We start from the raw sequence: 67,064 nt of genomic DNA on the forward strand, positions 1-67,064 counted from the left end.
TATACAAGGTAACTATGATAATTAGGAATAAGATCAATTACAATTATTCTACGTCTGATTTGGTGTAATTCTGATTAGGTGCTGATTTGATTCTCCTTTCCATTTCTAACACATTCTCCATGGGAGAATGTATCACACTTTATAATTTTTAATGTATTTTGTAGTATTATTTTATTTTTAAAAAATCATTTATCTTTCTATATACCTTTTCTCTTTGGAACGAGGTTCTATCAATTGCTCTCAATGAAAGCACCAATTGATAGAACCTCGTTCTATCGGGATTCGGCACACCGTTTGTAACAAGAACAAAAGGAAGATAAACCTAGTTGGAGTGCTAGGTTTCGGAACCAAGAATGAGAATAGAAGTTAATTCATATTTCTCAATGATTTAATTATCTATGAGATTCTAGTATTTATAGAATCCGCAACCCTAGACGGTTCGACCTTCCTAGTTCGTCTCGGGAAAGAACCGACAAGAAAACCCGAGGATATTATAAACTAGACCCAAACGATATCTTGCCTTGCAAGATATCAAAAGAATACAAAATATAACATAATTAAATAACAAGAAATAAGTCTAGCTATGGAAATATAATAAACTAAAGATATTCAAGGATCTTCACTTCTTCGGGCGTGAATGGGCTGCTCATCGTCGCCTGGTTCCCGGTTGGGTTCGAGTCCCTATCACGCCCCCGCCGCACAGAGGAGGAAAAACGACAGTCGCAGTCGCAGGAAACAGAGGAGAAGCCGTCGCCACCATCGGAGGCAACTCAGGAGGAGCTGTTACCGCATGGGCGAGGGTACAAGGACCGGAAATGCCTAGGTCGAAATTTCAACAGAGAAGGCTTCATCTTCGACGGAGGTGGCGCAAATGGATCCTAGAGCCTCCAACTTCCACCCAATTGAATTTTGACCCCAAAAACTCTCCTAAATTCTGGCTAGTACCCCATCCAAACAATCGCTCTCTATTTCGCCTACCTAAAACCCAAATATTCCAAAACATCCGAAAATCCATACTTTGTCAAAATTCTTTTCAGGCCCTCAAAAAATTATCCAGTTCCTATGCCTTATGTACATCGTCAGTCGGTAAAAGTAAGAACTGGATTTTTGATTGTGGAGCCACCGACACAATGACCTATGATGCATCAGATATTACTAGTATGCACGATGCACCACAAAATTACATCCAAACTGCGAGTGGAGAGTTAACCAAAGTAAAAGGGGCGGGAGCCGTGAAAATTTCACCATCCTTAACATTGTCAAACTGTTTATATATTCCTTCCCTATCTCACAAATTGCTCTCCATAAGCCATGTTACCAAGGAATTAAATTGCACGCTTCTAATGCAACCGCACTTTTGTCTTTTACAGGATATCAGAACATGGCGGATAATTGGACGTGACACTGAGAGGGACGGTCTGTACTACGTTGATGAGATAGCTCAATCCGGAACCGCTATGCTAACTCACGGATCTACGAAAAGGGAGGCTTGGCTTTGGCATCGTAGAAAGGGGCATCCATCCACGGGTTATCTAAAAATACTTTTTCCTAAGTTTTCTCTAGATTTAAATTGTGAGACTTGTTCATTGGCCAAAAGTCATAGACATTCCTACAAATTGAATAATACTCTTGTTGGTTCACCTTTTGATCTTATTCATTCTGATGTGTGAGGTCCATCACCAGTTACTAGGGGTTAAGGTCTTAGATATTTTATTATTTCCATGGATGATGGCACTCGTATGATGTGGGTATATTTTTTTAAACAAAAAAGTGAGGCTTTTTATAACTTTGTTCATTTCTTTAAGAAAATACAACTCAATTTCGGAAAACTATCAAAGTCTAGCGGTCTGACAGGGGGGGGGGGGGATTTGTTAATTCCATTATGAAAAACTTCTTCCTTGAAAACGGCCTAGTTCACCAAACAACTTGTCCATACACTCCCGAACAGAACGGCGTCTCCGAAAGATGAAACTGTACCCTTTTAGAAATGGCTCGTGCCATGCTCATTGATTCCCATACTCCCCAAAAATTCTGGCCCAAGGCTGTTGCCACATCAGTCTACCTTGTCAACCGTCTCCCAACCAGTACCCAAACATGAGAGAGATAAACTATCCGCATGTGCGGTCAAGTGTGTTTTCGTAGGATATGGGGTGGATCAAAAGGGATATAGATGTTATGACCCTAAGTCAAATCGGGTTATCACCACTATGAATTGTGATTTCCTTGAGAGTGAATACTTCTTTAACCACCTTAGCAGTCAGAGGGAGAGTGAGAGAGATACCACAGACTCGCTAAGTCAGTCAATGCCAAGTCGGCCTGAAGTATCCCTAGGCCCACCAATGCCAATCCAACTCGAAGAAGTCGTCAGAACAAATCCCAAACGTACAACAGACCGCGACTCAATGTGACACTATTCAAAATCCACCCCTACTGATACCCACTGTAAGTTCGCCTACGTCTCAAGTTGTTGCTAATAATATTCCTGAATTGGGTGATAACTGTAGTTCTGAGGCAGATACAGAGGCTCAGAGTGAGCCAGAAATTTGTGATTTAATTGAAGAACATGTGAATGAAGAGATTGGCAAGTATACCCGTCCGGTCGATCAACAAGGGGAGTGCCACCTAAGAGGTATAGGCCAGAAATGTTGGGAGGAGCAAAGGCCTGATACTCAATTGCAAATATTGCAACAAGGCATATAACTGAAATGGCCAAACCATTTGAGGCGGCATTATGTGAAGAATAAGAAATTCCTTGCACGACAGAAGAGGCTTGGAGGCACAAGCATTGGAGGGAAGCAATGCTAAAGGAGATGGGGGCATTGGAGAGAAATGGCACTTGGGAGAAATGCAAAATACCAGATGGGAAGAAGGCGGTTGGGTTTCGTTGGGTCTTCACAATCAAGAGGCGACCCGATGGTTCTATAGAAATATACAAGGCACAACTGGTAGCCAAGGGATACACCCAGACCTATGGTATAGATTATTCTGAGACTTTCTCTCCAGTGACGAAAATGAACACAATCCGAGTTCTATTATCAGTTGCTGCAAATAGAGATTGACCCCTGGACCAATTCGATGTCACCAATGCATTCTCCATGGCGAGTTGAGAAAGGAAGTATATATGGAAGCACCTCCTGGTTTCAAAGATGGATTCAAGAAGGGTGAAGGATGTCGTCTGAAAAAAACTTTATATGGAAAACCCGCACCATTTGATAAGTCAAAGTAATGCATAATCAATACCGTATGCTCAATGCTAACCTACATTGATTAAGAAACAAATATTTATCAAGACCTCGCCTTTCAGTAGATAGCACAAAGACAAGTCTTGCTGTTAGATCCGTTCAGTGCTTTACCACACCAATGTCATCTTATTTCAGTAAGGCTTAGAAATATGCGGACTGACATTGCAACCTTTCACGATGGATAGTCTAATTCCATCTAGGTCGTGAAATTCTTCTTTTTCTTTGTTTAGGACTGACCGTGTTACCTTAAAGTGGACGCCGCCCACAACCGGTCTACTAAAACAAAGACTTAGACTTTGTTAAGTTAACTTATACATTTAAACATGCAATTAACATCCATTAAATGTAAAACATAACAACATTATGACAAAAATAATCTGTTTTATTCCTTGGAAAATAAAATAAGAGTTTTACAGTATTCAATCACTCGAAACGTGATTTCTAGTATACAAACTCTAACAATCTCCCACTTATACTCAAAACACTTTCGAGTATACAAAAAAATGTGCTAACGTCTAATTCTCCCACTTATACTGAAAGCGGATTGAGGTCTTGTATTAGTCGAACTCCCATTCCTTCAACATGGCTCTCAAACGGCTTGACCGCTAATGCCTTCGTGAAAGGATCTGCCAGGTTGTTTTCTGACTCAATCTTGACCACTTGTATGTCTCCTCTCTGCACTATATCTCTAATGATATGATACTTCCTCTCTATGTGCTTGCTCGCTTTATGAGCCCGTGGTTCCCTCGAATTTGCCACAGCACCAGAATTGTCACAATAAATGGTGATGCTCTTGGGCATATTCGTAACCACACCTAAGTCCAGAAGGAAGTTCTTAAGCCATACAGCCTCTTTTGCAGCCTCCGAAGCGGCCACATATTCGGCTTCCATGGTAGAGTCTGCAATGCATTTCTGCTTTACACTCTTCCAAATTACAGCTCCACCTCCTAAGGTAAACACATATCCGGAAGTTGATTTTCTCGAATCTACATCAGCTTGAAAGTCTGAATCTGTATATCCTAAAGGACAGAGCTCGGCTGCATTGTAAACTAGAACATAGTCCTTAGTCCGATTAAGGTACTTGAGTATGTTCTTTACGGCAGTCCAATGTCCTTGGCCCGGATTTGATTGATATCTTGCTACCATGCCAACAACAAAGCAGATATCAGGTCTAGTACAAAGCATAGCATACATGAGACTACCAACAGCCGAGGCATATGGTATCCTTCTCATCTCTGCTATCTCAGATGCTGTCTTTGGACACATCTCTTGAGATAAATGGATGTCGTGTCTAAAAGGTAAGAAACCTTTCTTGGCATCTTGCATGCTAAAGCGTCTAAGTACTGTATCGATGTAAGATTCTTGGGATAAGCACAACGTTCTCTTTGCACGGTTCCGAAGAACCTTGATACCGAGAATGTGTCCCGCATCACCCATATCTTTCATCTCGAACTGGCTGGACAACCAAGTTCGTACTGATGACAACATCTTTTTATTGTTTCCAATTAGAAGAATGTCATCTACATATAAAACTAAGAACACAACATTTCCTTTTTCAACCTTCTTATACACGCAGCTTTCATTAGGGCACTTTTCGAATCCAAACTTTTGAACAGTTTGATCAAAACACTGGTTCCATGATCTAGATGCTTGCTTGAGGCCATAAATGGCCTTCTTAAGCTTCCAAACCATGTGTTCCTTGCCCTTTACCACATAGCCTTCGGGTTGTTCCATGTAGATGGTCTCCTCAAGACTCCCGTTTAAAAACGCAGTCTTAACGTCCATCTGCCATACTTCCCAATCCATGTAAGCTGCTATAGACAAAAGAATACGGATCGATTTGAGCATGGCTACTGGGGAGAAGGTCTCATCGTAATCGATGCCTTCCCTTTGGGTATACCCCTTAGCCACTAGTCTTGCCTTAAAGACTTTAACTCGTCCATCGGGTCCACGTTTACGTTTGTATATCCACTTGCTCCCAATGGCAGTACAGCCTTCGGGTAGGATAGACAAATCATAGACGTCTTTGTCTACCATTGATTGTAGTTCCGAATCCATTGCTTTCACCCATTCGCAATGATCGACATCTGCCTGCGCCTCTGCAAGATTCCAGGGATCAAGTACATTGTTGTCCGAGGAGTGATCCATGCACTCTCCCAAACCAATGTATCTTTCGGGCTCATGAGAGACCCTCCCACTGCGACGCGGCACTACAACATTTGGAGTAGTAGTTGAAATTTCTGGAATTGTTGTTACACTAGGTACTTGTTCTTGGTTAATGGAACTTGTGACTGAAGTTAGCTCTTCAAGAGCTATCTCACTGCTGGACTTATGATTCATTACAAAGTCTTCCTCTAAGAATGTGGCATGTGTGCTCACAATGACTTTCTTATCTCGGAGACTATAGAATTCATAAGCTTTCGATCCTCTAGGGTAACCTATAAACACACATACCTCCGTCCTAGATTCCAGCTTAGTTGGATCCTTTTCCAATACATGAGCCGGACACCCCCACACTTTGAGATGTTCCAGATTGGGCTTACGCCCAGTCCACAACTCATATGGGGTAGTAGGAACTGATTTAGAAGGTAAATTGTCTAATATATGGCTTGCTGATAGCAAGGCATGTCCCCAAAACGAAATTGGTAACCGTGCATAACTCATCATCGATCGGACCATGTTTAACAAGGTCCTATTCCTTCTTTCAGCTACGCCATTCTGCTGGGGTGTGCCCGGCGCAGTCAGTTGGGATTGAATTCCCGACGCTGATAAGTAGTCCAAAAACTCGGCACTTAGGTACTCGCCTCCGCGATCAGATCGCAGGCATTTGATACTCTTGCCATGACGCGTCTCTACATTAGCCTTAAACTCCTTGAACTTGTCAAAAGTTTCAGACTTGTAGCGCATCAAATAGACGTATCCAATTTTCGAGAAGTCATCAATGAAGGTGATGAAATATCGAAAACCGCCCCTTGCCTCGGTTGACATTGGTCCACACACATCAGTATGAACGAGCTCAAGTACTTCCTTGGCCCTATTACCCTTTGACCTAAAAGGTCTCTTAGTCATCTTGCCTTCCAAACAGGATTCACATTTTGAAAACGGTTCCTTCTCAAGACCTTTAATAAGATCTTGATCAACCATAGCATGAATCCTTCTTTCGTTGGCATGACCAAGTCTAAGGTGCCATAAGTACGTTTCGTTCATTGAAATTGAAGGTTCTTTTCTTTTCTTAGAAACTTTCGATGTAGCATTGAGTTCTGATTTACGTTGATTAAACTGTGTAGAAGTGATTGTGTACAGATTGTTTTCCATGATACCACGACAGATATAAGAACCATCTTTCTTAATAACGCAATTGTCATTAAAAGAAATCGAATATCCATCAAAAGACAATTTAGAAACTGAAATTAAATTTCTTCTAAAAGAAGGTATCAACAAAACATTCTTCAAAATAAAAAATCTATCACTACTAAAACGTAAATAAACGTCTCCCACTGCAACGGCCGCCACTTTAGTAGCGTCGCCCAGCTGGACTTCGATCTCACGATCATGTAACCATCTTGTCACCTGCATTAAGTCAGGATCAAAACATATATGATCAGTTGCTCCAGTATCAATAACCCACGTATGAGTAGATGTCGAAGCCAAACATGACTCGACTACTAGAGCATGGTGCATACCTGTAGCCTTGCCCTTTTTAGGACAGTCTGGCTTCCAATGACCTTTCTCTCCACACTTGAAGCATTTTCCAGTAGGCTTCTTATCGGCCTTCTTCTTCTTTCCCTTAGCATTCTTAGCTGCAACTGGGTTCGGTGCCTTTTTCTTTCCTGCGCGAGGCTTAGAGCCAGAGGAATTAGGTGCCAAACTCAGCATAGCTACCTTAGCTTGAACCATGAGGTCCTCCGCCGACTGAAGCTCAGTCAGCAGCTCAGCCAAAGTGTAATCCCGCTTGTTCATCTCGAAATTGAGCTTGAACTGCTGGAAGCTAGGGGGAAGACTCTGAAGGATTATAGTAATCTGGGACTCGGGATCGATCGTCCCTCCCAAAACCTCAATCTGGTTGAGGTGGCTCATCATCTCGAGGACATGTTGCCTCACAGATGTGCCTTCCTTCATAGTCTTCGTCATGATACTCCGAAAGGCTTGAGACTTAGCCGTTCGATTCTGAGTACCAAAAAGATTTGCAAGATTTTGCATAATCTCGGCGGCAGTCGCCATGGCAGAATGCTGATGCTTGAGTACTGAAGACATAGATGCCAACATGTAGCACTTAGCCATCTCATTCGCCTTATGCCACCGTTTATGCGCATTCTGAACTCCCACCGCTGCGTTAGCCGCGGGAACTGGAGGCTGTGGAGTAGTGAGCACAAACTTGTACTCTTCTGCTGTGAGAACGATATCCAAATTTTGTTTCCATTCTATGTAATTTTGGCCCTCGAGTTTGTTTTCTTTGAGTATTGCAGAAAGAGGATTAAAAGACATCTTGACGGATTTTATTGCACTGCAAACAGAAAAATTTACTATTTGTCATAAACTTATGTAAGGAAATTGAGTAGATTAACCATAAAACTTTTCAAAATCTTACAACAGCAAAATTAAAATTTTGTACCCTCCAGAGGAGGTTAATACGCATTAAAATTTTGACAATTTTACTGGTCACAACACCGACGAATAGTCCAGAGACCACAAAATGGCATGGCCGCCTAATGTTGCCTAAGCACGACCATCAGATTTAGCATTACAGAATTTTATTTCTACAACACACTCCCATGACAATGTTCATGTGCTGATAACAAAATCAAGCTATCTCATAAATTCTGATTGAACCCTGAAACTCGTAGTTCCTTAGGATTATTGTCCCCACAGAGCAGGTGGCGATAATATTAGGAACCACTTTCTAGTTCATTCTATTTATTATGTGAGAAGTCCGCCCTTATGAACTTACTGTTTCGTAGGATTATTGTCCCCACAGAGTGGGTGGCGATAATATTAGAAACTAGCTTCACAAAATTTGGCAGTCCAACCGATGGAGACCATATATAAACTTTAAGTTCATAATTATCGCTTAGATATTTGGGTTATGGTTTTTCATTAATTATCCTTTAGCCTTAAGGCAGATTAAGACTAATTAAATTCTGTTGGTATTTAATTGACTGGATAATTAAATCTTTTATTATCTTTAAGTATCTTAGTTTAGGAATTAATTAATCTAGAATTTAATTCTTATTCATGTCATACTATAAGATATATCTAAAATAAAGTACATTATTTAAATCTTAATTAGACATGAAAAATTAAATTCAAATTAATATCCATGTTCAAGATTAGGAAGAAAATAATTATATTATTTAATGTAATCTTACATATCTATCCTAATTAGGATTCTAGATATATAATATTTAGGAAACTATTAAATTATTCTTATCTATATCATCTAGGATATAAAATATTCCATAGATATAGAAAATAATCAAAATATTCCTAAAATCTAGGGAAATCTTCCCAAAATATTTTATTTCATTAAATAATATTATTTTTAATGATATCTTTTAATTTAGGAATTAAATAATCATTAAAATAATCATTCATCGTTATCTCCGCCGGATTCTGGAAAACACAACGTCTCGGCCAACAGCATAACTCATGCGTACCTGCTCTCAGCGGATCCGACGCGCCATCGGGCTCAGCGTCTCTGCATCTTGGCCAACAGCACGTGTGAATGCGTGGCTGCTCTCGACCGTCGCACGCCTTTTCTCCGGTGTCCAGCGTCGTCGGCTCCCACTGCCTTGGCCAGCGAACACACGTGACGGTGTCGCTCTCGACCAGGCATGCCGGAAACGCGACTCCCGCCTAGGGTTAGGGTTCGGCGACTGGCGTCTTGGTGGTTCTTGGACGAACCACCACGCCTCGCCGAGGTCGCAACGGGCCGCCGTCTAGGGTTTGTGGTCTCGGCCGGTGCCGCGCACGAGCCATGCTCGTCTGCACGTCGCCCCATCACCGTCGACCCTCGGCTCCCACTACGTCGACAACCCTAATCTCCGATCAAGCGTAGCGCGATCCGTCTCGGCGCAAGCGCCGACAGATCGCACGTCTCGCGTGATCGAAAAATTCAAGTTCTTTGATTCGATAGTTCTTGAGTTCATCATGCATAAATAAAAATAACAAAACGCAAGAACATGCTTCACAATCAATCAATACATGCATACATGAATTTCGCGAAATTTAAATCCAAATAATCAGAGCCAAAGACTGGCTCTGATACCAATTGAAGGAACTGGCAGCGGAAGCTTGCGGTGATCGAATTTCATAATTTAATTAATTCATCGAACAAATAAATCACATAATAATCAGATCTATTTAGCAGATTATTCAGACAAAATCTATTCTCGTAATTCTCACATGTGTCATGCTCATAACTTGAATTAATCATGCTTTAAGTATAATTGAAACCTAAAACATGCTTTTCTACGGAGCAAAAATAATACCTAATTAATTCTCCAAAGAACTGTCGATGGCTAGCGACTTCTCCACGTGACGCTTTGAATACTAGACCACGGATCTTCTCTCTAGTTCCCGAACTGTACTCCAATATCAGTGTGGGTTGATCTCACCGGAATATTAGGAATTAAATTAAGAAGACAGAAAAAATCCTTCTCCAATTAGGAGTGAATTTCGAACTCCTCAAGGTAGAGGGGGACGAAAATTTTGAGAAAATAAAATTGTTGTTTTTGTTTCCTTTATTCTCCTATTTATATTAAGTTCCTTTTGGGCCCAGACATGGATATATGGAAGGTTTTGGATATGGGCTCATCCAATTTACTTTTTACTAATTAAATTGAACCCACAATTTAATATAAGCTTTAATTGGAATATTACGAGCAACCACTACAGAAGTAATATTGAACTCTCCCCATCCAAATCCGAAATTATAAGTAATCCGGGTTTCCGTTTTAACTTTCATTTCCCGCACTTAAGATAAAAATGTTCATTAATTAATTAATGTCTACTATTGAGGCCTGCTTATTCGGCCGGTTCCGGTTCTAACCGGACCGGTTGACCGGTCAACCGGTTTTAAATTTTCATAAATTCAAGAACCAGAACCGGAACCGGAACCGATCGGTTCCGGTTTGGAACCGGCCGGTTAAGAACCGGTCGATTTCGGTTCCGAACCGGAACCGATGTGTAATTTTAATCCGAATTTATTTATAATTTTAAATAGTTCAATACTAAAAAAATAATAATCCAACATCTAGAATTATAACAAATAATACCTAAAAATTAAAATAAATACACAAAATACAAACCAACAATACAATAATATTCATATATGGATAAGAGTGATGCCAAGTGTAGTAGGTCGGGTCGGACTAGTTTATGTTAGCAATTTTTTTAATAAAAAATGAGTTTTAAAATTGAATTTCATTTTCCCTTTTTTGGCTAAACATAGTATTCATTGGAATTTCCAATACTAATTGATATTGTTGTGACTATTTGGTTTATACCGGAACACTTAATAAATTATTCACAAATATGTTAAAATCGTATGTTAAATGAATTGTTACATAAATTTGTAATAAATATATCATATGAAATGATATTGTATTTGTATAAGTTCTTTTGAAAACTAAAAACAAACTTATGATGTTCTACTCATTGTAGTTAGTTCATAAAAAATGGATTAGGGAAATAATTATAGATTCAAAGTATCACAGATTAAACATTTAAATCTAAAAATCACTCAATGTTTCAAACTATTTTACTTTAATTCAAAATTAATTCAATAAATTTGATTTTTTAGTATATTAAATTATAAAAAAATAAAATTGAATTATAATCCGGTTCCCGATTAGGAACCGGTCGGTTCCGGTTCCGAACCGGAACCGGTGTTATTTAAAAAGTTGGAACCGGTACCGGAACCGGAACCGGATTTTCCGGTTCCGGTTCCTCAATTAACCGGTCGGTTCCGGTTCCGATTCCGGTTAACGAGGACCGGAGAACCGTTTAAGCACCCGTATCTACTATGGACTTAATTAATTAATTAATTTCTTATTAATTCCAAGAGTGGACTTAGCAAGAAACATTTATTTATTATTCATAGAGTAATAAAACTCCAACTGGTCAGTTTTCCAACTAGTTAGGTTTCGAATAATAAAACCTTGTTTCGCGCTCCTCTTAAGGACATTATCAAACGATACTCACCTCGCGCACGATTCAATATAATAGCAATCATAGCACCGGTAGATATTAATCACCACTACCCAATATATCGGGATTATTGGGTTACGAAAAACCCTCACCATTTGATAAGTCAAAGTAATGCATAATCAATACCGTATGCTCAATGCTAACCTACATTGATTAAGAAACAAATATTTATCAAGACCTCGCCTTTTAGTAGATAGCACAAAGTCTTGTTGTTAGATCCGTTCAGTGTTTTACCACACCAATGTCATCTTATTTCTTATTTCAGTAAGGCTTAGAAATATGCGGACTGGCATTGCAACCTTTCACGATGGATAGTCTAATTTCATCTAGGTCGTGAAATTCTTCTTTTTTTTTTGTTTAGGACTGACCGTGTTACCTTAACGTGGACGCCGCCTACAACCGGTCTACTAAAATAAAGACTTAGACTTTGTTAAGTTAACTTATACATTTAGACATGCAATTAACATCCATTAAATGTAAAACATAACAAAATTATGACAAAAATAATCTGTTTTATTCCTTGGAAAATAAAATAAGAATTTTACAGCATTCAATCACCCGAAACGTGATTTCTACAAATTCTAACACCGACCACAAAAGGACCATTATGAGGCAGCATTGAGAATAGTCAAGTACCTCAAAGGGACAGTTGGGCATGGAGTAATGTTCAAGAAGAATGAGAAACGAGGAGTGTTTGGATATACTGATACAGATTGGGCAAGTAATCCGATCGGCAGGATACTTCACATTTGTGGAAGGTAACTTGGTAACATGGAGAAGCAAGAAACAAAAAGTGGTGGCACTATCACGTGCCGAAGCAGAGTTTAGGGGGATCAAGAGTGGATTAACAGAAATCTTATGGCTGCAAAGATTGATGGGTGAGATTGGACTGATATGCAGAAAAGAGCTAACTTTTTTGTGACAATAAAGCAACGATTAGTATATCAGAGAATCCGGTACAACATGACATAACTAAACATGTGGAAGTCGACAGGCATTTCATTAAGGAGAAAATCGAGAGTGGAGTTGTGGAGTTCCCATTTGTTCGATCAGAGCATCAATTGGTCGACATCCTCACAAAAGTTGTGAACTTTACAAGTGTTATTTGCAAGTTGAGCTTTGGAGATCACACGGCCCAACTTGATAGTATACCATAACAACTTGGTTGGTCCACTGAAAGCAAGAGACTGGATGGGGACACCCCACGGACATAGTAAAGTTCTTACTGTTGAATTCCCCTTTCTCCGGGTCGTAGATCTCTGCCCAGCCTTCTCGTTCACTTGTGCCCCCACAGATGAATATCCTGCCATCATGTAACGGGGCTAGCATGGGGATGTCCTGCTCTAACTTCATAGTAGCGGGGCAAAGAGTCCAATACTCATTTAACGAACCATCAGGTGGTGGCAGTGCAGACCACGAACATTTTATTGGTTTTAGAATGTCATTAAATTTAGTACAACTCTGGCCCCCAACCATGTACAAGGCATCACCCACACAGAAAAATCCAATACAAATCGGAATGGTTTCCAGATTTCTTTTAAATCCGGATATTACAAGATCTCCATCACTACAATCCTTCAGACCCAACTCGTCGAATCTAAGATAGTGCATAGCACCATCGTTAGACCAAAGCACCGTGAAGCGTAAACCGCCCTCCTCCATATGCTTCTAATGAAAACCAACACAAAATATTATTCATTGAAGATAATTATCTATCTAAGCCACTAAACAATGAATTAGTAAATTTCCATTTCATCAAGCCATCATAAAACTAAAGTTCAGGCACAATAAAATTAGCCCCAAGAATTGCATCAGTCATGAATGTATTCTATTCTATTTATGATCCAAATAAGTAATACTAGTAATTAAATAAAAAGAAGAAAACCCCAAATCTATCATAATTTAGAAAAAGAAAGTAGAAAAATCAGTGTATTTCTTAATTACAAATTAACTAAATATATAAACACAAATGTTCAATGTCAATATGCAACAATTATATATATAGCTCATCTTCTTCCATTAGAATCGACCAAGAAATCCATCACTCACATACTGTAATGCATAAACAAATTGATCTAATGTTTGAGTAAATGATTTTCCGTTTCTTCTTGATTCCCCATCTTCTCAGACTTCCCTTCCATAGCAACCCTAATCAACAAATTCCATGTATCATGATTTGGAGCAATGCTTCTTTCCATCATCTGTTAGATATAATTTGAATGTCTAATAAAAATATTAATCTCATTAGTACGAATTTCTTTGCAATAAGTTTAATGTGATTTATTTACATCTCACATTTACAGGATGTTTCAGAAAATAGATTAGGGTGTATAGGGGCGTGATCCGTTGCTAACTTTTCTTAAGTTGCTAACTTGTTAATTCATCAACGTAGTGTATTAAAAATGTCAACACTATGATAATGAAATGTCAACATAAATTTAAGTTGATATTTTAATACATTGTTTTGACATTAATATTTAAATGTCAACATAGTTTATTAAAATATTAACCCAAATATGCGTTAACATTTTAATGTGATCGTGTTAATATTTTTAATACACTACGTTGATGAGTTAACAAGTTAATAATTTAAGAAAATTTAGCATTATAACGCGGGAGTGGATCCCCTGCTGTGGTGAGAACACAGCAAGGGCAGCTGTGCTACAATACGACAGCGTTTTGTATCAAACTCTACAAATTTTATTGAAACACTTAATTAGGAGTATTCAAATATTCCACCGTCCACACCGGCCGCCGCCGCTGTTGAAGTAAAACAATTCTTTAAAGTAATTTGCTATAAATTGTTTTTCTATCTTACGTGTAATAATTCATGGAATGCTTATTTTACTAATTAGAATTTCTATGTTTTTTAATACAGATGCATCAGCATCATTTAAATTCTAGTACTATTTAACTGTTAATATTCATTATTATTTAAAATTACAGTTACAGCTAATCAGTTGTAGAGTTATTAATTTCCAGTTATAATTCATTTTAACTAAAAAATCAACAAATTGAAAAGTCATTTTAAATTTAAATTTAAATTTACTAACTCTCAATGACTAGTACTATAATATAATCATATTACACTAAAAATAATTTTAAAGAATAACTGAAACTCCCTTTGTAAAATTTTATGGTAAAATTTTTTGTAGTAGTGTAAATTGTAAGTACACTTATAATGGAGAGTTAATAAATTAAAGGAATAATAATTATAGTATTATTTAAATTATAATTTTTTGTTGACTTTTTATTAATCTCATAACTTTTGAAATTGAAATATAATATGATAAAATCTAATATGACAAGAAAATAATTTAATGGGGCGTTTTGATAAAAAAAAAGTACCATTATATTTAGAGTGTTAATTAAAATATGTCGATGTATAGAAAACGGCATTATTTTGTTATTATATCATATTTTTTATTTCACCATATTAGTTTCAATTTTGACAAATCATGAGATAATTGAAATATTATATTTGATTTTCAAAACTATGGAATTAGCTAAAACCGGGCTTACAAAATTTATAAATTTTTAGTCAAAATAAATTAGAATTGGAATTATTAACTCCTGATCGAAACATTAAGCTCTAGTTAATACTTTAAATAATAATATTGATATTACATTAGTTTATAATAATAATACTAGTTAAAATAATTTTAAAATAAGAAAAAAATAATTAGCAAAATTAATAATGAACATAATATTATATAAGTAAAATCACTGCAACAAATTATGAAATAAGTTTTTGTTTTATCAATATGGACGGTGTAGTAGTGCAACATATATAAATTGTTTTTAACTTAAATCATTGTACTAGCCTAGCACTAGCACATCATGAATAACCTTAATTAAAAGTGATGGCTGTAGGAGTTGATACAAAACACTGTCGTATTGTAGCGCACACAGCAGGGGGGATCCACTCCCTTATAACGCACCCCAGGTGCATAATAAGTGCATAAATAAGCGTACACTAACACGTCAATTTTGGATTGTAAAAAACACCAAAAAAAAGGAACATGATTTTCAATTTCACCAAACTTAATTCAAGAACATGCTCCAAATTCTTTGCCTACAACCTAAATCACTAAGATTACAACCTGTATCGCTAAAACTGTAAAAGGGAAAATGGAATGCGATGAATGAGCAAAATTCAACATAAACTTCCATTCATTGGTGTATCATCTATCTTCTCTTTCCCTTTCTTGTCCTTCTCGGCAAATCTGCATGCAAAAATGAGCATGTCACATTTCCGGACATAAGTAATTATCAAAATCAATTCAAATCAACACACTTACACATAAATATGATCAAAGGGACCAACTCTTAGGACACCCATCATTTGAAATGTAGCAAAGTAATCCCCGCCCCAACCTTGGACGACTTCGACCTTGGCGTATCCAAGATCACAGTATTTGTTGTGCGTAGGCATGAATATGTAGACGACCCAACTAGTACTTTTAATATCTTTGTTGCCGGCATAGAAAGCTGCCTTCACTGGCACATGCTCACGCGTAGGCTTCCCCTTCACGAACACTTCCCCTGCCTCCTTTCTGGAGGACAGATCGTAGACGAACCAATTACATGCAGAGTCGATAATGAATAGAATGTCACCCCCCACATAGACCAGGTTCCTCATTCCAGAGTCATATAATGGTGGCGGGAGGTTGTCCGCAAAAATTTCCCATTGTTGTTGAGCAATGTTGTAAGAGAGGAGAGATGGTTGGCATGGTTTGTGATATTTCCTTTTGCTGTAAAGCATGTGGTGATAGTATACCATAACGACTTGGTCGGTCCACTGAAAACAAGAGATTGGATGGGGACAATCGAACTTGCCATTATCCTTGTTGTAGATCTCACCCCAACCTTCTTCTTCACAAATGCCCCCGCGGATGAATATCCTGTCATCCTCCACTGGGGCACGAGGATATTCCATGTGAGGCAAGTTTGTACCCTCAAACTCGCCTTTCTTTGGGTCGTAGATCTCAGCCCAACCTTCTCGTTCATTAGTGCCTCCGCAAATGAATATCCTGCCATCATGCAACGGGGCAAGAATGGGGACGGATCGCTTTACCTTCAAAGTAGCGGGGCAAAGAGTCCAAGACTCACTAAAAGAACGATCAGGTGGTGACACTGCCGACCACAATCCATTTGTTGGTTTTAGATAATACGTCATGCCTCCAGCCATGAACAAGGCATCACCCACACAGAAAAATCCAACACGAATCGGAAAGGCTTCCGGATTTCTTTTAAACCCAGATAATACAAGATCTCGATTATTACAATCTTTCAAACCCAACTCGTCGAAACTATGATAGTACGTATCATCATCGAAGGTAGTCCAAAGCATCCTGAAGCGTGAACCGCCCTGCGGAATGAAAACCAACACAAAATATTACTCATTCCAATACAAATTAATGAAAACAATTACTATCTAGTAAATTCCATTTCATCAAGCCATCATAAATCAATTACCGTTTCTTCTTGATTCTCTATCTTCATGAGAAGCTCCTAGAATCAAAACATGACAACATAAGTTAAATTGACTAAGAACATAACAAGAGTGTGTAATATGCTTAGGTAATTCGAGTTTACAGCTTTTCGAGCTTCAACTTTAATCCGCAAGAGATCGAGCTGCTGGTCCAGCTCGAGCAGCTCTTCATGGTCTATGTTGCTCAAGTCATCACCCTTGTACTTCTCAGCTAATAAACTCATTTTCCTGAAATTTATTTCTTGTGTCATACAACAAGATTAACTAATTACTATGTCTTCTATTGAATCAATGAAACTAATAAGCCACCCAGTGGCGTATACGGGATTTTGATATGTGGGTACGACTTCGACAATAAATAACTAGTACTCCATATGACATGAAAAAAAAAAACTAATGCTAGAAGTAGTATATTTTGAAACAGTGTTTAGTTTTAAATCTATACAATTTAAAATAAAAAAATAAAAAATACGTAACATCTAGTTTATTTTTCGACGTGTCTTCAAAGCATTTAACTAAGATAAATTGTCAAATATCGGACTGTTTTCTCATTATTTTTAATTTCTGCAAATATATTCAAAACCATTATAAACTAAAATTATAAATAATTGAAGCACAAATATTCATCACTGTACTATATTAAATTCTAGTTCTACTCTCTAAAATAATAAATAAAATTGAAAATTTACATTCTTATACAGTGAATCACGGTTGTTTACAATCCCTAGACTAAATATAAAGCATTAATCTCAATTCTCTGAAATTGTTGAACTACTCTATATAGTTTGTATTTGCATAAATGTTTCTTGGAAACTGAAATTTATATCGAAACAATCGAACAAATATAATAAATTCACCCACTTTAACAGCCATTAATTTACTAACCTATTTCAAAGTAGATAAATTTATGGTATTATCTTCAAATTCTCAATTGGATTTGGCGACTCGGCGATTGAAAGAAGACGAGACAACGGACACTGCAAAGAAAGCTCTTGCCAGGTTTTTATTTGGGGTGAAATTAATAGGGCTTGATTTTTTAATTTCAATTTTTTTACCCTTCTGCAAATTGAATTTGGATCCAAATATCTTTCGATTTTGATCTCTTTTTTACCTTTGTATCATGTTTTTTTTTCCTTCGGTCTCTATCTGAAAGATTTATTGTAGATTAATATATTTTTTCCCAAATATTTAGGGGTACAATATTAAAATATAATTAACAATAATAAAGGATATGTATAATAGAATTAAAAAAAAAATTGGCCAAGAAGATGAAGAACAATCTCTGCAATTCAGAATCGAAATTGAAAACTAATTAAACAAACATACTAACATACAAACGAAAACACGATGCTATGACGAAGGTTGTAACGCCAATTGTTCTCACATTTACATAGAAACTTTCTTAATTAAAATTTTGATAACACGAAATCTAATTTTGGATATACTACATTCTATTTTCCTTATTTTCCATAATTCAATTAATGATTGAATAAACCTAATTCAATCATATATTCTGCAAATCTCGTAAAATAAATGAAAAGCAACGTGTAAACAAATAAGGCTAGATAATTTGGAAAAAATATATTTTAGAAAGAAGGTTCCTGATACAAGTTTTAAATAATAATAATAATAATAATAATAATAATAATAATAATAATAATAATAATTATTATTATTATTATTATTATTATTATTATTTTAAGACATTTGTACCTACCCACATCTTATATGCCAACTGAAATATGATCAAATGAAAACTCTAAATATTGTTCAAATTCAAAACTATGATCTAAACTATTGAAAAATGTCAACAAATCAAAAAAAGTATTAGGAAAATGTCAACAGAATTTCAACTGTAGTAATGATTGATACTCTGTTGACACGTTTATACCCAACAGATATCTTTACAAGCATAGATAGTCAACATCAACTGAAAAGGGATTGATTCCAAGATGTACATGATGGTGATTGTAACATCTCGGAATTTAGAACCATAATTTTAGAGCCCTAGAATTAATTGTTGATGACGTGGACTCGAGAATGCATTTATTTCATGTGATGATATGGTCGAGTTGAATCTAGGGTTTGCGTTGAAAGTTTGAAAAGTCAAACTTATTGATTTAGTGATGTGGCATATGTGATTAATTAATTTATGGGGTGAATTATTTGTTTAAGGGTGAGTGAGAATATTAGAGAAAATTTCCATAAATACTTGCCACCCAATTCTTGTAATTTTCGAACCCTAGACCCCCTTTGAAGAGAAATTCTATTTCTTCCGGATTTAATTTAATCCTTGGGATATTTATCCAAATTAAATCCAAGACCCAATTATTCCTTATTTTAAAGAGGGAAAAATCGACACCCCCTTTGTTCCTAGTGATTTTCGAAAATCACCAATATAAGGAAGGGAGTATTATTTTTATTATTTAATTGATCCCTTATTTGATTTTTCTTCCATACATATGATTTGAATATTCTACCAAATCTTTCCATACTTCAAGAGATCTTGCCATACCCTATTTTAGTTAATAATCAAAAATCCATGCCTTATTTAAAAGGCATAGGGACACCTTTTTCCTTGCACCAATGGGAGGATCTTTATTTTTATTTTTTTGCTCCATGATATTTTATTCTACTCCGAAAAAAAATACCAAACAAAATCTTGGCTATTTAAAAAGCCATAATTTTCGAAAATCATGGAATATGGCCTTAGAGTCTATTTTTGTTAATTCTTCTTCCCTACTTCACAATATTTATTTATTTAATTGTGGAGAATGAGATCTTACCAAATATTCAATTCTAATTACCTAAAGATCTTGTTGAGCTCTATAAATAAGAACCAAAACCCCAACCCTAGCCCCCATAAATTTCGAAACCCTCCCCCATACACTCTCTCAAATTTTCTTCTTCTACTCTCCAATATTTGGCTATCTTTTGGAGAAGAATTGAAGTTTAATCCAAGAACTTTGAAGAATCAAGGCTAATACTTGTTTTCTACCGATCGTTTTTCTCTAAAAGGTATTTTGTTTAAGAGTTATGCTTGTTCTTCTTCTACTTCTTCTTTTTCTTCTTCTAACCGATTAATCGGTCTTCTCGAACCCTCATGCATCTTGGTTGAGTAAAAGTGGGATAAAAGGGATGTGGGAATATGTTCATGTGTGTGTGTGTGTGGCGTGTGTATGTGTGTGTCGTGTATGTGCGTGTGTTGTTGTGTTGTGTGGTGTGTGTTTGATGGCTAAATATTCTTGTGAGGTAAACATGAACTTGATTAATTAGTAATGATAAGATAAGTCGATGGGAGAAGGGAAAGGTAATAAGACATGCATGAGTAAGAGTAGTATTGAACCTAATTTGTGATATGTGCCTATGTGATTAAAAGGTGAAACTTTGGTTGCGAAGCCGGATAACGGAAAAGCGAAACTACTTGAAAACTAAGCAGTCGAGGTGGGCTTTACTCTTAAAACTCTCTTTTATTTTTGTCAAAAATATTGATTGGTGTTATAAGAGTGGTTTAACTGTTATGTCATGCCTATGTCTGTTTTATTGTGATATTGTGCGCCTGATGCCTAGTTTGTGAGTTCGCTCCATTGGGCTAGGGCTATGGATATGTTTATACGAATTCGGGTCTGAGTATGGGCCGCAAGCCCTACCAGGCTGTGTACACGATGGGATCGGGAGCCGTCCTTGCTAGTCGGCCGGTCTCGTGGGCGAAAAGTGTGGCCACACTTTCGTCGCACCATGGAATGATTGTGATTGTTATTTTGATGAGGAAAATGGGGAGTTATTTTGACTGGCCAGTCTATGGAAAATATATTTTGTGATACTCGTGATATTCTCTTATAACTGCTTAAAACTCGAGTTCACTTGGTAAGGGTGGCATAACCTATAAAATGTTTTGGCAACGAGCTCACTGAGTATTTCAAAATACTCAGCCCTGCATGTGTTTTCCTTATGTGCAGGTTGAATGATGACGAGCGGTGGCGGGTGTTGAGCAGATTAATTAATTAATATGGATATGTTGAACTTCAAGCGTAGTTGTGTCTTCATACATAGCTATACTTTCTCTTGGTCGCTTTCCGCTAAATTTTGATACACTTTAGAATTTCTTTTGGATTATTTACATCTCGCCTTCGGTTTGAGGCCTTAGCTTTTTCTTGTGACTTTGTCTTGGATATTATGTCGTACTCTTAAGATATTTTGATCGTCATTTATGATATCATTCTTCCTTTAAACTTCTAGGTTAAGTTGTTGCATTAAATACTCTGATATATATTCCAATTCTTTTGCTCAGTACTCTTTAAATGAAACTCTAGCCTATGTTTACTTCTTTTGAGTCGGTTTTGGGTAGCAGCCGCCGCATTTATTGTACCCTAGGAGGGCAGGCTGTTACAGTGATGCTCAAGTGTAATCTCATTTATATACTCCCTCCGTCCCATTGAAGATGATCCACTTTCCTTTTTAGTTTGTCCCAACTAAGATGATCCATTACTTAAAATGGAAACACCTTTTTCTCTACTTTATTCCCCCTCTCTTACTTTATTCTCTTCTCTCAACACACAAAATAAATTTTCATAAACTCCTGTGCCGCCCAAAGAAGGGGTCATCTTCCTTGGGACAGAGGGAGCAGTTATTACAGCAACATGAGAAAACACAATTTGAGGGTGGAAATAACAAAGTGTAAGACAATAAGGTTTAGGGTTTAGGAAATAATCACTATTGGAATTCCCATAGCTTTAAGATCTTCATCACTCATGTGTACCAGAGCTGCCATATCAACCTGCAAAATCAATACACAATAACTAATAGAACATACCGAAAACGGAAATGAGAATAACAAGAAACAAAAACTAAGTAGCCATACTTCTTCAGCCTGAAATGTAATCGCATATTTATCGAGACCCAGCAACTGCAACAAACTTTCCACAGAATCAACCTGCAACAAACTAGTCGCTCGCCGACACCGTCGTACTGAGAGACAGGAGAGACGCGTTTTTTTCCAAAACTGTCTGCAGAATTATCTTTATTTTTGCTTTTTTTAAAATTTTATTTTTTATTTTGGATAATATATATCCTTAAAATAATTAAAGTTATGATTAAGAGTTATTAAATAATTAAAAATTGCTTAAGTTGGTCAAATTTATGATTAAAATGGTTGACCGTTAAATATTAACGGAAATGTTGACGGAGGACCAATATGATCAAATTTCCAAAAGATAAAATTTATGACCAAAATGATAAAATGAGTATATGTTTAGGACCAATTTTGACCTTTACTCATTCACCGAATACATAAACACAAATGGTCAATGTCAATTTGCAACAACTATATATGGCTCATCTTCTTCCGTTAGAATCGACCAAGAAATCCATCACTCACATACTGTAATGCAAAAACAAATTGATCTAATGTTTGAGTAAATGATTTTCCGTTTCTTCTTGATTCTCCATCTTCTTCATGAGAAGCTCCTAGAATAAAAAATATCGCAACAAAAGTTAAATCGAAATAAAAATATCGCAACAAAAGTTAAATTGAAATAAAAATATCGCAACAAACATACAAATCAGAATCGGATCGATGCGGACTCTTTTGTACAAACCGATATTTATAAGGTGAATTTGCGTTATTTCATTAAAATTTTGAAAATAAGGAAACTTTAAATTTAGATAAATATTCGATTTTCCTTAAAAACATTATCTTGCTTAATTCAATTAATGAATCAATAATTCAATATATCTAATTTAGTCATCTACTCCCTCCGTGCGCCATTAGGAGTTCCATTTATGGGCGGCACAGGTTTTAAGAAATGTTGAGAAAAGTGGGTGGAAAAAAGTTAATGGAATATGAGTCCCACTTGTATATATTAGTTTTAAATGAAATGTGAGTGGAATGAGTTAGTGGAAGGTGGGATCCTATTACCATTTATGGTAAAAGTGAACCGAGATTCTTATTCGGTGTCGTACTAAAATGGAAAAACGGGACTCCTATTCGCGGACGGAGGGAGTATTTTGCAATAATCTATTCTCAGATTTCCCTTCCATGGCAACCCTAAGCAACAAATTCCATGTATCATGATTTGGAGCAATGCCAATTTTGGATGCACAAATAAGCGTACACTAACACGTCAATTTTGAATTGTAAAAAACACCACGAGATCCTTTATTCCATATCCTGTTTTAAGACAATCCCATTTGTTATAACTCACCAAAAAAAAAGTAACAAGAACATGCTCCAAATTCTTTGCCTTCAACCTAAATCACTAATATTACAACCTGTATTGCTACAACAAACTGTACAAAGGAAAATGGAATGCGATGAATGAGTAATATTCAACATAATTTTCCATTCACTTGTCTATCATCTCTATCTTCTCTTTCCCTTTCTTGTCCTTCTCAGTGAATCTGCATACAGAAATGAGCATGTCACATTTGCGGGCATAAGTAATTATCAAAATCAATTCAAATCAACGGACTTACATATAAATCTCATAAAAGGGACCGACTTTCAGGACACCCCTGATTTGAAATATAGCAAAGTAATCCCCGCCCTTGCCTTGGACGACTTCGACCTTGGCATATCCAAGATCACAGTTGTTATCGGGCATAGGCATGAATACGTACAAGACCCAACTAGTACTTTTAATATCTTTGTTGCCAGCATAGAAAGCTCCCTTCACTGGCACATGCTCACCCGTAGGCTTCCCCTTCACCAACACTTCCCCTGCCTCCTTTTTGGAGGACAGATCGTAGACAAACCAAGTACATGCAAAGTCGATAATGAATAGAATGTCGCCCCCCACATAGACGAGGTTCCTCTTTCCAGAGTCATATAATGGTGGAGGGAGGTTGTCTGCAAAACTTTCCCATCGTTGTTGAGCAATGTTGTAAGAGAGGAGAGATGGTTGACATGGTTTGTGAAATTTCCTTTTGGTGTAGAGCAAGTGGTGATAGTATACCATAACAACTTGGTCGGTCCACTGAAAGCAAGAGATTGGATGGGGACAATCGAACTCGCCATTATCCGAGTTGTAGATCTCACCCCAACCTTCTTGTTCACAAATGCCCCCGCGGATGAATATCCTGTCATCCCTCAACGGGATGGCAGGATATTCCATATGAGGCAAGTTTCTACCTTCAAACTCGCCTTTCTTTGGGTCGTAGATCTCAGCCCAACCTTCTCGTTCATTAGTGCCTCCGCAAATGAATATCCTGCCATCATGCAACGGGACAAGAATGGGGACGGATCGCTTTACCTTCAAAGTAGCGGGACAAAGAGTCCAAGACTCACTAAAAGAACGATCAGGTGGTGACACTGCCGACCACAATCCATTTGTTGGTTTTAGATAATACGTCATGCCTCCAGCCATGAACAAGGCATTCCGGATTTCTTTTAAATCCGGATAATACAATATCTCAATCATTACAATCCTTCAGACCCAACTCGTCGAAACTATGATAGTACATATTATCATCGACGGTAGTCCAATGCATCATGAAGCGTGAACCGCCCTCCATATGCTGTGGAATGAAAGCCAACACACAATATTACTCATTCACTAATTAGTGAAAATAATTATCTAAATTTCCATTTCATCAAGCCATCATAAACTAAAGTTCAGAACGAACATGAACAGAAGAACATGCACAATAAAATTAGCCCTAAGAATTGCATGAGTAATGGATGTTTGATTGTATTCTATTCATGATCCAGATAAGTAGTACTCCCTCCGTCCCTCCCATTGACTTTTCTGCACTCATTTTGTAAAAATGATAATAAATAGTTAAAGTAGAGAAATAATAAAGTAAAAAAGAGAATAATATAGAGAAGAGTCTTATGTACATTATTCTCTATTTTATTTTATTATTTCTCTACTTTAACTATTTATTATCATTTTTACAAAACGAGTGCAGAAAAGTCAATGGGACTGCTAAAGCGGGACAGAGGGAGTAATTAAATAAAAAGAAGACTGAATCTATCCTGATTTAGTACAAAAATCAATGCTCAGCTCTTTTCCTGAAATTTAATTATTTTATCATACAACAAGATTAACTAATACTCCCTCCGTCCCGCTTTAGCAGTCCCATTGACTTTTCTGCCCTCTTTTTGTAAAAATGATAAAAAAATAGTTAAAGTGGAGAAATGGTAAAATAAGAGAGACAATAAAGTAGATATGACTCTTCTCTATATTATTCTCTCTCTTAATTTACCATTTCTCTTCTTTAACTATTTTTTATCATTTTTACAAAAAGAAGGCAGAAAAGTCAATGGGACTGCTAAAGCGGGACGGAGGGAGTAGTATATACTACTATTGAATGAAACTAATAAGCCATCAAACAATGAAATTTGCCCTGAAAAAAAGAAATCCACATCGATATACAAAGTGTAAGATGAAATTTAAATGGAAAGATGGATGAAATTTAAATGGAAAGATGGATGAAATTTCTTTTATATGACCTTTGACCCATTAGCAGTAGACAAGTAGTACTCCAAGAAACTTCTTCTCTTTGTGAAGAGAAAACAAAAAGCAAGAAATTGCGAAGAAGTTGCCAATTATTTTAAGAATAAGGGTGACGCTATACAAACAACCGGTCATAAAACTACAAAAACAATAAAATATTATACAATTAATGCTAATCACAATGAAGTTAGTGCATCTAAAAAGTATCAATATATAAAATGCTCCATACTAGTATTGTTTCTGTAATTTCAAAGAAATATGCATATGTATCTAACCAACAATTTTGATAATTCGGAGTTTCGGACTTCAACTCAATTCTCCATTTTCGACTTAGAACATAAAATCAATAGATCGCTTGAGGGGAAAAAATAGTTTTTTCTTTATTATATTTATTTCCCAATGCATACATTTAAAAAAACTTGAACTTTACACTTTAGTTACGTTACATAATTTAACTATTTTGTTCAGTTTTAACAATACTAATTGTAGTCGAACATATGAGTATGTCTTATTAATTCAAAATGAGGTACTGAAAATTATTTAGGTTATTAATATGTATAATTAATTTTGAGGTCATAATATAAACCTGCTCCTTTAATGGAGTTTCCGGCAGCTAGAGACGGACGACGGTAGGGTCGACCAACCCCACTTGGTCCATCATTGAATGGGAAGGCTCTTTAAATAAAATTTCAATTCTAGTAAATTAATGTTAGGCCACACTTTGTCAATATTTTAATGCACAGACAAAAAATATAATTAACACTATGAATGGTTATAAATACTTTTATTTATACTAGAATTTTAATAAAAGTCTTTTGATAAAAGATTCCCCAATGATAAAAAAAATATGACAGTAATTATACCATTAATCTCATTATTGTATATAGTAATATAACTGGAGACATAGGGGCTCGTCACTAATTTTCATCTTTAATAGGAATAAGACTTTTTCTTCTCTAATGGTAACCACAATAGACGTGCCCACCGTATGGCACGGCGCAGCCACGACGCTCTATTGCAAGGCGCATGGGAGCCGTGTTTCGGCTGAGGCGTATGGCGCGCAACGGTCACTGCGGTTGCGGCGAAGCGGTCTATTGCGCGCCGTGGGGTATTTTCTGACTTTTTTTATTTGCTTAATAATTTATTTCTATAAATACACCTCTTCCTCATTTTTTACTTCACACATCTACACTACAAATCCACAACCATATTTTCATCTGTCTACGAGTTTTTTACACAATGCAGGGCGGAGACAGTGATTCTCCCGGCATAGGAGAATAGTACTACCACAACAGCGTCGGGAGTCAGTATCCCAGCAGCGGGACTCAAGTCCCGAGTACCGGCACTAACACTGCCGTCGACACCCACTGCCGTCGACGCCCCCGGCTACACCGAATATTGGGGTTCGCGGTGGCAGGGTGCTCCTCAACCCCAGATGTGGGGTCCCTCCACCCCATCGTGGAGGTGGCAGGGTGCCCTTCTGTTGGCAATTGAAACATAAAATGAATGTAATAATATCTCACATCTGTGTACACAAAGAGCTCAATCCACTATATAAGTCTCATGGGCCCCTCCTCCTATCACCAATTGGTTTTAGGATGGAACCCATGGATTTCTATCATGGTACCAGAGCAGGCCTCAGAAAAATTTCATCACTGTCCCTAATCTTTCTCGACCTTAAGCAAAATCTGCAGAAAACCATTCAAAACAAACCATGTCATCTGCAGAAAACCATTCAAAACAAACCATGTCAGACGAAAAAAACTCATCCCACTTGGATGAAATTGCTCGGCAAATTGCCGAAATCATGAGCAAAAGTCTTGCCATGATGATACCATCAACACCCAAACCAGAGAACACAGAAAATCCACCAGAAAAACCCATTGTGTACAAAATCGATACACAACCCCTACACATCGGAGGAAGCAAATTGAATGGAGAAAATTACTCTGAATGGGCCGTCCTGATGAAGACGGCTATAAGCGGCAGGGAAATGGTTTCTCACGTAACCGGAGTGCCACCTCCCCCACCACAAACCGATCCAGCCTTTCAGCAATGACAACAAGCTGACACTGCGTGTTCACGTGGCTCACACAGAATATCGAACCTCGGTTGGTCAGCTAAGTGTTGAAACTGTTAGAGTGTGTATACTAGAAATCACGTTTCGAGTTATTGAATACTGTAAAACTCTTATTTTATTTTCCAATGAATAAAACAGATTATTTTTGTCATAATGTTGTTATGTTTTACATTTAATGGTTGTTAATGCATGTTTAAATGTATAAGTTAACTTAACAAAATCTAAGTCTTTGTTTTAGTAGACCGGTTGTGGGCGTCGTCCACTTTAAGGTAATACGGTCAGTTCTAAACAAAGAAAAATATGAATTTCACAACCTAGATGGAATTTGACTATCCATCGAGAAAGGTTGCAATGTCGGTCCGCATATTTCTAAGCCTTACTGAAATAAGATGACATTGGTGTGATATAGCACTGAACGGATCTAACAAGCAAGACTTGTCCTTGGGCTATCTACTGAAAGGCGAGATCTTGATAAATATTTGTTTCTTAATCAATGTAGGTTAGCATTGAGCATACGATATTGATTATGCATTACTTTGACTTATCAAATGGTGCGGGTTTTTCGTAACCCAATGATCCTGATATATTGGGTAGTGGTGATCAATATCTAGCGGTGCTAGGATTGCTATTATATTGAATCGTGCGCGAGGTGAGTCTCGTTTGATAATGTCCTCAAGAGGAGCGCGAAACAAGGTTTTATTATTCGGAACATAGCTAGTTGGAGTTTGATTACTCTATGAATAATAAATAAGCGTTTCATGCTAAGTCCACTCTTGGAATTAATAAGAAGTTAATTAATTAAGTCCATAGCAGACATTAATTAATTAATGGACATTTTTATCTTAAGCGCGGGAAATGAAAGTTAAACGGAAACCCGGATTACTTATAATTTCGGATTTGGATGGGGAGAGTTCAATATTACTTCTGTAGTGGCTGCTCGTAATATTCCAATTATAACTTATATTAAATTGTGGGTTCAATTTAATTAGTAAAAAGTAAATTGGATGAGCCCATATCCAAAACCTTCCATAGATCTCTGTCTGGGGCCAAAAGGAACTTAATATAAATAGGAGAATAAAGGAGACAGAATTATCACAATTTTATTCCTAAAATTTTCGAAATTTTCGGCCCTCCTTAGCTGAAGGAAATTTCGAATTCCTCTCCTATTCCAAAAAGGATTTCTTCTGTCTTCTTTATTTAAGTCCTAGTATTCTAGTAAGATCAGCTCACACTGATATTGGAATACAGTTCGGGAATCAGAGAGAAGATTTGTGGTCTAGTATTCAAAGCGTCACGTGGAGAAGCCGCTAGCCATCTTCAATTCTTTGGAGAATTAATTAGGTATTTTTCTGCTCCGTAGAAAAGCATGTTTTAGGTTTCAATATTCTAAAGCATGATTAATTCAAGTTATGAGCATGATACATGTGATAATTACGCGAATAGATTTTGTCTAAATAATCTTCTAAATAGATCTGATTATTATGTGATTTATTGGTGTGATTAATGATTGCTAAATTATGTTAATTCATGCAAATTAATTAAGCCACCAGCGCTTTCGCTGCCAGTTCCTTCAGAAACAACCGACAGCCAAACACATATGGGATGCGTTGGCTATCACGTACGGGAGCGGAGGAAATAAACTCCAAATATACGATCTGCATATCAAAGCCAACATGGTGAAACAAGGAAGCCAATCGTTGGAGGAGACATGGAGTACCCTACAAGATTTATGGATGTCAAAATCTATACGTTTCTGATTGCAATAGACGGCAAATATGAAACAACCAAAAGGGAGATAGTTAAAATGGAGCCACTTCCCTTGGTTGACCTTGCCTACAATCTGATCAAACAAGAAGAGACACGGTCTCAAGTGTTACAGTCAGGAGCCGGAGCCACAACAGAAGGCATCGGAGCAGGACTTGTCGTCCGAGGAGGATCGCACCAGCACGGCAGCGGCTCCAGGGGCGGCGGCAATCGCGGTGGATGAGGCGGCTGGAACCGACGGAACAATGATGAAGACAAATCGGAGCTTGTCTGTTCTTATTGTAAGAAGAAGAAGCACACGAAAGAATCGTGCTTCGAATTGATCGGATTTCCCGATTGGTGGGAGGAGAAACACGGCAAGAACTCATCCGCACCACCGCCATCCGCGCCACCACGGGCTCCCTAGAACCGCGGCGGCCACGCTGCTGCAGTTATCGGAGGGCAACCGAGAGACGGAGGAAATTACCCTATCGCCACCGCCGAAGGTAACAAGGAAGCTGCTCAGACTCGGGGCGACGACAGGGGAGCAATCGGTGCTGCTCAGCCGACGGGTCAGATGGGAGCCGCCTACTTCGCCGGAGGAACGGCGGTGTCAATTTGGTCAGAGGAGGAATATGGGGGAGATAAAGAAACAGCGGCGGCAGGTAACGTAGGGTTTGTGGGGTCTTTGGTTAAAGAACCCCAAACTTTACATAAATCCTATTTTTCACCCCATCAATACAATAAATTACTTAGTGTACCCCATTTATTGCCTAATGACCCCTATTCTCTTGTGTTGTGCGAATCTGATTTCCATATTAGTACCCTGATCGTGTGTAAAAATAGGTTTCAGCCCCTAGAAAACACTGGAATTGCATGTCAGGTGTCTAGTGAATATGAGAAAAATGATAGATGGATATTTGATTTTGGGGCGACTGATACGATAACTTATGATGCTTCAGATCTTACAGGGATTCAAAAACCTCAGAAATCCCATATTCAGACAGCTAATGGGGAGTTTACAAAAGTTGAGGGGGCGGGAACTGTGAAAATATCACATACCCTTCAATTATCTAACTGTCTTTACATTCCTTCGATGTCTCATAAATTGTTGTCTATTAGCCATGTCAAGAAGGAATTAAATTGCACCTTATTGATGCAACCTCATTTCTGTCTGCTGCAGGATATCCGAACCGAGGAAATAATTGGACGTGACACTGAACGTGATGGATTGTACTATGTAGATGAGATAGCTCGAAAAGGGACCGCCATGCTAACTCACGGGTCTGCCAATAGGAAGGCTTGGCTTTGACATCGACGCTTGGGACATCCTTCTATCGGTTACTTAAAATTATTGTTTCCTGATTTTGTTTCTAAACATGATGAGTATTGTGAAACTTGTTTTTTGGCCAAAAGCCACCGAACCTCTTATCCTTTGAATAATACTCGTGTTGATTTTCCTTTTTTCTTAATTCACTCTGATGTTTGGGGGCCCGCACCTTTTACTGGGGGGCAGTATCTTAGATACTACTTAGTTTTTGTTGATGACTGCACTCGCATGACTTGGGTATATTTCATGAAGCAAAAATCTGAGGTTTATATACATTTTTCACACTTTTTTAACCTTATCAAAACTCAGTACCAGTCTTCTATAAAAACTTGAGATCAGATAATGGGAGGGAATTCGTTAATTCAGCCATGAAACAATTTTTTCAAGAAAATGGTCTGATTCATCAAACCAGTTGTGCCTACACTCCCGAACAGAATGGTGTAGCCGAAAGAAAAAACCGTTCCCTCCTAGAAATGACCCGCTCTATGCTCATTGAATCAAAAGCCCCAAAACACTTCTGGCCCGAAGCCATTGCCACCTCAGCCTATCTCTTGAACAGATTACCCACAAGTATCCTCAAACACCAAACACCACTCCAAGCCCTATCCTCCTTCACCAAAATTCTACAACCTTTAACTCTTGAACTGCGAGTCTTTGGGTGCTCCATTTTTGTTCATACCCCAAAACATGAACGAACCAAACTTTCTCCTTGTGCAATTAAGTGTGTCTTCGTGGGATATGGGGTAAACCAAAAGGGGTATAGGTGTTTTGATCCTAAAACCAATCGAATGTTTGTCACGATGAATTGCAATTTCCTTGAAACCGAATACTTTTATACCCACCTTAGCAGTCAGGGGGGGAATAGTAGTAAGGACCCGCTAAGTTGGATATCAGCGCCGATGCCAACGCCAAGTAATCCCGAAGTGGGCCTAACAGAGGCGGCAGTAAGCGATTCCGCTGAGCAAGTCTCTGAAGTTGTACAGTCTGTTCCTGAAGGTGACACTCAACCAACTACTTCCCCGTTGAGGCTATCCAATGTAAGTATTGATAACCCTGTTCCTCCAATTTCCTTTACTACTGATGATGTAAGTGTAGAGGAAGAAGAAGGCCCTGTTGTGGAAAACACAGATGGAGACACTAGTGAAGAAGTCGAAGGGATTGACCCCGACACAGGGGGGTACATTCTTCCACATCAAAAATGTCTCAAGCATTTGAGAAGGCACTGTATGAGGAGGAAGAGATCCCACAGTCATGGGAAGAGGCTATGCGGCATAAGCACTGGAGAGAGGCAATGCAAAAAGAAATAGATGCACTGATCCGGAACAGCACTTGGGAAACGTGCATCTTACCTAATGGGAAGCGACCTGTAGGATGCCGATGGGTCTTCATTATCAAGAGGAGACCAGACGGCTCAGTCGAGAGATACAAAGCACGGCTAGTCGCGAAGGGATATACTCAGACATATGGGATAGATTATTCAGAAACTTTATCCCCAGTGGCCAAGATGAACACAATTCGAGTCTTATTATCTGTGGCGGCAAATAAAGATTGGCCACTGCATCAATTCGATGTGACGAATGCCTTTTTTCATGGTGAGCTAAAAAAAAGAAGAATGGGTGTATATGGAGGCCCTTCCAGGATTCGCAGCAGACTTCAAGATAGGAAAAGGATGTAGGCTGAGGAAAACTTTACATGGATTGAAGTAGTCCCCAAGAGTATGGTTTGGGAAGTTCGCCGGGGAAATGATTAGTTATGCATATAAACAGAGCAACTCCGATCATACTCTCTTTTTGAAGAAGAAAGGAGATCAAATCACTTGCTTAATCATATATGTCGATGACATGATTATCACAGGTGACGACTTGGAAGAGATTGAGAGCTTGAAGAGGAATCTGTTTCGGGAGTTTGAGATGAAGGACTTAGGGGATCTCAAATATTTTCTTGGGATCGAGGTGTTAAGATCACATAAAGGGATTTTTTTGAGGCAGAGAAAATACATCCTGGACATCCTTGCAGAAACGGGTCTCCTAGAGTGTAAATCGACAGATACGCCTATAGCGGTCAATCATGGATTGCAGATTAATGATAAAGCGGAGTTGACCGATCGAAGTCGATATCAGCGACTAGTTGGAAAGCTTATCTACTTATCGCATACTAGGCCAGACATTGCCTATGCCGTAGGGGTCGTGAGTCAGTTCATGCATAAACCACAGACGGACCATATGGAAGCAGCGCTCAGGATTTGCCGATATCTGAAAGGGACAACAGGACATGGAGTGTTGTTCTCTAAGAGTGATAATCTTGACATTCATGGGTATACCGATGCTGATTGGGCGGGGAATCCTAATGATAGAAGGTCAACCGCCGGGTACTTTACCTTTGTTGGAGGTAACTTGGTGACTTGGAGAAGTAAAAAGCAGAAAGTGGTCGCCCTCTCGAGTGTTGAGGCAGAGTTTCGGAAATCAAAAGTGGACTGACTGAGATAATGTGGCTAAGAAGACTGATGAAGAAACTCAGCTTAGCTCCTAGCAGAAAGTTTCGACTATACTGTGACAACAAGGCCGCAATAAGCATCTCAGAGAATTCAGTTCAACATGATCGAACCAAACATGTTGAGGTGGATAGATACTTTATCAAGGAAAACATTGAAGGAGGCATTGTAGAGCTGCCATTTGTTCGCTCAGAGGATCAGCTTGCTGACATTTTGACAAAGGCAGTCAACAAGAGGGTTTTTGAAGATACTCTTTGCAAATTGAGTATTGGAGACCCCACTACTCAATTTGAGGGGGAGTGTTAGAAAAAGGAAAAGATACTAGCTTGGAGATCAAGAAAGCTTGGAGGACAAGAAACTCAATAGCTTGGTGACTAAGAAATATATTAGCTTGGTGCCCAAGAATACTTGGAGCACAAGTTCCACCATATTTACTTGTTTGTAATCCCTATTTAAAGGGTGCTTTATACAATGAAATTATCATCCTATTCTACACAATTGTTTCTTCCCCTCTTCCTTTCCACAATGTTTTCTGCACCATTTAACACCTTCCATCCTATATGTGGGGTCCCTCCACCCCATCGTGGGGGTGGCAGGGTGCCCTTCCACCCCAGATGTGGGGTCCTCCCGCCAACCAGAGGCCTTTGGATCGATCCCAATCGGCATTGGGGACTATCGACCTAACATGGACGCAGTGAACAATCTAGTGATTGATACTCTTACTCTCTCTGCCCCATCCCCCAAAACCCTCGTTGATTTTGATTCGTTGGCGTTCGAGCAGATGGGGATCAGTCCAGCATGGTAGGGGAATCCTATATTGCCCACGTCATCGGCACCGGTACTGGGCTGCGTGGAGACACCGACACCGAGCCAGAAAGCGGGTGGGAAAGGTGACCCGCGCGATGGTGGGAGGGGCGGGAGTGGCGGCCAGAGCCGTTTTGGCGGTTTGTACTACTCGCAGGAGAAGTCCATTGTTGTGACAAAGGGATGGTATTCAATCTCAGAGGATCCAGCTGTTGGAATGGATCAGACGGGAAGCGGTTTCTGGGCCCGCGTCGTCATCGCCTACGACGAGTTCAAGCTGCGAGATGCGGCAGACCGAAATGAGGACCAGCTCCACAATAGTGGACGACCTCTTGTCCTTCGCTCTCGTTTGTCCCAATAGTGGACGTCCCGGACGAACGACCCGCTCGCCGGTCGGACGTCCGCCGAAACCTTCGCTATTGTGGATGCTCTAAGCCACATCGCCATTTGAATTCTCATCCGCCACATCTCCGTCTATGGAGTGTCCGGCTTTGGCGTCTTCGCATGATCTCAACTAGAGCCTAGTGAGATATGCAAACAACAAATTATGCATTGCATCGTGTGGGGATATATGAGGAGCGTCAAATTGGGATGGGATCCCCTGCTATGGGGTTGTACTATTAATCACACACACATTAAATTCTTTTATAATAAAGGATATTAATATTTTAATATTACTCCCTCTGTCCAGATAATTTGCGACACTTTGACCTGGCATGGGTTTTAAGAAATCTAATTGAAAGTGAATTGAAAAAGTTTTATAATAAAATGTGAGTAGGAATGAGTTAGTAGAATATGTGGTCCACTACCAAAAATGGTAAAAGTGGAGTGGGACAAATTATGTGGGACGGCCCGAAATGGAATACTGAGTCGAATTATTTGGGACGGAGAAAGTATTATTTCAAAATAAAATATTAATATGGGTGGAACTGCACCCCTACTGTGTTATCAGCGACAGCAGTGAATCCAAATCCAAACTAAGTAGGCTACCAAACATGTGTTATAAGCCATAATTAACTCTACTATCTTAGCCTTTATCTTACCTACCAAATAAGCACTTACTAAAGAATAAACTCAAAAAAACAAGTGCAACCAGAATATATAAAATCAACAGTTTAATGAAAGTAAGCCCCTAATCTTATTCGCGGACGGACTAAAATAAAAAAACGGGACTCCTATTCGCGGACGGAGGGAATAATTCTCTAGAATATCTACATATTTAAGTAGAATTCCCTAGAATGTCAGGAAAATATATAGATTTTTATGGAGAAAAATCTAGATATAAAATATTAAAAAATCTAGAAGAGAAGTCTAGAATATGAGATGTATGCCTATAAATATGTGAGAGTTATACCATTTTGCACAAGTTGAAGAAGTTGATCAGAACTTGAGAAAGTTTGAGAAATAGAGTGTTCCTTTGTTTCCCCACATCACAACCTCTCCTAAAACATTTTCCATATATTCCACCCATTCTCTTCTCAAATATTTCTTTCAAACTAAATTACTCCTCCTACATATATCTTATATATTCCAACAACTTACACGTTTAAATGGAGTGTATGATGGAAGACTTCGACAACCTCAAACAATAATTCATAGAAGATATTCATAAGCTCACGATGGTTATCAATATTGCTACCATCTTTTAATTTCATCTGTAATTCAGAATATTTCCATGAAACGCTTTGGCTCGGTGAATTGCTGCAAGGCCGTAAGTGACGGAGCCAAAGACATCTTTAAACTCTTTCATGATTTTCCTCCACCAAAGCATATGAGTACTATCTTTATCACGCGTACAAGTTTCTTTTCTAACCACTCATCTAGAGTGCAGTTTAGATCCTCAGCTAGGAAACACTTGTTTCCCTCATCAAATTGTTGGAAGATACAGAATACTCTACAAAGGGAGAAGATTGCACGAGATCATGAGAAGATTGCACGAGATCATGAGAAGAATGCACAAGATCATGAGAAGATTGCACGAGATCATGAGAAGATTGCATAATATTCTAGGCATATAATTAAGGAGATTTGATTGTAATTAAGGAGATTTGATTGCGTAAAATCTTACCTTGTATGCCTATCTCTTAGCCTATATATGATGTACAAAGTCATTGTGAATAATATAACACAAATTTACCCAATTCTACACAAATAATATCATATGGAGGGTGTTGGAATTTTCGATTTCATTAAAATGAGATTGAGTAATATAGCAATCAAAGTCATTTGTGAAGACTGTGCACGGGATTGTTATATTCAACGCAATGTCTGACATGGATAGAGAGGCTTTCTTCAAAGATGTATTAGAGCATCTCCAATGGAGATAGGCTAGCCACTCTCTCTCCTTGCCACGTCATCAGCACTATAATTCCACCTGCCACATCATCATTTTAAGCAAATAGGCTAGCCTAAGGCTAGCCACAAGCTAGCCGCAATAAAAATAATTCAATTTACAGAATTAATTTTAGGGTAAACTGCTTCTAAAATCGTCAACTTTCACTAAAGGCTGGTATTTCCCGTGAACTTTAAAAGTTGCACGAAAAATCGCAAACTTTGCCGGGTTGTGCAAATTTCCCAAGTGACCCGACCCTGAAATATTCCGGCATTAAATTATCTTATGTGGCAGCCGGAAGCATGACTAGGCTGCCGGAACAGAAAAACGACGTCGTTTTATGTTGATGTGTTAAAAAAAAAATTAAAAAACCTCACACAGTAAATTACGGGATTCAAATTAAAAAACCTCACACACAAAAACCTCACAAAAACATCATACTACAATCGGCACCGGAGAACGTCACCGGAGAACATCACCATCCGAGAATCACCATCCAGACTATATCGAAAAAAACGAGGTTAGATTTTGGGTGTATTTCGAATTTTGGGTGTAGTTCGAATTGTGGGTTCAAATCGATTTTGGGTGTATTTCGAATTGCATTGATTCGATTTAGGGTTTATTACGAATTGCATTGATTCTATTTTTATGGAAATCGATTTAGGGTTCTATTTCGAACTGTGGGTTCAAATCGATTTGGGATTCTATTCGAATTGTGAGTTCAAATCGATTTAGGGTTCAAATCGATTTGGGATACTATTTCGAATTGTGGGCTCAAATCGATTTGGGATTCTATTTCGAATTGCATTTATTCTTGTAACCATGGATTCGTTATTAAAGATTGAATCTTGATTGTTATTTCATTTCGAATTGTGGGTTAAAATCTTGCTTTAAACTGTTTCGAATTGTGGGTTCAAATCTTGATTGTTATTTCATTTATTCTATTTCGAATTGTGGGTTCAAATCTTGCTTTAAACTAGCAGATTCTTGTAAAAAATAGGGCAATCTGATTTGTTATTTCATTTCTTGTGATTATTTGTAGCAGAGGCAGAATTTGTGAGTTATACTTTGTGCTCTGATTCTACTTTGTGCTCTGATTTGTGCTCTTGCAATAAAAAGTAGGGCGATCAGAATTTGATGTCAGATTCTTGGAAAATAATTCTACTTTGTGCTTTGATTTTGTCAGATCTGTATTTTGAAATTTTTCGTGGTTATCATTTGTGTGTGTAGGATGTCCACATCGTCGTGTAATATGAGCCATGGGAGTTGGCCAAGGCCAGAAGTCGTGGTTTGTAATCATGGAATTGAAGCTCAAGTTGTAACATCGAAGACGGATGCAAATCCTGGACGACGTTTCTATCGGCGCTATATTTGGAAGGAGGACGACTGCAAATTCTTCCGCTGGATTGATCCAACTTTGTCACCTTCTCAAGAGAACTATATGCAAAAATTGAAAGTGGAGAAGGACAGCATGCAAAAAGCATTGCAAGAGAGAGTTGCTATTAATGATATGCTAACAGAGAAAGTCCGTTCCAAAGAGGTCGAATTGGAATCACTCCAAATAGTGGTTGAAAATTTGCGTCGACAGAACCGGAACTTGAAGTATGCCATTTTGTGTTTATGTGTTGTGGTGTGGCTTCTAATCTAGACTATAATAGTGTTAACTTAATAGGCTAATGTATCCCCAACTTTATCTTCGTTGTAGACTTTACGAAATTTTCAATGCAGATGCAGTGTAACTTAATTCATTTATCATTCTTGTTCATGTGTTCTTTATTAATTCACTGCTCAACAGATTAGATTTATCTTTATCTAAAATGTATCATTAATGGTGTTGTAACTATTTTTGGTGCTTCAGAAAGTAAATTGTGGGGCAGAGTCTTGAGTGGGAAAAGTTTTACTCTTTCATAGTTGATCCTATGCCTGTTACAAGCTATATGATACATTTGATTATTCCCATCAGTTCCTACTGCAGATAACAAAATGCCACCTAGGTAAGTCTTCAAGAAAGCCCCATCTAGTCCAATCACCCTCCTACACCCCTCCTTGAAACCTCTTCGCAACCCACTAAATCCAATGTACATTGCCTTGAACACAGCACCTACTTCCACATGTAGTTCAAACCTACCTTCTTTGTCAGCTCTACTCAACTCAAGTACGTAGCTCCTCAACTTGGCATAATGATCTTCCACAGATCCTTTCAACAGATCAATTGCTTTTCGTCTTGAATGGTATAGCTTCCACCTTGTAGCCTCAACAACATACCTCTGCATCAAATCCCTACCTAGGTCTTTACAACTCATATTTGGTTTCAGCTTAAAGACATGAAAGTATTTTCTAGCAATCCAATTTGATGTAGCAATTTTATTCCTCATAGCCCTAGGACAAGTGTGAACCCCTTCTTGATGTTTTATTAAAAATATACCAGTTTTGCCCACTTTACTCCCATATATCATCCATTCACAAGGACTCTGACAACCTGCTTGAAGTTCCTCCTTACTTGCTCTTTTAAAATGAATTTGTCATCCATTCAGCACTGCGCTATCTGTCAATGCGTCTCTAGCCTGGTGTCCATCAATAAATCCCGCACTGAATGTAAGAAGCTTATGATCACATTTTGGATCATACATCACTTTGGCATGTCGCTGTCTAGTTCGTCTCCCTTCATCTTCAAAGTCAGTGGAGTCAGAATAAATATCATCTTCTTCAGAATTATCATACTCAGACACATACTCACTCCTCTGTCCTCCATTGAGTATACCATGGAACATCTCATCATTTATTACAAATGGCTTCTTTCTCTCTTTCATCTTCCTTCTGCATTCCTCATATTCTTCATCCTCAGAGACTAGTTCAACGGCTTCCATTTCATCATCTGTCTCCTCATCATCACTTGATGGTACAAAATTGTCATCATCAGTCTCCTCATAATCTTCCCCAAAAACCTCGTTAGCTGATCTAGCTCCCTCAGTACACTTAACTACCCTCTGACTAGCTCGCCTCTTAGTAGACTTCTCTACCCTCTCACTACCTTGCTTCTTTGTAGACTTAGCCACCCTCTCAATGCCACTTCTATCAGAAGATATAGCAGAATTCTTACTAATACTTTCAACAACACTCTTCTCCATTGATTCAATCACATTTTTCTCCACATTTTTTTCAATCACACTCTTCCCCGTGCTCACACCCTTCTCTCCCACATGTTCCCTACCCATGTTTTCAGTAGAATTTCTCCCATCAACTACATATATTGTACACATTCTGTTAAAACTATGTCTTAAAGTAGCAGATAACATCTGCATCACCTCCGTACCACTTTTTATATCCACATGATTTGCTGACATAGGATTCACATAGGTGACTCTACCCCATGTGTCAATTCCTATTTTATTCAATTCTTCCTCTAAGTCAAAATACCCAAATCTATCTGGGTCTAGATCATTTGCTTGTGCTATTCCACCACCAATATATTTCTGAAACTTTCCATTTGGAATGGAATGTCCTCCATGATGAATATATAGGCCAAAAACGTCGTCCCTGCACAAGTTCAAATTCCAAATTTCAACTTTTAGTTGACATTTTCAGTAAAAGTCATCTACTTCAAATTTTATTTACTAAAGTAGCAATACTACGGATTCTCGAACAAACTAAGCAAACTAGGCATAACAACATACCAACATACCAAAAACAAACTAGGCACATTCACGGAGAAATAGTACTTGAGCAGCGGAGTTTATGGATTCTCAAACTACTACTTGAACGGCCAAAATCATTGAGCACTACTACTTAGAAGCTGAATTCTCAAACTCTCACTACTACTTTAAGGATTGGGACAATAAATTAATGAAACCAAAATTCATCCTACACAAAATCAACCAAAAATTGAGCAGCGGAGTTTATGGATTGCAGAACTTACGCAGTCGCCGGCGCCATTGGATGTTGCGGCTGCCGTCGCCGTCGCCGTCACGGTCGTTGTCGGGGAAGAGACGCGTCGCCGCGCTGTGCAGAAGAGTCGCGTCGCCGCGTTGTCTAGGAGTAGGGCAAACCGTTTAATTCTATGTTAGGGTTTAATCTAATTTGGGAAATTTAAAATATAAAATTTAGATTTTTAAATTCATATTTTTAAATTCAGAATTTTACAATATAAAATTTAAATCCATGTCATTACACACGTCAGCGTCCACAACATCTTCCACGTCACACACTTATACACGTCAGCACTCTACTTAGCCGGAATACCCGACTCGGGAAATTTGCACACCGGAGCAAAGTTTGCGATTTTTCGTGCAACTTTTAAAGTTCACGGGAAATACCAGCCTTTAGTGAAAGTTGACGATTTTAGAGGCAGTTTACCCTTAAATTTATGACAAATTACGGAAATAAATTTACGAGACATATACGAGAAAATTCATTAATTTCATTTAAATAAAAAAAGGTACATTGATTTAAAAAAATACATAATAAAAAAAAAACGGGCGTCCACACACGAGCCCCGCCTCTCTCTACTCCTCGTCGCCGTCGCCGTCGATCTCTCGATGTTGTTGTTGTTGTCCATCTCTCGATGTTGCTCTTGTACAGAAATTTAGATAGAGAGAAAACTCGTTAAAACAAGTGGTGCAAATGAAAATGACGTGAAAATCGTGAATATATAGTGTTTCAAAAATTAAAAAAGATAAAAATAAAAAAATTGCGCTGGCCAATCGCTCACCGATCGCTAGCCTGCAATGGAGGCCAGCGCATCGGCGAGCGAATCGGCCAGCGCCTGGAAATCGGCGTGCGCTCGCCTAATTTCTCGTCGGTTGCAGTAGTTCGGTTAGCCGACCGGCTAACGCCGCGAATCGGCTAGCCAGTGGGCTCGCCGCTATTGGAGATGCTCTTAGGATCACGCATTACTTTGTAACCAAACTTCCCATTGACTAATCCTATCCCTATATCACGTTGTTATGCTGGATCCATTCTATATTAAAAAATCACATACATTATGAGAATTATAGACTTAGATTATGAATGTTGATATCATCTGATCTAAAGCAGTACATAAAAATTTAAATAATCATACTGACTAATAAAAATATGGATTTTGGGATCTTTACATCTTGATATTAGTGTAGTAAGTATAGCCAATTACAAAATAAAATATTGTTGATCAAATACATGAAAATTTAAATAAAAAAGAAAGGAGGTTTCTTAGAAGTAATTAAACATAAATGTCATTAATAAGCTGGATGAAATAAATTTCTTAAAAAAGGCTGGCTAGCAATGAAATCTGACATCAAGATTTGATAAAGCTTAAACATTCATTGCACTAAAAAATCAGATCTAAACAACAGTGGTGCGAATAGTTGATGAGAATCGATGAACAGAGATCAAACCTTGCACGAAATCAACGGCGGCTCCGTTTCACAGTCTACGGTCTCTGAATCTGTACCCCAAATAACACACTTCCTATAGGAACTTTTTTAAATACTAAAATTTTCAAAAACAGACCATACCAAAGTACGTAAGAGTGTCCACACTATTGGACCACCCAATTTTAATTTTAATTTTAATTTTTCCACAATCACATTTTTTATTCATGCCCATAAAAAATTTGTCCACAATAATAGACAAGTACAAGCTACAAATCACATTATTTTATCAATTGATTGTATATTTTAATTCAATTAGAATTAAAATTATTAGACTACAAATAATTAGAAAAAAACTGTTGGTTTAATAAATAAAAATTGAAAACTAAATCTTCGTTGTATTACATGAAAGAAAAATTATACAACTAGTGCCCAGAGCTCTTCAACCAAATCGGCCTTAATTAAGAAGATGATAAACACTCTCTGCAATTCAGAATCGAAATAGAAAACCAATTAAACAAACATATTAACATACAGACGAATACACGATGCTATATATGATGAAGGTTGTGACGCCAGTTGTTCTCACATTTAAATAGAAACTTTCTTAATTAAAATTTTGATTATAAGAAATCTAATTTTGGATTAAATTCGATTTTACTTATTTTACATAATTCAATTAATGATTGAATAAATCTAATTCAATCATATATTCTGCAAATCTCATAAAATAAATGAAAATCTTATATGCCAACTAAAGACCAAATATGAACAGCAAACATTAACCAACAAATGACCAACTAAAGGTTCTATGAGAAAAACTTCCATAGTCAAGGAATACCAAGTTGGCAATCCTATTTGGTATGTCCAATCAATAAAATTGTGACAAATGGAAATGTATATCTCCCTAATTCCAACTAGATATATAAACTATGAAAACAATATAAATATAACCACGCACACTTAAATTATATGGAAAGTTTATGTACATTCCATGTATAATAAAACAATATATTTAATATTCGTATATTTTGATTTGTATCATCTTTTACAATTATTGTCTATCATCTACTGAAAGCAAGAGATTGGATGGGGACAATCGAACTTGCCATTATCCTTGTTGTAGAACTCACCCCAACGTTGACAATTGCCCCCGAGGGTGAATATCCTGTCATCCTGATCCTCCAACGGGATGTCAGGATATTCCATGCGAGGCAAGTTCGTACCCTCAAACTCGCCTTTCTTTGGGTCGTAGATCTCAGCCCAACCTTCTCGTTCATTAGTGCCTCCGCAGATGAATATCCTGCCATCATGCAACGGGACAAGAATGGGGAGGCATCGCTTTACCTTCATAGTAGCGGGGCAAAGAGTCCAAGACTCGCTAAAAGAACCATCAGGCCGTGACAGTGCAGACCACAATCCGTTTGTTGGTTCAAGATATTCCGCCATGCCTCCAACCATGAACAAGGCATCACCCACACAGAAAAATCCAACACGAATCAGAAAGGCTTCCGGATTTCTTTTAAACCCTGATAATACAAGATCTCGATTATTACAATCTTTCGGACCCAACTCGTCGAAACTATGATAGTACGTATCATCATCGAAGTTAGTCCAAAGCATCCTGAAGCGTGAACCGCCCCGCGGAATGAAAACCAACACAAAATATTACTCATTCCAATACAAATGAATGAAAACAATTACTATGTATCTAGTAAATTCCATTTCACCAAGCCATCATAAATCAATTACCGATTCTTCTTGATTCTCTATCTTCATGAGAAGCTCCTAGAATCAAAACATGACAACATAAGTTAAATTGACTAAGAACATAACAAGAGTGTGTAATATGCTTAGGTAATTCGAGTTTACAGCTTTTCGAGCTTCAACTTTAATCCGCAAGAGATCGAGCTGCTGGTCCAGCTCGAGCAGCTCTTCATAGTCTATGTTGCTCAAGTCATCACCCTTGTACTTCTCAGCTAATACACTCATTTTCCTTAAATCTATTTCTTTTGTCATACAACAAGAATGTCGATTCTAATGATATAATTATCCAAATTCCAAACAAATAGTAATTCAAGTTATAATTGAGAAGATGATGAACACACCTCTCTGCAATTCAGAATCGAAATAGAAAACCAATTAAACAAACATACTAACATACAAATGAAAAAAATACGATGGTATGATGAAGGTTGTGACGCCAAATCTCACATTTAAATAGAAACTTTCTTAATTAAAATTTTGTTAACCCGAAATCTAATTTTGGATATACTACATTCTATTTTCCTTATTTTCCATAATTCAATTAATGATTGAATAAATCTAATTCAATCATATATTCTGCAAATATCGTAAAATAAATGAAAATCTTATATGCCAACTAAAGACCAAATATGAACAGCAAATATTAACCAACAAATGACCAACTAAAGGTTCGATTTATATGATGTATATTTCAATTACAATGATAAGCTCATTCAAGCCAAACTTTGACAAATAAAAACTTGAAACTATCATAGAGGAACTACATGAAAGTTTTAGGAACACAAAAAAAGAAAAGCCACCCCTGATCAGGGTTCGCCAACAATTGACACGACCGACCCCCACATCCAAGAACGCCAATAGGACTTGCCCCACTCAGTCATCACGCTTCGACTCCAATTCCAGAAGTATCTTTTTTCTTGGGCCCTGAAACATTGATGCAATGCAGAACATGAAATGAGCAGACATTTTCCAGTGACAACAAAATCTCAGCATGCAGAAGACTAGAAGCCTCAACATGTTTTTACCACAACTGATATCTTTCCAAGCATATGTAGTCAACATCAATTGAAAAGGGATTGATTACAAGACGTATATGATGGTGACGCTCAAGAGAGATTCTCACCATCCGTTTGCATTGAGTTTTTATACTTTCAAATGTCTATGGCTTCGAAACTCTTAATTTACAAAGTCAGGAGTAGCTTTTACTGTCGCTCTAGTTGTTGCAACTCCTATTTTCATGAATGGCGTCTAGACAGAACATGTAATCTCGTTTATATAGTTACGGCAGTAACATGAGAAAACACAATCAAAATGATATCTGGAATAGTACTTAACAAGCATGATGGGGTTTCGAGGGTGGAAACAACAAAGTGTAAAACAATAAGAAAAGCTTAATAGAAAGAAATAATCACCATTGGAATTCCCATAGCTTTAAGATCTTCATCACTCATGTGTACCAGAGCTGCCATATCAACCTGTAAAATCAAAGCACAATAACTAATTGAACATACCGAAATCGGAACTGAGAATTACAAAGAAACTAAAATTAAGTAGCCATACTTCTTCAGCCTGAAATGTAATCGCATATTTATCGAGACCCAGCGACTGCAAGAAATTTTCCACAGAATCGACCTGCATATAAAAAAATAATCTTATTTCTCCTCACACTGACGGATAACACTCATATCAAGTTATTAGGAGACAAGATACTCTCACGACCTAAGACAGTCAAAGGGATAAGATGGTAACATTTTACCTTCTGCTGAACCTTTTTCTTTGATACAGATGTAGAAACCCTTGCTTCTTGTCGCGCAGGGGCTTGAGCTATGACACTCTTCCTAGTTGGTTTACTAGCTTCGGTTACAGGCTTTGGCCGGACTGCTGGAGGCTTGTACTCAACAGGACGAGAGTAGAGCGCACCAGATAGCTTCTCACGTAGATCCCTTCCACCTCCAGGTCCCCGCACAAATTGTGACGATTGCTCGATACTCTTTCTTTGGAGCTTCAGGCGAAGATCTCTGGCACCAACCTTTCGACCTTTAGAGGCCATAGGTTGATAAAAGCAAACGCCATATCAGCTAAGTCACAACAAGCAAAGCAACACAAACACTACAAATATATAATGAGTCTCAAATTAGAAAATGAATCCTCACCCGAGATTTGGGGTCCATCTCCCTCATAAAGATCATGTTCCCATTTGTCATCGTCTTCTCTTTGTCTGCATGAAATAATTGAATTCGCTAAATAAGGGGGGCTTCATTTTCTCCAGGGAAGGAAAAACAGTGATCTGCTAGACACTTCTTCCACAAGAAAAACTGCCCTGCTTCATTCCAATCAAACAGACATTTCACACTTAAATCTCACATCATATTACGATGGGCTCTCTACATGCTCGGTATCCTCAAATCGACTCTCGAAATGACCGTCCTCTACAAGAAAGTCACTATTCTATCCAAAACCACCCAACCACACCTCTTAATTCACCAAGTTAACAAGGTAGTTTGGCATCTGAACTTATAAAAACCTACAAGCAACATAAATTTCACACACAAACCTATCAAATTCTCCTAAATTAGTACTAGCACACAATTTTTTCCCAATATCTAAAGCCATTCATAGCAGAAAATCATAAAGTTTGAATTGAACCAGAAACAAATTAACTAACAACTGCAACTCACGAGACTTAAATCAGCTCTCCGAAAAACTCGAAAATTGCACCGGGATACTTGAAGGAACGCTAATAAAACCTAATTCGGACGCAGTAACAGGGAGAGTATGTGGAAGTTAACCTCTTGCCGGAGATAGGTCTGCGGCGGCCGAGACCGGCGGTGGAATTTCCTTCGAGGCGATCCTTGACCGACCTATTAGATTGAGACTCGATTTGATCAGCGTACATTGTGTACTAAAAATCGCCAAAATTCGCTCCTCAAAAACCCTAATCCAAAATCCCAAATCGGCTAATTCAGAAGTGAGAAGGTGAAAAAATTGTTGCAGAGAGAGAAGGATCGAAATGCAAATTTTAGGGAAAATGCAGAAAACCTACGCGAGCCCTTTGGGGGTTTTCTTTTTGAATTAGGAATTTAACAAATCAATAATTCAAATATACTATACTCCTATTTATTTATGATTTATGAATAAAATGATTACATGATATTATTAAGAGTAAAAGCTAAAACTGATCCTAAACATATGATTATTTTACGATTTTTATCTTAAATTTTATCTTTTCAATTTTTTGGTCCTGAACATGTGGAAATTTTATCTTTTTGGTCATCCGTCAATAATTCCGTTAATATTTAACAGTCGACGGATTTAATTATAATTTTGACCAAATTAAGTATGTTAATTCTAATTTTTAAGTTCATAATTATTTTCCTAATTACACCAGCTAATATTTATTAAAATAATTAGGAAAATATTTATTGACTTAAAAATTAGAAATAACATATTTAATTTGGTCAAAATTATAATTAAATCCGTTGACTGTTAAATATTAATGGAACTATTGACAGACGACCAAAAAGATAAAATTTTCATATGTTCAGGACCAAAAAATCCAAAAGATAAAGTTTAGGACCAAAATCATAAAATGATCATATGTTCAGAACCAGTTTTGGCCTTTACTCTAGTATTAAATGAGATGTAGCAGGAGTAATAGTACTTCCTCCGTCCCCGATTAAGTGTCACTCTTTTCCATTTCTGTCTGTCCCCAATTAAGAGTCACACTTCATTTTTACCATAAAAAAATGAGTCTCACATTCCACTAACTTTTTCAACCAACTTTTCTTTACATTTCTTAAAACTCGTGCCCGGTCAAAGTGTAACTCTTAATCGGGGACGGAGTGAGTATTTATTAAAAACTTGAATTTATGAAATATTAATATGAATATATGTATATTTAAGAATAAAAGGATTACATGATACTAAAATAAACTCTAAAATGAGATGTAACAACAGTAATATTTGTTAAAAACTTGAATATAAAATTTTAATATTAATATATGTCTATTTTGTTAGTGGAGTATTTTATGTGTAATATGATTGCATGGAATAAGACGGAGTGGTGTAGGAGATCCGCTCCTGGGAATAAGGATCTTAGATCATTCATCCCGAGTGGCTAGTTTCATCGGCAGAGGGCCCGATCACATCGCTTCTTCCCTCATGTGGAAGTCTCTCATCGCCCGCGGCTTGCACACCGGTGCCACCACCTCCACAGCTCTCCTCGTCGATGGCAAGCTCTCCAAGATTGGCTCCAAAGGATGCCTCGAACTCTCCATCTGATTCCTGGTAGATTAAGTTATGTGGAATTTCCTTCTTTTTTTTCTTGAGTAGGATCACACCAAGTAGAAGATGCTGCAAATGTTAGAGATAGTACAAGGCAACAACAGCAAGACCATTGCAGGTAATCTCAACCAAATGTGGCTTGTGTTTCAGTCTCGTATTTTTTTTCGTTTCTTACATGGTAGGTCTGCAAGAATCTTTTGGGTTGTCTCCCAAGAGAAAGTGGTGGTTAGAAGACGAAGGTCGTTTGAAAAGAACAAGATTTAGGCCGGTTTTTTGTTCAGAATTATCATCGGAGAGAGAGAGAGAGAGTTCTAAAACTAAGATAGCAGAACCTGAAAGAGAGAGTGTTATGCAACTATCAGCTTCTGATATAGTATGAAACTTATAAGTAGAACCTGAAAGTGGTTCTGTTGTAAACTGATGTGTGTGTGTGTGTGTGTGAGAGAGAGAGAGAGAGAGTTATGAAACTAATAGATTTTTATACATGATTTTTATATATGACAAGAAATATGTGGTAATGGAATATGAGTAAAATCACAAGGATACAAAAACTGATCACTAACTGTATAAGATAAATGTATGAGGTTCATACCTAGCTAATTCCTCTTCTTCAGGATACATAATCATACATGGGAGGTTGCTTGCTGCGGCTGTCATTGAAAGTAGAACTGCCAAGCAGCAGCTACACCGGCTACCAACACGACTTTTGCTATTAGCTTATACTTCGAGGAGGACCTCCCAGAGTCTGATAGTTCCGGAGGTTCCTGTGGCTTTCCTCGCAACTTAGCAGTGAGTTTGGATATCATCAGCATCAAAGGGCCTGCCTTCCTGGCACCTGCAAGGAAAATATAACTTAAGCACGTCGGAATAGAATAGCAACATATGAATAGAACAATATGTAAGAATCAGCAGCACAAGTTTTCTGTTTTAGTGTAAAAAGGAAGCTGTATTTGCTAATTAATCATTTTATATGAGCCTAACTGAACTGCATTTTTTATCAGGATAACTTTTCACTGTTATTTAATTCTACTAGCAGTTTAATTTTTTGTAGTGATTTGTCAAAAATCTGTCAATAAATGATCTTTTCTGCCTCTTGGTAACTAATTACTGAATAGATCCATAAGGAGAGTGTGAGGTTACCTTTTCCGCTTAGAAGCTTTTCATCCTCACTAACGCGCCTTCTTAGTGCATTCAGAAGGGATCCAAAGTATAAAGCGAAAACCGTGCATGTGATTGTTATCACATTGTAAGGCATGCTAAAATCTGGAGTTGTCAAAGGCACAAGGAGTACTTCTGTGTATGAGATAACAGGAACTTCTTCCTAAGAGGAGGAGCGATGAATTACGTAGTGAATCGAAATAAGAAAAACACAGCTGAGTGCATCAAAGAGTTTGCATCAGTACCTGTAACTTGGACAATATAGGTTCTTGTTTTAAGGAATTTTCATGCAAACTCATGTTTGCTACGAAATCAGCAAAGTGAATCACTGCTGATGGAATGTCGAAACCTTGATTTGCATCTGGAGGATATTCATCAATATGAAGAAACCCCTACGGGAAGAGCAACAAGAATTAAACACTTGGAAAACGGTGCTGAATAGAGTATCACCAAAAGGAGAGCTAAATTATAACCCAAATTAAAAAAAAAAAATGACAGTGGAAACATGATTGCATTAGCAAATAAGAGCAGCAAATAGAGGACACTGCTCCATCTTTCATTTATTTAACAAATTAGCTCTCAAAAGGCAATCTTTACACAAAATGATACAAAATGGTTGCTCCAAATTGAGTAGTGTCTTATATCCAAAGAAGATATTGACTTAACATACCTTATCAAACTCCAAAGTCAATGCCGCTGTATGAACACTGCAGGGTAACCTCAAGATCAGTTCCATCACTCCAGTGGACACCTTGTCTTCAGAAGGCGAAACAAGTATTTTCTCTATGTTTTCCATAGAAGATTGAGGTTTTCCATCTAAAAACAATTTCAACGTATGATAGTAGACCTTGACATACCAAGGTACCATTTGGAAAATGCCCACTCTGAGCCAACATTCATTCTCATCATAACCACCAGTTCCTTCTACATTGTTGGTGCTCCTAGTAGATTTCATTGAGATAGCGATAGCTCCCCTTTCGTTCCCACTCCCTAATAAAAACCGGCTAGCCTGTAAAGGTGCCTGTGGGCTTGACCAGGCCACAGGCGTCTTCCAGTTCAATCTCAAATCAAATGGCTTGAATTCATTGGAATCCTCGACTGAAAACTCATAAAGGATAGAGCCTGCTTTCTGAAAGTTCCCGGATTCTCTAATAACCCTTTTTGGAAGTAGTGATAATTCAAATAGAGGATTATCTTGGAATCCCTCACCAACAGAAATAGCATTCTCCGAAGCTTCACTAACTTCCCTTAATTTATCCCCCGCAGACACTAAATTCTGTTCAAATTGAACATACACATTACTAGAACTAGACAGAGAGCATTTCCCACTAACTGACCTGCCAAATAACGAGCTCAAGGACCAGTTTGGTTGCAGCGCTTTTTCAGAAAAGGTCTCTGGTCGAAGAACAACCGTAAGGATTTGTTCAAGCACTATCCCTGTACTCGTCTCAGATGCATCAGATTCATCTGATTTCAAATGCAACCTCTGGGAATGGTAATACCCCCGGTATATTGAAGGGCGGTCCATCAACGAAGAAAGGCCAGCTTTGTCTCTACACGGAAGCAACTTCAACCACGGTGTGAGATTCTCTGTGCAAACAGCTTCACGAGGCAATGTGCCATATCGTAATTTGCCTGAAGCCGACCCAAAGCTCCAGTGAGGTGCAGAGTAGCTAGTCGAACGCTCCAAGAAATTGATTGACGCGCAGAAGAGCCCTGAAAGAGCGTGCGTCAGATTCTTCCAGGAATCATCAACTTGATCATGAGGAACATCAAACTCAGCCCATAGTTCTACTCCAGGTGGCTTTGCATTGCTGCTCGAAATCGGGTCAAATCCCCCCCATCTTTCGTAATTCCAACGCCCTTGCGTGAAGGACAGCTCCATCTCTCGAACTTGGAATTTATGAACCTATTAAAAAAAACTTCAAAATTCAGCACTTCTACACTCAGGCTTATTAATAAACTGCCCAGAATTCCCCAATTCAGAGCATTTGTGTTCTAATTAAGCGTCTGATTCAGTCCATCTATCTCTACGTCTCAGCATTAATCAAGCCAAATCATCCAAAACATGAACACGCACAAAACAAACTCAATTTCGGGAACCAGCAACATGCATCCATGATAAACAAATCAACAGCACAAGCAAACGTACAAACATTGAATCTAAAGCTGAATTCGAAAAATTAGCTTTAATATAACACGTTTACCAGCTGGTAAATAGATTTGGGGAAGATGCGGTGGTGGCGCCCATATCTTTGAGACGGCGGCGCACTGCTTCGGAAGTGGAAATGAGCCAAAACTTTTCGATCGGGCAGAGGCCTCAGCAGCAACGCCTCCGTGAACTCCTCATTCAGCTCTTCTACTCTTACCGATGCAGTGGCCGAAAACAGTGCGAGAAACAGCAACAGGAAGGATTTCAAGCGGCTCATTCGATCAGCGTCTCATCAAACTGTTAGCACATAATAATAATCAATAAATTGTTGATTTTATTGAGGATGGTATTGTGATTGAACATTCCGCCATGGGAGCTTTGATCAGAAGAGCTCTGTGAAGTCTGTGAAATTCAATTTTAACCCGATTTCAAATTGGGGGATCCGGATCTTTTGACCCGGTTTGTTATTGGGCTGGGTTGTTGGATTTTTTTGGATTTCAAAGCTAGCATTAAATGGGGCCAAATCATGGGCTTGCGTCACTTTTAAATACTTTAAGGAGGGAACATCATTTTTGGTCCACGAACTTTGTCATAGTATCATTTTAGGTCCGTGAACTTTAAAAATATCATTTGAGGTCTATCAACTATGGAGTAATATCATTTGAAGTACTTTTTTACTATTTCCAAGTTTTTTTAGACGAAAATACCCTCAATATTTTTAAGGGTATATATTTTTAATAAACTTATGATATACTCATATTTTTTATAAATATATTTACTATATATTTTTGATGAATTTTCTAAATATAATTTGACCTTCAATATTATCACTTAATTTTGTGACATGCAAGAAATAATCCTTATTCAATTTTTTTATTATTAAAGAAGTTCTATATTCAATTTTAAAATTCTTTAATATAAATAATTGAAGAAGCAATTTAACTTGCATGTCACAAAATTAAGTGATAATATTGAAGGTCAATTTATATTTAGAAAAATCGTCGAAAATATATTGTAAAAATATTTATAAAAAATATGAGTATATGATGAGTTTATTAAAAATATATACCCTTTAAGGTATTGAGGATATTTTCGTCCAGAAAAACTTAGAAATAGTAAAAGAGTACTTCAAATGATATTATCCCATAGTTGATGGACCTCAAATGATATTTTCAAAGTTCACGGACCTAAAATGATACTTTGGCAAAGTTCGTGGACCAAAAAAGAAGTTCTCTCTACTTTAAATTATTGTTTTAACTATAGTATATAACTATATATATTAAAAAAAATGAAATGTTACATGCTTATCAACAATTAGAAATTAAGAGCGTCTCCAATGGCTAACGTCGCGGTAGGACGTCGCCGACGTCCGACGGGACGTCCGCCGTAGTGAACGGGAAGGGCGCACACGCCCGTCCCATGTCCTCGCCCCTCAGCCCCACGTCCGACCGGACGTCCGCCACTGTGGCGAAGGTCGGACGTCCGTGTTTTTAATTTTTTTTTTTTAAACTCTATAAATATGGCTCTATGTATACGGCTCGTTAAATTTCGTAAATTTGAAACGTATAAATTGAATAATTGTGATTTTATTTTATTGCGGGAAGTCCTAGTGGAAGTCCTACATTGTGCAGTGGGATGGGAAGTCCTAGTGGGAAGTCCTAGTGACGTGATAAGAGGTTTTTGTGGAAAGTCCTAGTGGGAAGGGTGCTACCGGAGATGCTCTAAGGATAATGTTGGAAAATACGTAAAGTAGGTGGATATATATGTATTGCAGGTAAACTGCCTTGGCAGATTCCAATTTTATTTTATTTGTCTTTTTTTTTTGTCGTGGAGTATAAATAAAAATTCTAGTTCATAGTGATTAATTTTTCAATGATGTAGAAAATTGGTAGTACCTACTGGAAACAATTAGCAAACGAACCCAAAAAACAATATTTTAAGTAAATATGGTGATGCATCTCGTTTTAATGGGGGAAGTAGTTATAGATGAAGAAATGTGTGATAAATTTATTCATATTTTTAGGCACTATTTTTCCCTCTATTTTTCGTATTTTCGGCAGGGTCATTTTCACTATCTATTTCTGCATCCAATAATGTACACTTGCATTTATTGTCACAACAAGATTTGCAATTATTGTCTATAATCCAATGTGTTTGGATACTCAGTTATAGTGTATACATTAAATACTCTTGTTAGTTGGAAAAAAAATGCCTAAATGGATTTTCATCAAGTCAAAAAGGAGAGAAATTGATAAAGACATAAACATTGCATCATTGAGGTGGGTAAGTAGGTAAACAATAACCAAGGTTTCAAACATAAAAAATTCAACTTTCCAATCTCTTCATCCCCTTCATACTGGTACATAAATGAGAATGAGTTGATTCATGCAAAAATTAATATACTTATTAAACTCACCTAATACATGTGATGTGTTAAAAAACACAAAAAAATTGGTAGGAATTGAATCATAGAGGTAGGAATTGAATCATAGAGGGCCAGTCATGTTCATCAATGCTCTTCAATAAATGCTATCTATGTCAAATGTGAAAACTACATAACAATTTCAAATAATTGCACCCAATGTTTCTCTATCAATATATTCAACCATACCTAAAATGGTCCCATAAGCCATAACTATGCAAGGTCCAATTTTGCAAGTAGAATATACTTTCATTTCAAATGTAGGTAGACATTATCAAGATGGTACATTCTATTTTTAAAAGAACATCGACAATGAATTTTACCCTTAGCAACTCCTACGTTCGAAGCAAGATGAAGTCTAATTAAACCACGAGCTGTATTGTTTTTTGACCGAACGGTCTGAATAAAGCGTTGTTTGTCAAATAGAGCCTCGCGAAATCTTTTTCCCCTTCAGTTCAATTACACCCGAGAATGACTAGTAAGCTTTACGACGACGACCATTCCTCGTTGATTTTTTATAATAGATCCGTTTTTACCACTAAAAATCGACCCGAAAATCAAAATTTGAGGGACAAAAAAGCAAAAGAAAAAGATAGTTGAAACAAGAAGATGATCTTAGGTTTATATGAATCAAGAATCCCATCAAAAGATATCAAGAATTTCAACAATGAAATTGTTGCAAAGAGGGCAATTTCCTCTCTGCACCCAAAGCTCCCGGGAGCACAGCCGGCAAAATGTGTGGCCGCAGGGGATAAAAGCCGCACCCTTATGCCTCACCATACAAACGCAGCAGTTTTCGCCCTCCGCCCCTTTGCCGGCGGCGGCGGCCGTGGAGGTGCCGGTTTCTTCAATTACTACATGATTCACATCCTCCTCTGTTTCGTCCTCATCCATCGCGTATGCGGAGCTTTCATACCCCATCTGCCGATCATTCTCCGCTAGCAACGCCATCAACGACATCCTCACCGGCGAATCGCTCCCATCCGGCGCCAATTCCGCCGAATTGATGCGGCGCTCTTCGTTTAGATTTGAGATTCCGTTGCCGTCGGCTGTCAATTGCCTAATCGGAGGCGAAATTGAGGGTTCGAGTGTTGCGGTGGATCTCTCCGTTGATCGGCTAGGGTTTGTGAGGGGGATCGGAGCTCTGGAATCGGGTTGAATTGACTCGTCTGATTGATTGTTGCTGCTGTTGTCGGTGATTCTGCGGCGGAGGCGGATCTTGTCCTTCAAGTGCCGCCAACTACTCCGGCCGTCGTCCCCGCCGCGGCGGGGACCGGCGGTTCGATCCTCGCGGATGATGTCCAGCAACGTCCGGCTCGACTCCGAGCGCCGCGGCGGATCCTCGGGCGGCGGAGGCTGGGCGATTTTCTCGCTGAGAAATGCGCTCATCGTGAGGCTGCGGCGGCCGGCGCCGCTGCTGGAGGAGGTGCTCTGGTTCAGATTCCTCCGATGATCTTCCTCCTTGATCCGCAGAAAATCTCGCAGATTGTGAGAGTACAGCTTCTCTTCACCGACGACGACTTCCATTGGCGTGCAATCAACGACTCCTCGGTCAACAAATCGAATGAAATTGAGCTGAATCAGCTGATGCTGGCGATTAATATGGCGCAGGAAACGGAATTTCTAGAGAGAGAAACAATAAACTAATGATTTCTCCTAGGAATTGAACCTTCACTCATAGGCATAGGCAAACGTAGCAAGATTTCTCGAAATCCGAATAACTGCATAAAAAATTCAATTCAGCTAAACAAAAATTAATAAACAAAGAAGAAGGAATTTGCAGAAAGATCCAAGCGACAATAACTAGTATATCCAAACGAATAAAGAAGCCTCAGATCTAGGAAATTTATGCAGAAACAAAACCTCTCTTTACTGTAGAAATATTAAATTGAAAACATAGGATACCTTCAAAAATCAAATCAGTGACACGGATCTGAAATTGAGAACAGCTGTTGCATGCTGATGGAATTGAGATAGAGTTAGATGGATTTAGTTGCTTCTAATCATAAAAAATTGAGAGAGAAAGAGACATATGGGAAAGTAAAATGCATTGAGTGACAAAATGAAGAAAAGATATATAAATAAGAAAAAAACACGAGTCTAAAAAGACAAAATATTTGTAGATTACTGAAAAACATTTATTTTCTTATACTATTATACTAATAATTAGTTTGTTTTTTATAGCCTATGATTGGATATATGTGCTCTTTTTTAAATCTTTCAAACGAAAACATTTATTTTTCTTTTTTTCTGTAGTAAGTAAGTATGCTATGAATATTTTTCTATATTACTTGCAAGAGAATATTTTGAATTCAACTAAATTTGGTACTTGTAAATTTTATTTGATAGTTTCGGTGAGGATTAGGTAATAGATTAATCATCACTGTTGACTGTTAAGCTAGCTACTTTTTGTATAATAGGAGTAATGATTTAAGATTTAATTAATCAAGCCTCTTTTGAAACATAGAATGTGGATGGACTACTTTTTATTCGAATCAACGTTTACCATTTTGGATCAAATAATTTCAAATTGTAGTAAATGTTAATTTAATTATTACAGTATCGTATCTGTAACGTCAAATAGTTTGTGGGGTTTAAAAAATTGTAGTAGTATATCATAATATCAATAATAATTTCTCGTTTATTTCAATAACTCAAATATTCCAATTATTGTTGGCTTGTTGACGGTACAAACTACAAAGTTTTATTATTCCATAGTACTTTATTTTATTGAATTGATTAGAGGTACTGATATAAACTCAAATTAATGCAATGATTATATCTCTCTTAATCAAATTTCTCAAAGATGTGACATGTGATGAGATAAAATTGATGATTGTAACCCAACGATAAACATCATTTCCTGAACTAGTAATTATGTACAGAGTTTGGATTCCATTTGTTTAATGTAATCAATCGATCATTAATTTATTGGATCGTATTAATTAGTACGTGACTCTAATTATTGTCCTTGTTATTGACATGTCACATGTGTACATTTAGCATTTTTAGATGTTTTAACTTGTGATCATCTTTTAGCATATTTTTCAATATATTTTTCAAGATTGAATTGGTCTAAATTTACTTGAATTATATTTTCTCGTAGCCATATCTATGAGTTGAGACTTGAGACAAATAGTAAGTCCCAAATTGATTCATAGCTATACTACAACAATAAATCAATTCTTATATGCAATTTTTCCTATTTTTAAGCATCTAGTTTTATTGTCCATATCTACTTGTTTTTTCCAAATATTTATAGGCTTCTCACTATTTTGAATATTAAGTTTCCATTAAAGATATTAAATTGTCTCCCTCTTATAATTATTCTGAAATATCTCACCTTCGTATAATACAAGTCCATTTTGCGTTTTAAATTCAGCCCGTTTTGGGCTTCAATTTCTGGGCTTTTAGGCTCGACGCAATATTGTTGGGCCACGGAAAATATGAAATTGAGTGTAAAATTAAAATGAAAATAAAAAGTAAAGAGAGACAAACGGCACTAAAGTAAGATCAAAATGTTCATTTTTACTCAAATCATTTTATTGTTTAAACAAAACTGCATCAAATTTATTTAGTTGCATAAAAATATCTAACATTTAATATTAGTGATAAAATGCAAATTTATATACGATACAAACTTAAAACTTCTCAACACAGTTTCAATACAATATCAACACAGTGTAAAATTCCAAGATTTTAATGTGAACACAGTATCAATACAATATCAACACGCAATCAATCATTGACTACCGTTGAAATTCTATTGACATTTTTTATTGATGTTTTTTTTATCTATTGATATTTTTCAATGGTCCAAATGCTAGTTTTGAATTTGTATCATATTTAGAGTTTGAGTAAATGCTAAAATTGGTCCAGAACATATGGTCATTTTACCTTTTTGGTCCTAAATTTTATCTTGTGGATTTTTTGGTCCTGCACATATGAAAATTTGATCATTTTGGTCATCCGTCAAAAGTTCCGCTAAAAACTTAACGGTCAACGGATTTAATTCGATTTTGACCAAATTAGTCTTTTAATCCTGATTTTTAATTCACTAATTATTTCCTAATTATTTCAACAAATATTCTTTTATAATTAGAATTATAAAAGATGACATTCGTTCGTCTTAATTTCTCCAAATTCAACATCCGATTGCGAATTCTTCTTATTCCCCTCAAATTCAACATCCGATTGAGAATTCTTCTTAATTCCCCCAATCTCAGCATCCAATAGCAAATTCTTCTCCAATTTATCAGAATCCTTGTTAACCATCATCTATCTGCTAAACCATCATCCTCCACTATCTCTCCCTCCTCCATCTCATAATCCAATCTGTCGAGATTAGATTCATGCTTCACCAAAGAAGCTCCACCGTCCTCTGCAGTACTATCTAATTTGATTTCTTCAACCTCAGCATCATCATCGATTCTATCACCTTCCAATGATTCCAGCTCGGTCGTTTCTTCCTTCTTCTTGCTGCTCCGGTGGCGGTGGTGATGGCGATGCCGATGGTGGTGGCGATGTTTGCGGCGCTTTGATAGCTCCTCCGCGTCGTCAGCGGAGGATCGGTGGTGCTTGCGGCGCGTCGCTTCAATCGAATCGCCGACCACATTAGCTGGAATTAGGGTTGAGGGAAAACGATTGCAGATTTAAGGGTAAAAGTTTGCCAAATCTAATTGAATCAAATTTCGCAAACAAATAGCCAAAGAATTTGTGATTTTGAGAGATCGAAGCGGAAGGAAAAAGATGACATATTAGAGGAAGGAAAAAGAAGAAGAAGAAAGAAGATGAAATGCAAGTGGAATCGCGCTGGATGAACTAAACCCTATAATATTTAAACTATTTATTTAATTCTAATTATAAAAGAATATTTGTTGAAATAATTAGAAAATAATTAGTGAATTAAAAATCAGGATTAAAATACTAATTTGGTCAAAATCGGATTAAATCCGTTGACCGTTAAGTTTTTAACGGAACTTTTGACGGAGGATCAAAATGATCAAATTTTCATATGTGCAAGACAAAAAATCCATAAGATAAAGTTTAGGACCAAAAAGATAAAATGATTATATATTCAGAACTAATTTTGACCTTTGTTGTTAGAGTTTTCATTTGATCACATTTTCCCTTTAAAATGTATCATAAAATAATTTTAAATGAAACTCCGTCAAAACTTGTGAAAGTTGGAACATTTTAATTAAAATAAGAATAAAAAATAAGAAAATGAAAGTTCTCGATTGTTCGAAGCATAATAGAATCAAGTCAACAACTGGTGCAGAATCGATCTCCTTCTGAATTACTACTATTAAATCATTTCTATCCATTGCAGTTCTGCGCTGTCCCAAATTCTTCAATTATCAGTCAGCTTCTTCCAATAGCTTCATCTCTCTTCTCAGTCCTGCGATCGACCTCCATTGTTGCGGAATTAAGGTATTGTTCTGTTTCATTTGGTTTCACTTTTTATGATTCAATCTTACTTTCATTTCTGCTGTATTTTTCGCCATTTTCATTTTTTGGGGTGTGTTTGTGAGCAGGGTGATTTGTAGAGCTAATTGGTGTTAAGATCATTCATTTCGCTGTTCGAAGAATCGAGAATGAGTCATATCCTCACGATATGTTTCTCCTCTGATTTTAGATCGCCTTTTTCTTTGCTTGTGTGTGTTTTTCATCTCATGTTGATTGATTTTGATTGACAGGAGAATTTGATTTAAGTATATTTTGCTCATTTTTGGAATTTATTCCTCTGGCAAAGATAATCAGAAGATTCTCAATCGTAGAAATTAGGGCTTTTTGTTTGGGGATTTGGCACCCCTATTGCAATTTAGATTGTGTGATATCAAAGATTTAATCTTTTCAATTAGAGTGTTAAGTTTAGGTTGTGTGATGTTTATGATTTTCATCAAGCATCTAAGCTGTTCAATCTAGTTAGGGATATGAACACAAAGCCTACATTGTTAGTAGTTGATCTAGCTTCTGTTTATGCCTTGACCTATGCTAACGCGGAAACCAAAGAGAGCGTGATCGCGTGAGGGCTCAGGCGAGGAACGGCCAGAAGCCCAGGAACCCGAAGGATGACGGATTGACCCCAGAACAGAGACGAGAGAGGTTTGATGTCCAAACCTTCTTTCGTTTTCTCATCTTTGATCACATTGATCTTGGCTCTTGATGTTGGTGCATGGCGTGTCGTTTACAGGGACGCGAAGGCGTTGCAAGAAAAGGCGGCGAAGAAGGCAGCTCAGGCTGCAGTAGGAGGGAAGGCAAGTGCAGATCATACTAAAAGCCACAATAAGAAATAGGTGGTGTTCATCCATCTCTGCTCCTTTGAAGGGTGGTATTGGTGGATCAGATGTTGTGGTTTTAGATTTGTTATTGTGCTCAATATTGTTATCTGGTTTTGTTCATTGAGTGATCATTCTAGATCTGAATATGTGTAAACAATGGTGTTTCTAGCCCTTGTATCTGATTTTTCAATGCAATTTCCTTTTAATGTGCCAATGTTGTTTCTTGATTACTTACATAGATGAAATAAAACACGAGATCGAAACACGATGGTTGTTAACTTAGTTGAATGACATAATGTCGTTTAGTAAACAAGCGAGGCTTGCCACAGACGAACCTCCCACTGAAACCGCTTGTCGAACCATCTCCCTGAACTCTCCCACTCTTTTCGTCATCTCTTTCCTCTCATGGCTCTCCAAATCCATGAATTCCTCACGAACTTGGCAATTTTCCCGCTCATGCGTATTTCCCCAAACGCCAAACCCTCCTTAGCATCCACCCCGATCTTCCAATCCTCGAGCACATGTTTCCGAATCGTGGTTTGGTCCATCATTATAGGAAAGCAAATCATCGGCACCCCACTACAAATGCATTCCATAGTCGAATTCCATCTACAGTGCGTCCAGAACCCCCCAACAGAAGGATGGCACAACACCTTGAGCTGCTCAAACCAAGGCACGACTCTCCCGGCCTCCCCACACCGCTCTTGCAGCCTCTTCGCCTCCCCACGAGCCACCCACAAGAACCTCACGCCACTCGCTCGTAGTCCATCTGCAACCTCGTCCATCTGGCTTTGAGAAACATGGTAAAGCTCCCAAACGAGACATACAAAACCGAGCTTGGTGCTTGGGAGTTCAGCCAGTTAAAGTAGTGGTGCTTAACTTGTGATAATCTTTTAGCATACTTTTTCAATATATTTTTCGAGATTGAATTGGTCCAAATTTATTCGAAATTGATTTCCTTGCATGGTGATAGACAGACCCATAATATCATAAGCAATCTAAACATTTGTGTCATATCGACTTGGTGAAGATTTCATCTAATCTACATTAAGTGTAAATAACCCATCTGCCTCATTTTTAATATGGTATCAGAGCGGAGCCAAATATGATGGGTTTTCTTTATCTCTTATCTACCTCCAATGTTAATTTCGGCCGACATCGATGATGTTTCTTCTATTGTCTTGCCTACCCACATGATGGAAGTTCGATGTATCATTTCGGCCAACACATGCACGGGGGTGGGGGGTGCTAAAACTCCGAAAATTTGTCCCATATTGACTTGGTAAAGATCTTATCCAACCAAACAACATTAATATTAATATGATCGAAACGAACTGCAGGTATAAGCAAGCCTGAGACAAATAGTAATTCCAAAATTAATTCATACCTATATTCTGATTATATAAATCAGATCCAATATTAGAACATTCGAGAAATTTATAGGCTTCTCACAGTATTGAAAATTAAGATTTCAATTAAGAAATTTCACTTATCTTCCACTTATATTTATTCGAGAAATTTGGTCCCTTTATATAAGTACATATAGTACGTTTTAATTCAGCCCGTTTTCTTGGGCTGCAATTTCTGCGCTTCGCTCGAAGCATTGTTGTTGGGCCACGAATTATAAATTTGAGTATAAAATGAAAATGAAAATGAAAACGAAACAAAAAAGTAAAGTGATAAGAGAGAATTGAGAAATAGCACAAAAATAAAAGAGTAACATATTTAATTTTACTCAATTATTTGATTGTTTAACAAAACTATCATATTTAGTTAGTTGCATAAAAATGTCTAACATTTAATATTCTCTTAAAAGTGTATCATAGAGTAATAAATTTTCAAATAAACTCTGTCACACTCATGGGATATTACCACATTAAATACACAAGGAACAATAGATGCTCAAAAATACTTGTAAGTTTGTAATTTATGGTGGTGAACACTCATCTTTGAACAGGGGGTGTAATCACTCTTTTTATCTCCTAAAAATTGGTGATGTATGAAATAGAAAAGCAAATGATTGGAATAATATTGCGTAAGACCTTTACGGTTATTAGTCACAGTTCTGAGTCATATTTAGTCATGTTTAGTCCACAATGTTTATTCATATTTGTCCACATATGTGATGACATAAATTTTATCTATGTCATTAAATATAACATCATACAGTATTTTATCCGTTTTAATAGTCTCACATCAATGCCAAATAATCAACAATATTTCACAATTTAAATATAAGTAAATAAATCTAATTATTTATAACGTGAGTAATACTAACAGTTCCATATTAATAATATATTTTTAAAATAACAAATTTTTTTCAAATAAATTGGCAAGAAATTTATAAAGACATCCACAATCGATTCCGACGTCGTTTAGATGTATTCCACATTACTTATTATCCCATTCAATATCTTTTATTATAAGTAATTGAACTAAATACTGCTCCATGTTTTTAACTTGGGTTTATGAATTTTAATTCATGTTTGTCTTTGGATTTAAGTCCTTTCTCAATTCTTATTTTATGTTTTATTTCCTTACATAAATTCGTTATTTTAAACTCTTTTAGATATTTCTTTTGCAAATTTTAATTTGAAATATACACTGCTTATTATAAATTTGGGCTGAAACTGCCGGGTCGAGATTATGATGATGAGGGTAAGGAGAAAATATTAGGGGGTGTTTGGTAGGGGTGATAACTCATCTAGGAATGAAATTTTATGAAAAAAATGTCATATTTATTCATAAAATTCCATCCCTAGATGAGTTATCACTTCTACCAAACATGCTAATGTATAGTATCTCGGGCTTTTATCAGCCAATTTCTTATTACTTCTCTAATACATCTTTTTCGGATGTCTCATCGCCAGCATGACAATTACTTCGAGCAACACTAAGAAATACTAATACTTCGCAGCTGTTAATAATGGGAAGCTATAGTGGAATGATGAATATGATCAATTTATGATCTCTAACAAAAAAACACGCTAAAGTGTCTAAAAAATGTGTTAGTCAAAAAAGCAATTCGTATTAGGGATCTCTAACAACTCCAAAACTAAAATAATTAAAGAAATACTATTCCATAGGCTAAGGTGGTAGTCAATTTTGTGATCTCTAACAACTCCAAAGAAAAAAGACAAGAAAAAGTAAAAAAAAAAACACGCTAAAAAACAAAAAAAAGAATGGAAGTATCATTTCATGGGCAAGTTAGTATATGAAGAACTTCCTATTTAACCTACCTCTCATTAACCATCTCCACGCAACAAGAAATTCAGCCATACTTCATGACCAAGCTCCCCGCCTTCAGCAGCGGGCCCTCGTCCGATGATGAGTCTCAACCTCCACCCGACGAGTCTGACTTAGAGATCTACAACTGGCGGCCGTACCGGAGGAACCTTAAGTTCATCGGCACCAAGGTCTCGCTCACCATATCCGCGCTGTGGATCCTGAGGAACCGACCCGATAAAGAGGCCGTCGACCGGAAGATCGAGGCCGGCGCGCCGCTGGATGGCGAGATATATAGAGCTGTGATCGATCTGGATGAGCTGCACGGAGAGTATTGGGATAGTCTCGCGGTTATGATGGAGATCCTGGAGGAGATCTACCCGGCGGCGTTGAAGGGGAAGATTGAGGAAAGTTGGAAGAAGAATGGTAAATTGGATGAGGAAATGGCGCGGACTTGGAGTGAGCATGTCGCGGAATTGGGGAAAGCGATGGAGAGAGTTGAAATGTGTGGGAGGAAGCTCAGGATTTCTCCGCATGCGTTGCGCAGGTTGCTGAAACCACCCCATCTCCAGGTTAGGGTTAGGGTTAGGGAAAGTACATTTTTTAATTGTTTGATTTTGTGATTGCTATTCATAATTGTGTTTAAATTATGAAATTGTCCAAGCTAATCTCCTCTTGTCTTTGTGTATGTATGTAATGTGCTTCAGAAATGATTTCTCACCTCAATACCTAATTTCTTGTTAAGTTGTACTCCCTCCGTCCACAAACAATAGATCTATTGTTGTCCGGCACGAGTTTTAATGTAGGATTGGAAAGTAAGAGAGAGTAGGAGAAAAAATAGGTAAAGTAAGAGGATAGAGAGAAAACGTGAGTAAAGTATGAGAGATGGAAGAAAAAGTGGGAAAAGTATTAGAGATAAACTTTTCATTTTTAGAAAGTGATCTATTTTTGTGGACGGAGGGAGTACACGTGGATTTGGAGATAAACTTTTCATTTTTAGAAAGTGATCTATTTTTGTGGACGGAGGGAGTACACGTGGATTTGATTTGGTTGGGTGTTTTCACTAAAAAATGTTTTTTGTTTTGTTTTGGTTGGGTGTTTTAACTAAAAAACGTTTTTTGTTTTGTTTTGGTTTTTGGAAAATGAAATGATGATTATAATTGTTTGATAGCTCGTGTAATACCTTTAGCTGCCCATTCTTTCCAATTAACGCCTTAATAACTATATTTTGAGCTTTAAATGCTCCTTTTTTTATTTGGCAAAATTAGGAAATAAAACAAGACAAAGCTTATGATCCAGATATGAAGCTCGACCTACCATATCTACCATCAGATATGGTCCATGAAATCCTTTGTAGACTTCCTCTCAACCACATTGCAATTTACAAATGTGTTTGCAAACCATGGCTCGATGTGTTTGAGAGTGAGTCTTTTGTCGAGTCTCATCTTTCTCACTATGCTCCTGTCCTAGTTGTCTCGATGCCGGGTACAATTTCAAATTGGTTCAATGTTTTCGAATTGGAAGAAGACGAGGACAAGCTTGAGCACGAGCACGAGCCCATCACCAAGTTTGATTTCCCCCAAGTATCAACAATACAAGGTTCCGCCAACGGCTTGCTTCTTCTGAAAAATCGTTTTATTGATTGCTTCTACGTGTGCAATCCGTTCACCCGTGAATTTATTGAGCTCCGTGGGCCCCACGCTTGCTCTGAGTATGACTTTTATGGATTTGGAGTGGGCAAAAAAAGGGGAAAACATAAGGTTGTCCATATTAATCCCGAATTCGGATGTCATGTATACACTCTTGAAACAGGATCCTCGTGGAGACGCATTGAAACTACCCTCCCGTTTAAATCCGATCACCGTAGCAAATGTGCTGCAGGTGCATTTGTTAACGGCAATCTCCATTGGTTAGTAGTTTCAAATAGTGGGGTAGGGTCCAGAGATCGTTATTATATTTGTTGTTTTGATGTTGAGAGAGAATGTTTTAGCATCTTCTTTCCACCTGTTACCGGAGTCTGGGAAGGGTTGTATACTCTAGGGGATTACTTGTGTTTCCATGATTTTGGTACATTGGGATGTGATCATGTGATCTGGTTGTTGAAGAAATATGAACGGGTCAAGAAATATGATGCTGATCTATTTGAACCTCATAATTCGGAATTGTTACGCGAGGCGGAGGCAGAGGCCAATATATGTAGGAGACATTGGAGCGAAGTTGATGTTATCTTGCTGTGGGAAAAGAGCTGCAATCCTTTTCAGCCTATCAAAATTTACCCAAACGGTGATATGTTAATTTTGTGGAATGAGGACGGCTTTAAATACTACTGCAAAACGCAGAGAACTATCAGAAGAATTAGCTTATTTGCTGAATTTCATGATGGTGGTGGCTATTTCAACTCTATTCTTCTCACTCCAAATTTTCTGTCACTTAAAAGAAATTTCGGTTTGGAAAATGTAATGGCCATTTTAGGTGATGAGTGTGTGATGACTGGTGAGGGTTGTAGTAGTGACTAGAGGTGTGTCTTTTGTGAGAGGTGTATCATCAATGTATTGTGTTAATGTACATCCTTGTTGTATTAAATGAAATTCTTTTCATCTTTGTTCTTATAATCGATTCTGATTTCTGAAGTACCATTAATATCCAATAAAGATTGTATGAAAATATATAATGCCTAGACGATTACAGGTTTTATTGCAATTTTGGTGAATTTTGTCAAGCTAGTCATTTATTATATCAAAAGAGTTCTAATATAAATTTCATAATAGATTACTCCCTCCGTCCCAGATAATTCGTCTCAGTTTTCCATTTCGGTACGTCCCACTTCACTTTTACCATTTTTAGTAGTGGACCTCATATCCCACTAACTCATTTCTACTCACATTTTATTATAAAACTAATATATAAAGGTAGAACCCACATCCACATTCCACTAACTTTTTCAACCCACTTTTCATTATAATTCTTAAAACCTGTGTTCGGTCAAAGTGATCCGAATTATCCGGAACGGAGAAAGTATATGATTACGAGTTCTAAGCAAAATTAGTAAAAAGTGATTTATTTTGGGCCCTTTATATAAGTACATACAGTACGTTTTAATTCAGCTCGTTATTTTGGGCTGCAATTTCTGGGCTTCGCTCGGAGCATTGGTGTTGGGCCAAGAATTATAAATTTGAGTATACTATAAACGAAAATGAAATAAAAATATAAAGTGAAAAGAGAGAATTGAGAAATAGCACTAAAATAAAAGAGTAACATATTTATTTTTACTCAATTATTTGATTGTTTAACAAAACTATCATATTTAGTTAGTTGCATAAAAATGTCTAACATTTAATATTCACTTAAAAATGTATCATAATAAATATTCACTTAAAATGTATCATAATACGCGAGGAACAATCGATGCTCAAAATTACTTGCAAGTTTGTAATTTATGGTGGTGAACACTCATCCTTGAACAGGGATGTAATATAGCAGAGAATGTAATGTCATTTTAGTTTGTACAATTATTTATTTTTGCTTATCATAGGATTGTAATACACATATACTGATTGCTGTTATTCATGTAGAAATAGTCCATATATGCTGTATATAGTATTTTATCCGTTTCAATAGTCTCACATCAATGCCAAATAATCAACAATATTTCACAATTTAAATATTAGTATACAAATCTCATTATTTATAACATAATGATACTAACAGTTCCATATTAATAATATATATTTAAAATAAGAAAAATATAAAACAAATTTTTTCAAATAAATTGGCAAGAAATTTATACAGACATCCACGATCGATTCGACTCGACGTCGTTTAGATGTATTCCACATTACTTATTATCCCATTCAGTATCTTTTATTATAATTGAATTAAATACTACTCCATGTTTTTAACTAAGGTTTAGTTTATAGTATATTTTAACTAATGCTTGTTTTTGGATTTAAGTCCTTTCTCAATCCTAATTTTATGTTTTATTTCCTTGCATAAATTCATTATTTTAAACTCTTTTAGAGATTTCTTTTGCAAATTTTAATTTGAAATATACACTAGTAATAAATTTGGGCTGAAACTATACTCCTATTCCTTCTTCGATCCATCACTGCTAGCCTACTAGTGACTGAGTCGAGATTACGACGATGATGGTGTCTATGGAGAAAATTTAGGCTTGTCCATTATTAACAGCTGCGAAGTCATTATCATGCTAGCGATAAGATATCCAAAAAAATGATGCACGAGAG

The 67,064-nt window shown here is 37.4% G+C and overlaps 4 protein-coding genes and 2 long non-coding RNA genes across 10 annotated transcripts; 2 read left to right on the forward strand and 4 right to left on the reverse strand.

Annotated features, from left to right (window-relative positions):
* Window positions 1-16,770: 16,770 nt before the first annotated feature.
* LOC125187760 lies at window positions 16,771-17,111 on the reverse strand. Its single transcript, XR_007170661.1, has 3 exons — window positions 17,049-17,111; window positions 16,929-16,964; window positions 16,771-16,821 (listed from the first exon to the last, which is right to left on the reverse strand). It is a non-coding gene; the product is annotated as an uncharacterized LOC125187760 (long non-coding RNA).
* Window positions 17,112-36,613: 19,502 nt separating this feature from the next.
* On the forward strand, window positions 36,614-37,932 carry LOC125186776. Its single transcript, XR_007170501.1, has 2 exons — window positions 36,614-36,700; window positions 37,411-37,932. It is a non-coding gene; the product is annotated as an uncharacterized LOC125186776 (long non-coding RNA).
* A 6,006-nt stretch (window positions 37,933-43,938) lies between these two features.
* LOC125186928 (ankyrin repeat and SAM domain-containing protein 4B-like) lies at window positions 43,939-46,356 on the reverse strand. The gene is made up of 6 exons (XM_048083416.1): window positions 46,085-46,356; window positions 45,449-45,513; window positions 45,052-45,332; window positions 44,856-44,927; window positions 44,708-44,770; window positions 43,939-44,219 (listed from the first exon to the last, which is right to left on the reverse strand). The coding sequence occupies exons 1-6, from the start codon at window positions 46,189-46,191 to the stop codon at window positions 44,169-44,171; spliced, it is 639 nt and encodes a 212-aa protein (XP_047939373.1). The 5' UTR covers window positions 46,192-46,356; the 3' UTR covers window positions 43,939-44,168.
* Window positions 46,357-47,208: 852 nt separating this feature from the next.
* LOC125186601 (GPI transamidase component PIG-T-like) lies at window positions 47,209-51,270 on the reverse strand. Of its 4 annotated transcripts, none has more exons than XR_007170474.1 (6): window positions 50,945-51,270; window positions 49,408-50,646; window positions 48,983-49,129; window positions 48,720-48,900; window positions 48,172-48,414; window positions 47,209-47,579 (listed from the first exon to the last, which is right to left on the reverse strand). XR_007170474.1 is itself a non-coding variant. In XM_048082997.1 (5 exons), the coding sequence occupies exons 1-5, from the start codon at window positions 51,164-51,166 to the stop codon at window positions 48,233-48,235; spliced, it is 1,971 nt and encodes a 656-aa protein (XP_047938954.1). In that variant the 5' UTR covers window positions 51,167-51,270; the 3' UTR covers window positions 48,039-48,232. The 4 variants fall into 4 exon arrangements, 1 of the variants encoding a protein (XP_047938954.1); XR_007170473.1 differs by having other exon boundaries at window positions 47,209-47,618; XR_007170472.1 differs by lacking the exon at window positions 47,209-47,579 and adding an exon at window positions 47,699-47,911.
* A 2,637-nt stretch (window positions 51,271-53,907) lies between these two features.
* On the reverse strand, window positions 53,908-55,355 carry LOC125186610. 2 transcript variants are annotated; one of them, XM_048083010.1, is made up of 2 exons: window positions 55,217-55,355; window positions 53,908-55,032 (listed from the first exon to the last, which is right to left on the reverse strand). In XM_048083010.1, exon 2 carries the CDS (start codon window positions 54,836-54,838, stop codon window positions 53,954-53,956), a length of 885 nt encoding a protein of 294 aa, XP_047938967.1. In that variant the 5' UTR covers window positions 54,839-55,032; window positions 55,217-55,355; the 3' UTR covers window positions 53,908-53,953. The 2 variants fall into 2 exon arrangements, with proteins under 2 accessions (XP_047938967.1, XP_047938968.1); XM_048083011.1 differs by lacking the exon at window positions 55,217-55,355 and adding an exon at window positions 55,116-55,130.
* A 2,455-nt stretch (window positions 55,356-57,810) lies between these two features.
* Window positions 57,811-59,809, forward strand: LOC125190054. The gene is made up of 4 exons (XM_048087251.1): window positions 57,811-57,836; window positions 58,562-58,744; window positions 59,327-59,419; window positions 59,508-59,809. The coding sequence occupies exons 1-4, from the start codon at window positions 57,811-57,813 to the stop codon at window positions 59,608-59,610; spliced, it is 405 nt and encodes a 134-aa protein (XP_047943208.1). The 3' UTR covers window positions 59,611-59,809.
* Window positions 59,810-67,064: the final 7,255 nt, after the last annotated feature.

This window comes from Salvia hispanica, chromosome 5 (genome assembly GCF_023119035.1).
Source record: "Salvia hispanica cultivar TCC Black 2014 chromosome 5, UniMelb_Shisp_WGS_1.0, whole genome shotgun sequence".
Lineage (NCBI taxonomy): Eukaryota > Viridiplantae > Streptophyta > Magnoliopsida > Lamiales > Lamiaceae > Salvia > Salvia hispanica.

What these genes read in the sequence shown, in the direction of transcription:
- LOC125186928 (XM_048083416.1), bottom strand. Translation starts at nt 46,191, where the DNA reads ATGTACGCTGATCAAATCGAGTCTCAATCTAATAGGTCGGTCAAGGAT. An exon ending in AGAAAAAGGTTCAGCAGAAG is followed by an intron (nt 44,928 to 45,051) that starts GTAAAATGTTAC and finishes TTTTATATGCAG; the next exon opens with GTCGATTCTGTGGAAAATTT. An exon ending in AAGCTATGGGAATTCCAATG is followed by an intron (nt 44,220 to 44,707) that starts GTGATTATTTCT and finishes TCAATGTTTCAG; the next exon opens with GGCCCAAGAAAAAAGATACT.
- LOC125186601 (XM_048082997.1), bottom strand. Translation starts at nt 51,166, where the DNA reads ATGAGCCGCTTGAAATCCTTCCTGTTGCTGTTTCTCGCACTGTTTTCG. An exon ending in CCAAATCTATTTACCAGCTG is followed by an intron (nt 50,647 to 50,944) that starts GTAAACGTGTTA and finishes TTTTTTTAATAG; the next exon opens with GTTCATAAATTCCAAGTTCG. An exon ending in CTATATTGTCCAAGTTACAG is followed by an intron (nt 48,901 to 48,982) that starts GTACTGATGCAA and finishes TCCTCCTCTTAG; the next exon opens with GAAGAAGTTCCTGTTATCTC.
- LOC125186610 (XM_048083010.1), bottom strand. Translation starts at nt 54,838, where the DNA reads ATGGAAGTCGTCGTCGGTGAAGAGAAGCTGTACTCTCACAATCTGCGA.
- LOC125190054 (XM_048087251.1), top strand. Translation starts at nt 57,811, where the DNA reads ATGGCGATGCCGATGGTGGTGGCGAT. An exon ending in ATGCCGATGGTGGTGGCGAT is followed by an intron (nt 57,837 to 58,561) that starts GTTTGCGGCGCT and finishes GATTGTTCGAAG; the next exon opens with CATAATAGAATCAAGTCAAC. An exon ending in TCCATTGTTGCGGAATTAAG is followed by an intron (nt 58,745 to 59,326) that starts GTATTGTTCTGT and finishes CGGAAACCAAAG; the next exon opens with AGAGCGTGATCGCGTGAGGG.